General features: G+C 35.4%; 6 protein-coding genes across 13 annotated transcripts in view; 4 read left to right on the forward strand and 2 right to left on the reverse strand.

Annotated features, from left to right (window-relative positions):
• Positions 1-12239: 12239 nt before the first annotated feature.
• LOC132308097 (polyadenylate-binding protein-interacting protein 7) lies at positions 12240-21017 on the forward strand. The gene is made up of 6 exons (XM_059806079.1): positions 12240-12530; positions 13503-14393; positions 15667-16117; positions 16221-16291; positions 19981-20105; positions 20402-21017. Exons 2-6 carry the CDS (start codon positions 13602-13604, stop codon positions 20700-20702), a joined length of 1740 nt encoding a protein of 579 aa, XP_059662062.1. The 5' UTR covers positions 12240-12530; positions 13503-13601; the 3' UTR covers positions 20703-21017.
• A 1669-nt stretch (positions 21018-22686) lies between these two features.
• LOC132308098 (uncharacterized) lies at positions 22687-31517 on the reverse strand. Its single transcript, XM_059806080.1, has 10 exons — positions 30712-31517; positions 28515-28607; positions 27934-28035; positions 26772-27037; positions 26324-26455; positions 25923-26045; positions 25156-25284; positions 24322-24539; positions 23854-24007; positions 22687-23438 (listed from the first exon to the last, which is right to left on the reverse strand). The coding sequence occupies exons 1-10, from the start codon at positions 30917-30919 to the stop codon at positions 23220-23222; spliced, it is 1644 nt and encodes a 547-aa protein (XP_059662063.1). The 5' UTR covers positions 30920-31517; the 3' UTR covers positions 22687-23219.
• Positions 31518-33753: 2236 nt separating this feature from the next.
• On the reverse strand, positions 33754-40051 carry LOC132308099 (uncharacterized). Its single transcript, XM_059806081.1, has 2 exons — positions 35368-40051; positions 33754-34013 (listed from the first exon to the last, which is right to left on the reverse strand). Exons 1-2 carry the CDS (start codon positions 36573-36575, stop codon positions 33965-33967), a joined length of 1257 nt encoding a protein of 418 aa, XP_059662064.1. The 5' UTR covers positions 36576-40051; the 3' UTR covers positions 33754-33964.
• Positions 40052-59236: 19185 nt separating this feature from the next.
• On the forward strand, positions 59237-61384 carry LOC132308100 (F-box only protein 13). Its single transcript, XM_059806082.1, has one exon. It carries the CDS (start codon positions 59925-59927, stop codon positions 61149-61151), a length of 1227 nt encoding a protein of 408 aa, XP_059662065.1. The 5' UTR covers positions 59237-59924; the 3' UTR covers positions 61152-61384.
• Positions 61385-64875: 3491 nt separating this feature from the next.
• LOC132308101 (exocyst complex component EXO70A1) lies at positions 64876-68370 on the forward strand. Of its 2 annotated transcripts, XM_059806083.1 has the most exons (3): positions 64876-65262; positions 65458-65573; positions 65665-68370. In XM_059806083.1, exon 3 carries the CDS (start codon positions 65680-65682, stop codon positions 67705-67707), a length of 2028 nt encoding a protein of 675 aa, XP_059662066.1. In that variant the 5' UTR covers positions 64876-65262; positions 65458-65573; positions 65665-65679; the 3' UTR covers positions 67708-68370. The 2 variants fall into 2 exon arrangements, with proteins under 2 accessions (XP_059662066.1, XP_059662068.1); XM_059806085.1 differs by lacking the exon at positions 65458-65573.
• A 2232-nt stretch (positions 68371-70602) lies between these two features.
• LOC132308102 (uncharacterized) overlaps positions 70603-72089 on the forward strand; it is a 10669-nt gene continuing 9182 nt past the window's right edge. For 5 of the 7 annotated variants that reach the window (XR_009482385.1, XR_009482386.1, XR_009482383.1 and 2 more), the window contains exons 1-2: positions 70606-71054; positions 71806-71858. Coding sequence is in view for 2 of the 7 variants with exons in the window: in XM_059806086.1 (XP_059662069.1) it covers positions 70682-71054; positions 71806-71858 (426 nt within the window). In the remaining 5 variants the exon portion in view is untranslated. Of the gene's footprint in view, positions 71055-71805; positions 71859-72089 lie in introns of all 7 variants that reach the window. The other 2 variants (XR_009482387.1, XM_059806087.1) reach the window with 1 other exon arrangement.

Below are 72089 nucleotides of genomic sequence, written 5' to 3' on the forward strand. Positions count from 1 at the left end.
GCAAGCGCCATACCTTTGAATTCAGCTTCTGCACTCGAGCGAGCAATAACATTTTGTTTCTTGCTTCTCTATGTAACAAGATTATTTCCTACAAAAGGAAAGTAACCAGAAGTAGATCGCCTATCATCTATAGCTCCAGCCCAGTCAGCATCAGTATATGCAGCTATGTTTTGAGAACCAGCATTTTTAGTGAACAAAATTCCTTTTCCAGGAGCAGATTTCAAATACCTCAAGATGAGCATAACTACATTCATATGTTACTCTCCAAGATCATGCATAAACTGGTTAACAATGCTCAATGCATAAGCCATATCCGGTCTCGTGTGTGCTAAGTACATCAATCTCCCTACAAGTTTTTGGTATCTTCCTTTATTAGTAGGTACTTGGTTGGACTCAACATATAACTTCAGTCTTTCTTCCATTGGTGTCTCAGCTAGTTGACATGCTGTCATGCCAGTCTCTTGTAATAGATCTAAGGCATATTTTTTTTGAGATAGAAAGATTCCTTTATTAGATCGAGATACTTCGATCCCAAGAAAATATCTCAAAAGACCTAGATCTTTCATTTCAAATTCTCGGGACAAGTACTCCTTAAGAGCCTTCATTTCTTTAAGATCATTCCCTGTAACCATTATGTCATCTACATATACAATGAGTGCAGTGATCTTACCCTGTTGTTTATTCAGAAATAACGTGTGGTCTGAATTGCTCTGACAGTAACCAAAGGCTATCATAAACTTTGTGAATATTCCAAACCATGCTCTTGGAGATTGTTTCAACCCATATAATGATTTATTTAACCTGCAGACCTTCCGACTATACTTTTCGGGTATCATGCATCTTGGTGGGAGATCCATGTAAACTTCTTCAGATAATTCACCATGCAAAAAGACATTTTTCACATCGAATTGTTGCAATGGCTAATCCAAGTTCACAGCTAAAGATAACAAGACACGAACTGTGTTTATTTTGGCTACAGGTGCAAACGTCTCTGTGTAATCAATTCCATAGGTTTGGGTGTAACCTTTTGCCACTAATCTTGCTTTAAAGCGTTCAACTGTGCCATCTGCTTTATACTTCACAGTGTAAATCCATCGACATCCAACTGATTTCTTTCCTGGTGGAGGATCAATGAGTTCCCAAGTTTCATTTTTCTGTAAGGATTTCATTTCCTCGTTCATATCTGTTTTCCACCTAGGGTCAGCTAAGACTTCCCGCACACTGTTAGGAATAGATACAATAGATAATTGATTTACAAATGACAAATTTGATTATGACAAACGATGGTTCGACAGATTATTGCTCATTGGATATTTAACATTACTAGAAAGTTCGGGTTCATATGTGGGTTTAGGAATACCTTTAGTGTGACGCGGTGGTAATTGTTTTATGAGTGGCTCAGGCCCTAAATCAGGAACATCCTCAGCAGACGATGGGTTTAATATATCAGTTACGAGGGACTCGAACACGGACGACGATAGGGTTAGCGCCATACTTTCCATTTTTGGGCGTTCATCACCACTTTGATCCAAACTTATACCACTCGAATCCAATTCGCCCGATTCCTGATTGATTGGTCCCATTTGTGAGTTATTAACACTAGAATCGCTGCCCTCAAAAGTGTGATAATCATAATCTAGCGTCAAAATTTCGTTCTGGTACTCCCCCTGAAGTTCAGACGTAGAGGAAAAATGCATCGAGTCTTCATGGAAAATGACATCCATTGTGATAAACATTCGTCGAATGGGAGGATGATAACAGCGATACCCCTTTTGATGAGTAGCATATCCGAGAAAAACACATCGCAATGCTCGAGGAGTTAGCTTGTTGCGTTGATACTTATGGAGGTGTACAAATGCTACACAACCAAAGATGTGAGGAGGTAGATTTGGGACGGTTGGGGCAACAACTGCATCAATGAGAGCCTGCAATGGTGTCGGAAAGCAATAAAGCCGGAAGGTACTCGATTAATTAGATATGCTGCAGAGGTAAGTGTTTTTCCTCAATACGATAATGGCATATGCGATTCTATTAATGAAGCACGAACAACCTCTAATAAGTGTCGATTTTTTCGCTCTGCAACCCCGTTCTGCTGGGGTGTATTAGAATAAGTGGTTTGATGAATAGTTCCATGTGCTTCCAAATACTGTTGAAGGTCAAATTTCTGATATTTTCCACCATTGTCACTACGGAGAACCTGAACATGTGCATTGTATTGAGTTTCAACCATTTTATGAAAGTTCTGAAACAATAAGTTCACTTTACCTTTAGACTTCATCAAGCACGACCAAGTCATCTTGGTACAGTCATCAATGAAAGTAACAAACCAACGAGATCCACCTAAAGTAGTGACTTTGGGCGGACTCCAAACATCAAAATGTATAATTATAAAATGAAATGGACTTTTTTGCAAACATAATAGATACGAAAACACGGTGGCTCTTTGCTAGTTCACAAATATCACAGCGGAAACTAGAAACATCAAATTTTGCAAACAAACTATGAAATAATTTTTTCAGATAACCAAAGGAAGCATGCCTTAGACGTCGATGCCACAGCCAAATTTCAGATTTTTTTTTTCCTCCCCCTCAGAACCATCCACTGTCAATGCTTGTCGTAACTTGTCAGAACTTTTGGACATCAAGTCCAAGTAATACAGTTTCCCTCCCCTAATACCACAACCAATCGTCTGCTTTGTTTGGATGTCCTTAAACACACAAAAATTGGGCCAAAAAATGACAACACAAGATAAAACTATGGTTATTTGGGAAACTGACAAAAGATTAGAATTTAAAGATGTAACAACTAAAACAGAATCTAAATGCAGATTATCAGTGAGTGTCAAAGATCATTCCCTAATAACTGGGGTCAAAGTCCTATTGGCAATAGAAACAAATTTGTGTGAGGATTAATTAAGAGGTGAGACCTATCTAGAATCAAATGTCATATGATCTGTGGCACCAGAATCAATTATCCATGCACTATTAGCAACGTGTGTAGAAATATTAAAATTCTTACCACCAGTATCTGTTGTCTTAACAACTGCTGCAGTGAAGGTCTTTGTTGAATTCTTCTTCCAACAGCGATGATCCCACCATTCCTGATATCCCACAAGTTTGAAACAACGACTTTCGGTATGACCAGTCTGGTTGCAATGAGTGCATTTGTAGGTAGACTTGTCTGCTCTAGATGATTCAATATTTTTTTCACAACCCTTTTTTTTTTGGGGGGGGTACTGGTTTATCACAGAACCAGTTTTTAAATGAGGTTACAAAACTGGTTTAGTTTTAAACTAATCCAGAACTGGAATAGTATAACACTTGTGACCAAACAGAGGGTTTTTTTAGCCTTTGAAATATAATGTGTATATATATTATATATACATATATAGAACGTCGGTGATCTCGAGGACGGGACTAGTGGTTAGGATGGAGTAGCGGCAGCGGCGAGCTTGAGGATGGGAGCTCGCGGCGTCGGATGGCAGAGATCGGCTTTGCGGCAAAGGAGATGGCTAGCTTGGACTTTCGGCGCTGGAAGGAAATTCGGCGATGCGACGTGATGCTGCGGTTCGGCAGTGAAGGTGCAGCGGTTCGTCGCTGGCAGGCAGCGGTTTGGTTTGGCAGCATCATCATCATTTGGAGAGTAGCCGGCAGGCAGCGGTGCAGTGGTTCATGGCAGATCCAGATCCGGCGATGATAGATCGCCGGCAGCAGTGCAGTGGTTCGGCTGCGGCTTGTGATAGGTCTATTGTATGTGTATGTGTATGTGTATGTGTATGGGTCAGTGGTATGAATGTATGGGTCTGTGTATAGGTCAATGAATTTCAAAAAAAATAAATTAAAAAAGATTCAAAGGTACGGTTCAAGGATGGCTCTGATACTAACTTGAAATTCAGAGAAAAAATATGAGAATTAAAAACTCTATTCGATAATTTATTGATGGTGTTATATCCAATTTATAGAATAGGATTTAGCTAAAATAGGTAACTAATTACCTACCAATTAGTCCTAAATCAAGGAGTAAATAATTCAATTCTACAGCTCTACAATAAGAGATAAAATCTTAACATCTAGTAGATAAGAATCACACCAAAATAATGACAGTAATTTTGATAGTGTGATCTTATGATGATTCAGTTCAGTGTACTCCAAACACATTGACACACTAATTTAGAGTTAATTACCCCAATGGTTGAGACAAATCATCATGTTTTATATAGGTCAAGTGTATTACAATCTTACAGAAAAAAGTGTCCAACTTTTACCACCGACTGCAAACAATGTTAAGGTGCAAAAAATCGGTAAGCTCAAATCTCCTATGTGTAAATTTCATTCACACACTTAAGTCACCCTTAATGCAAATCTCATACAAATATACAAAAAGTCCAATGCATGAATATCTAAATGTAAAATATAAAAGCAAATAATTAGCTTTGTTCTATTTGTCCGATTTAGGAGAAATTAGGATCCAATCAAGTATTGGTACCAAATCGAATTATTTGAACTAGTAGTAGTAATAGATAATTGGTTCGCTTCACCTCTAAAGCTTTGAGGTTTTGACATATATACACACATCAATTGGTTAACATATCAATCGACCAAAAAATTTAAAATCTGAAATATATATATATACCCACACAATAATTTTGTATGTTGTGGTGTAACTAAAGTTACTTATTTTCTATAGATCAAAATTGAATAAAGTTGTGTTCGGAAATTGGAATCTTGAAATTTAAAATAGTAAAATTGAAGAAAATTTTAATTTAATTTTTATAAATTGTTTTTTTTTAATTTCACAAATTTTAATTCAAAGACTCTAATTTTATCGACCGAACATGGTCTTTTGAAACTGCTCCATCACATAACTGGATCTAGAGTAGCTAATTCGAAAATTCAATGAAATCAATTTGTCATTGTGAAATTGTGAATCCATCCATTCACGAAGACACTGCCAGAAATGGTTGATGGGTTATGGTCCCTGTGGAGGTTAGATGGGCTGCAGTTATGTTCGGACAATAGTTCAGTCGGATGCGGGTGACAATGCCCCAAAACTGAGAATGAGAAAGGATTGGACCCAAAAATTAAAAAAAATAAAATAAAAGAGAGAAAGGGTTAGTAGACGTAGGGGTTTGAAAATAAAAATTTACCCGGGGGGTCTGGTCCTATCATGACCCTGATAGGTCCGAGCATGGGCTTGCGCCATATCCTACGCGGTCATTAATCGGAACTCTCCTATTAGAAATGTAAATACGAATATGATACGATATAGATTTGAGGCTATGACAAATTGTTTAAAAATTAGATATTGGTCCGTAAGAATACGATAATATTTATGATACGATTAATTGTTTATGTTATTATGTGTTTTGTTATTAACAATTCTTTGTTAAATATTACGATTAACAAAAAAAAAAAAAAAAAATTAAGAGTTGAGATTTATATTGTATGGATAATTTTTTGGACTAAATCATGATATCTCCATATTTTTTTTTAGTAAAATTTGAACTTTTTTGACCAGTTATATGATGATATTATTATTTTAAAAGTTACATTTTAATGTTCAAAATTTGTTAAATTTGTACTTTGAAGTATCTAGAAGTATTAGAATAAAAATATATTATAAAATTATGAATACTTTTAGTACGTTGAAGATATGTCACTCTTGTAAAAGTGTTTGTAATTCCTAACTCTATGTTATATTTAAATAAAAAGAAAATGTGTTATTTATAAAGTTCATCTTTTTTCTTCACAAAAAAAACTCTCACAATCCTCTTGAACAAATTTGAACTCTCTTCTTTTAATTTTGTAATGAGATAAGATACCATTAGGTCAAAGACCTTAGTTATATATAATACTTTATATGGTATTCATAACTCTGTAATATATAGGGTATGATTTTATTATAAATTTTGAGTATTCCGTAATAATCTGACATGTAATAAACATATCAATTTTATTGTAAATTTTGAAATGTAATACTCCTATTCCAAATATATATATATATTAGCACTCCGCTTGTTTTTAAAAGGAAGAAAATTACTCGATTATCCATCACAGGTAGTGCGTAATAGTACTTTTCAAGTTTTCATGCAGTTTTGGAGTGTATTTGAGGGACAATTGTGTCATTTTAACATATATTGTAAACAGATAAAATGTAAGTGCAAATAATCTCTAAAACTTTTATGTTTCAAATTTAAAGAGCCAGTTCTACTGGCCATAAACAGAAATACATTAGACAATTAATTTCAGTAAAATTTAAGTCAAATTTGGTGCGGTGTTGAATTTATAGGGGACCGCACTAGAATGGGAATAATCTTGACTTCTTCAATTACACAAATATTAATGGTAATAAATAAATTAAATTAAGACCTTAAGAGTAAATAACTCATTAATGCTCCAAGCCGGCAATCTAGGTAGCGGATCCCTCCTATCCCGTGACTCATTAATCTCTCGATTTAAAATTATTTTATGATTATGTCATAATTATTAATATTGTTGCAAAGTTAAGCTCAATCAATTGCTTAAGGACCTGTTTGGTAAGGTGATTTTCATTTTTCGTTGTGCCTTTTTTTTTTTTGTGAAAATGACAAATTTTTAAAAGTTGTAAGTTATTTCTACCAAAACTTAAATACGTTTTGGTAATGTACATCTGCACTGTTGAATTTTTTAAAATAGAAAAGAGAAATTTTTTTTGGTAAATTTTTTTTATTTTATTTTTAAATTAACTCTTTTATTTACTAATAGAGTATAATTGAAAATTAATCAAATAACACTTTTAATTTTACTATTTGATTATAATAAAAAAAATTATTTTATTTACTATTTAAGTATAATAGAAAAATAATATTTTATTTACTATTTTAGTATAATTGAAAATTAATAAAACAATAAAGTAACATTTTTAATTTTACTATTTGAGTATGATAAGACATTTTTAAAATTTTATTGACTGTTTAAGTATTATTGAAAAATAATATTTTATTTACCATTTGAGTATAATTGAAAATTAATAAAATAATATTTTTTATTTTACTATTGGAGTATAATAAAATATATATTTTTAATTTTATATACTGTTTGATTAAAAATGAAAATTAATCAAATAATAAATAGTATGTTATTTACTATTTGAAGATAATTGAAAATTAATAAAATATATTTTATTTACTATTTGAGTATAATTAAAAAATAATAAAATAACATTTCTCTAATTGTAAAAAATAATAAAATAACATCTCTCTAATTGTGAAAAATAATAAAATATCATTTCTCTAATTCTCATTTTGAAAAATAATAAAATAATATTATTTCAAAATCAAAATTGAAAACCAAAGCTCACATTTGTAAAATTGAGAATTGTGAAGTAAATATGAAAAGAGTTTTAAAAAATTTCCGAAGTGTTGAAATATGAAAAGTCAAAATAGAGTTATCAAATGCATTTTGTTGTCGTTTTTAAAAAAAAATAATAAAAAAAAAAAACGAAAACAAAAGCGAAAATTGAAAATGTTACCAAACAATGCCTCTCAATACCTCTTTTTCTTTCCCCTTCCTTTTTAGGCCTATATTTCACGGAGAGATAAGCCGAAACGAGAAAGAACAGTATGGGATGATGAATAAGGCTTGAAAATAGAGGAAATTTATAAGAGAATTATGTAACCTAACACCGAATTCATATATACCGATTTATTTCTCTATTCGAATTCGATGTGAGACAAGTTCTTCTTCTAAATTCTTTTCACCCGAACTTGTAACACCTTCGTTGCGGTTAAGCCATCATACTCGGGTTAGTCACTCAAACTTACCAAGCGCTTAGCGTGACACTGGATCAAATAATGGGTCTGGTTCTGATACCAACAGTAACGGGTCAGGTGTTTCGTAATTTTACTCAAAAACTTAAGTTATTAGGTGAGACTAACACCGAATCCATATATACCCATTTAGTATCCGATGTGGGATAAGTTTCTCTTGTAACATAAATTCATGTCCATGCCATATCTAATGTCAAAATCCACACCAAAATTGAATCTAGTCGTATAGACGTGATCTTTATCCGGTTTCGCTTGGTAGGCCGGAAATGCCCGACCTAAGGAAATTATAAACACGAACCAGTTAAGGTATGTACTTGATTTAAGTTGGATATTGGGTAAAAACCCAATCCTTTTAAGAATTATTTAGATGAGTAGTGATTTAGGGACCGAATTTGATATTTACCGAATTCGCTTTATGTGAGAGAAGTGGTGAATCCCATCACATGATGTCATGGTGATATCATTTGGTGAGACTTACCACCACACTTATATGAATCAAATTCGGTAATTACCTTCAGTCCATAAATCATTATTTTATTTAGATATACATTCAATCTAACATTCATTAGGGATGTTTCAATGAAGATACATAATATATCTTATTTCAAATTCAAATCTAAAATTAAAATCGAATCCCTTAAATCAATTTTTGAAAAATTTCAAAGCTAAATAATGCATCTTTTTAGGCTACCACTTTCTTCCATTAAAAAATTGGAAGGAGATTGAGAAAAAAAGAAAAAAAAACTCCATTATCCCATTTTTTTTTTTTGATGTCTCATATAGTTGTCTCATTTGACAAGTAATATATATATACATATATATATATATACATACATATATATATATATATTTGTATTTATATTTTCGTAATTATCCATTAAGTTTTCAAAAATCTCCTAACTTGGTCATATACATATTTAAATAAAAAATATAACTTGGTAATTTTAAAGGAAGAATGCATTAATTGAATATCCACGTACAAGATTAAAATATAAAAAGGCAACAACTAATATGGGACTAGGGACTGATTTTTAATTATTTTTTTTCCTTAGAGCACGTGTATCGGCCCCATAATACACTCACCATTCAAGTCAGGAGTGCGGTTCGAAAGTCAGATTTTAATAACTTACCTCCCGTATTCTTACCAACGCCGCGATGCCCTAGGGATTGAGACCAAGGACTATGCTTACATAATAAAGTTGAAAATGCATTATTATTCTCACTAAGTGTATCGATTTGCATACGAGGATAGAGTGATGAAATAATTATATCATCCATCATTTTTTCCCTTTTACTTAATGAAGGATGGATGGTTTTCCGCTATAAGAATGTCTCATTGGAGGAGGGAAGGCCTTCCTCTAATAACCTCATAGCATATTATTTTGGTCGTCTTTACAATCTCTTATTACTACTAATCTTCCTTGTTAGGTCTTTGATATAATTATATATATATTTTTTATGAAAGTATTAAATAAAATGTAAATGTCTCACATGTAACACGTACTTTAAGATAATTATTAGTATTGTAATTAATAGTTGTTGGATTTAAATTCAAACTAAAATTTTACAAATCAAATATGGTGTAATAAATATATAGTAAATTTAGTAATAGTCCATTCTTCCTGATTGACAATTAAACCTTAGAATATTGTTGATGGAAGTTATTTGTGCGATTATGAGATTATTCCACGTAGGTCGAGAATGATGAGATCAGCATCAAAGTGGGAATCCAAGCAATACAAGGATTCTTTTAAGTCAGAGATTAAGAGAGGGAATACGGTAATTAATACCCAAATAACTTGAGCTTGGTGATGATGGTTGGTTGTTGTGTTTTTATGGTCTTGCCTTAATGGTTGAATAATGCTTCTATTTATAATACCCGTTCCTCTAGTCAATGCCCACTAGTCACAAGGGCGAGCCCTCTCTTGCCCATGGGTTCGAAGACCTCTCCCCTTGACAAATAGGACATTGAAAGGTGGCTCGAGGCCTTTTGCCCCCTGTTCCAAAGAGGTGATGGTGCCCCCTCTTTAATGCGGATCATATCAACTGCTCTTTTTTGCATTTAATGCATTGTCTACTTTTACCCAGAGCTCGGCTTTGGGTATCAAACATCCTCTCATTTTGTATTGTCCCCGAATTGAGGCGACTCATTGGATCCCAGCCACTTGTCTACATGTCCTCAGATTCCTGAGTCCGGAGATGGGGAGGAGAGCCCTCCTTGGGGTTTCGCCTTCTTGGTCCCACGAGGTTCTGTCCCGACCCCACACCTCAAAGCCTTTTCAATTTAGGGGGCTCGGGGTGAGGGCCTAAAATGTTCGAGGTTCCATATGCAGGAGGGAACCTTGAAAGAGGTAAAAGAGGAGGGACCCATCCAACTGGAGTGGGGTACTTCCACAAGAGAGTGAAGGGTGGCGACCCCCTCCTTGTTCAATAAATTCAGTCATAGGTTAAGTAACTCGAGATCACTTGATCCTTTTAGAGGAACACCAGACAGGTACTGGCCAGGTGTGTCATTTTTCTAGAAATGGTGCCACGCGGGCAGATGTTGTGGCACCTTTATCAACATGGTGCCATGCGGGCAAATGTCGTGGCACCTTTATCAATAAATACCTTTGAAAATTTGGAGAGGATCTTTATGTTGATCTTATGCTTTATTGTATGTCGAGCAAACGAAGGAACTCCACGGAGTCGCGCCAAAGGAATGACAAGAGTTTACTTGACCTTATTATGCTAGACAATAATTAAAAAAGATATAAAACCTTGGAAAGAATGGCGCTTAGCTTGCCAAAAACTTAAAAAATGAGATATCACACGATATTAAGGCAAGAATGATGATATTGTCAACTCTAAATCCAAGGTTAGGAAGGAAAACTAAAGCAAGTCCTCACCCAACAACAAAGCCTGCCCTACTTTATAGTCAAAAAGAAAAGAAAAGTACAAGTAAAAAAGGACCAACTTAAAAATGGAATCAAGTCAGTCTAGAAAATAAAATAAGCAAGGACACTACCGACAGGTGTAAAGAAAGTTGAATCTATCTGACTGACGGATAATCTTGTAACTCCCAAATATGCAAGAAGAAAACAAGAAAACCATCCCTTCTTATAGTTGTTCTTACTATAGAATTGATTAGTGTTATAAAATATATATTAAGAAAAATAGGAGCAACTTTTCTGCAAACAAATATACTTCTTTTATCATTGTTTCACTTCTCATCATGAAACTTTAATACAAAATAATAAAAGATTAAATTCCATCCAATAAAGTTAGAAAACCACAATTCAACTATATAAACTCCTAATTAAACCACAAAATTGACAAATATAATATGAATCGAAAAATATTTGGAATTGAATTTTAGAAAACATAGTCCACATGACTACAAATTAATTTTTTTATTTAATTTTTTTCCTACAACAGTTCCCCAAGTTTAAATGAAACGATAATAGCTAAGAAGAATCCACACCCCAATTCAAATGAAGTAATTTTAAGCAAGAAGAATGGTATAAATCTTGCAGCTGAGATAGGCCAAGCACCAAGTTCCCAAATAAATTGTTTGGAGTTAAAATCACAAAGATGTGAGAAAAAGAGATTTTACAGAATATTCGATTTGTATTTGAACAACATTTTTTTTATTCCGAAGTTGAAATAATGTTACATGTCATAAATTGCCTTGTAAAAAATAGTACAATAACATAGAGCTATCTAAAAAGTGTTTCACCATTTTATAATCACCTTTCAAAATAAATATTGCCATACATTAAAAGGACACATTTATCCTTTTCCCTCTTTCACAACAACAAAGAAATTGTTCTCAAACCAATGAGAACCCTTGAGATAACTGTACAGAAGCTTTAAAATTGTAGTAAAAACCTTTCAGAAATGCTTGGAAAATATATATAAAATATTAGGATTCGTTTTTAAATATTTTTCATCTTTAAGTAACTCTGAAATGATTTATGGCGATAACATTCACAGGCTTCTTTAATTCTCTTTCTAAGTTTATAATTTGGCAAGATTGTTCAAATTTTCGTCATGTCTCATCTATTTTTACCAAAAATTTCAACTCCATCTCCATGCAAGTAATTTTTATTTAATTTCATCTCATATATATACACAAATATATTTTTGTAGGATGTTGTTTCCAAGTTCCATGCTTGCTGTACATTATAGTCGGACTGCTTTAATATCAAGTTTTTATTTATTTATCTTTTTCTAAATAAGACTGACGAAATTAAATGGCTTTTTCAGTCTTTGTAAAAGGTGGTGGCTGGAATTTATAATATAATAATTCGGAAAAATGGTTGTTCTTATCATTTTTACTCATTATTTTATCGTATTACTTAATTACTATATATTATAAATAAATAAATAATAATTAGAAAGTCAAGAGAGAGAAGTGAGAACAAGTAGATATAGATATAGAGAGAGAGTCTGTCAAATCGAGTGGCGAAGGGTTGGGTTTCTTCTTTTTATTTTGTGGTCGCGAAGAGGGTTTCAAAGAAAAGAGAAACAACAAAAACAAAACCAGAGAGAGAGAACCAAAAACCTAAGTTGAGATACATACAGATACAGCAGGCCAAAGCCCAGACTTGGAAGAAAAATTCTCTCTTTCTCTGTCTACTTCTCTCTCTGTATCTGTTATATATATCTGTATATATCTCATCCTTATCTTGACCGATGGATCCGTTCGATTTGGTTTTTTCAATCATAGAGCTTCGCGAAGGTATAGTACATCATCATCTGTTACCGTCAGATCTTTTAATTCTTGCTAGTTTCTTTTAAAATCATTGTTTTTTCTGTTAATTTCGTGACACGCTAGATTTCTCGAGATCTAAATTGATTGTTTTGAGGACATGCAAGGTTGTGGCTTTGATTCGTACTAATTTTGCTTCTTGATGTTTCTATTGTATATGTATGTTTTATTTTATAGTTAATTTTGTTACTTTTTGCGCTTAATTTCGGTTTTGGATTTTCTGGTTCGAGTTTAATTTAACGAGTTTGATTATATTTGATATGGATTCTGTTCGGTTTCGTTGGTTTAATGGCTGAAATTTTAAGATGTTAATTGTGTGAGTATTTAATTTCTTAGGTGTAATTTTGAGTTTAATGTGGTAGCTTTGAATTTAATTAGTTTGATTTCACTTGATTCAGCATATTTTTTTTTGCCTCCTTTTGTCAATGTTTGTTGCAAGGTACTTACCAAAAAGATGCTTATTGCAAGATACGATATTTAGGATAGGGTTTTTGATTATGTAACTTATTGTATTGACTTAAGCTTATGGCCTCATGTTCAATTGTGATAGATCATGATTTCATTGAAGTGATTTGTAAATTCTGTAGTTACTGACTTGTTAGTTAAATGTGATGTTCAGAATCATTTGTGTTTTCAGTTAATTATTATTATTAAATTTAATTTCTAACTTGAGCTGCCTTTACTCGATATCTTAATATACTTGTAGTATTTAATGTCCATAATTTCTGTCATAGAGGAGTTATTAAATTTGCAAATTGGTATCGACTGAAGCATTTTTGTTAAGTTCTGATAAAATTGGTCGGTTTCGTGTTTTTGTCGTATCCGAGATATAGGTTGTCGAGTTGATTTCTGGCAAGGAATGAACTATGTGCACGTGGTGCATTGTGAACGGGAAGTTTTTTCGGGATCACTAATCTCTACAGAAATGAATTTGTTTTGCAGGATTTGGTTAATGCCCGGTGCAACTTCACATTTTTGTCTCCGCCAAAAGTCTCTTTATTCATGTAGTGTCATTTTTTACTTTACCTACTTAAGAAAAGAATGAGCTTGTCCAACAAAGGGGCCCCGATTAACGACAAAAAGCTAAGTGCCACAGGCAAGGCAACCAATTTGAATCCAAATGCTGCAGAGTTCGTTCCCTTTGCTCTTAGGTCACCTTCTGGAAGCAGTAGCACTGTGGATGGAGCGTCAAGGTTTGCTACCTCTGGGACTGGAACATTAGGAAAATCAGTACTAGATCGATCAGAGTCATCAGTTTCAAATAATTCTGATGAAGAGGCTCACCAATACTGGCGTCGCCAGCTACCTGATGATATCACTCCTGACTTCAAGGTCATGGGGGAGGACGAGTCTCAGGGAACTAACAGTCTCCCTTTTTCAAGCTTGTCTTTGCATGATGGAAGTGAATCCTTGAGATTCTCTGCTTCTACAGGCAGTGGCTTTATGTTGAACGAGCAGCAGGAGTTATATACTCACCGAATCAATGGTAACAGTTATGCTGAGAAAACGAGATTTCCTGTTTCATCTTATGTTGAAGATTCATCTTCAGCCAGCTTTCTTGATTTGCCAACTAAACCTTGGGACAAGCAAATTGTAAACAACGATCAGCTGCTTACCGGTGTTAGAGAAGGGCATCCTTATAATGGGAAGTCTAGAAATAGTTTCATAAATGACATGCTAAATGAGAAATCATTGGTAGAAAGTATGGACGTGAACCCTCTTGAATTTTTGGCTTCACAATTCCCTGGTTTTGCCGCTGAAAGCCTCACAGAGGTGTACTTTGCCAATGGAGGTGACTTGAACCTGACAATTGAGATGCTTACGCAACTTGAGGTATGATCAACGCTCCGAATTTGGTCAAGTTGAGTGGGCTTGTAATATTTTTTTTAAGATGCCATAATTTGTCAAGTACCATTTGTAAATTTATAACCTTTTAACATACTTCCATTTTTCAAGTATCCTTTTTAAATACTTTAATATAGTTGCAGGAGTAATGCTGTTCATAAAACAGCCACTTTCAGCTACATATTCTGTATAAAATTGTAAAAAATAAAAAATTTGATCCCCTTATAATCATTAGAGAAAGAATTGTGATCTGTTATAAGCTATAATCCAACATTGCGACTTTCAAGGAAATGAGTCAGAACGAAAAATCATTCTTGACGAATAATGCTGAGACTCTATAGGACGAAATATTTACTATAAAGGAAAAATTGGATAAAAATTCTCGTAGAAACTAAGGATGCTTGGGATAAGCTATTTGGTATTATCATTTTGACAATAAAAAATTGTAATTTCTATTTATTGTGACATGCTGTCAATCTTTTTGACTTTATTTTTCTAGTACATGCATATACTGCAATTGATATAGTGGATGCAACGTATTGTTTCACATCCTAGAATTTGCAATAAATACACTGAATAATTCTAATAGGATGGATGCTCGGCTTGATGTTATTTCTAACTTCGGAGAGCAATCCCTCTGATGCCTTCTGTTGGCAGGGAACAGTTGGCTTCCCATAGAGGATTGAGGTGGCTCACCGCAACTGTAGTTCTCATGTTAGCTTTCAATTTCTTAGACAGGTGACCCAGATCGGGATTATGAGAACATGCAGAATGGAATCTGTTTCTAAAATGTGAGATAACTGCATTGTTGTGGTCTCTGGCACAAGGGGGTGTAGTGATTCTATAGTTGGACATTTTCTCCTTCTGCTATATCGCGCTAATTGTTATTATTACCTTTTGTTGGTTTGCGATTTATGCGATATTAGTCTTACGTTTTAATATATTTGGCAGTGTTAATGGCTCTTAGATTTGATTTGTAAGGCTGATTATTTTGTGATAGGCACCGTTGTAGGAGGTGATTGTGTGTTTTTGCAGGAAATAGTCTCAACTCAAAATTGGAGAGACACGTTGGTGTACGCTCCTACCCCCACCCCCTCCTCCCACACCCACACCCACACCCACACACACACAAGAAGAGAATGCAGCTTCATTCAGTTCATGATTTGTGGATCTTATTAGCTAGAAGCCTATAATATTGCGATACTTCTGGATCTTCTTCCTAAGCAGGGGCTTTCTCAATATGTTTTATTTGTTATTGTAGCTTCAGGTTGATGGTGGTTTGAATCAGAATCTAAACTCAAAGACCTTGTCAGCTCCAAATCTTAGTGCACTAGATTTCCCAGCACTTTCCTCACCCGATGGTCAAAATGGTCTGCAAAAGTTTACTGGAGAAGAGCTGCAGCAAAGTTTTAGTCCTTATCGGTCTTCCGATAAGGATAATATGCTTTTGTTTAAATCCGGCTCTTCTTTGCCATCGAGAGGTGCTGTAGATTTTGCTTCAGCTGTCAGGAAAATGGCATCTCAGGATTCTGGCATATGGAAGTATGACAGAAATGGTTCTGCAGATGCCAATGTTGGCTCAAGTAGAACTTCACATATTTTAGATAGTCCTTACAGTGGTGGACAGGGGAGGGGCATTTATTCTGACAGATTACAAAATCGGGGATCAGCTCGGGCAGCTCCTGTCTGGCTTGAAACTGGAGAGACAGTTGGTAATATTCCTATGTCAACAAATTTAATTGCTATGTGAAACTTGAATTGTGGAAAAATTCCTTCTGCGCACATATATATGATTTAACATTGTTGAGATGACAGCAAATATGTATTCTGAAATGCGGGAGGAAGCTCGTGACCATGCACGCCTGCGTAATGCATACTTTGAGCAGGTATGTTCTGTAATTTGAGCAAATATATAGTTTTTGCTGTTCGGATCCTCCTCAAAAAATACACACGGACAAAAGCATCACATGCACTCTTCTCTCACTTCCGTTTGTTGATATTGAGGACATGAATTAGCTTAAAGTGACTTTGTTGCACTGGACGGGTATGTGTTTTGTAGGATATTGTTTGTGGTGACTGAGGTACAGACCTCTCTAATTAGTCCACTGTGTTCTTCCAGATTAGTTGTGCTTCACAAAATATTACAATAATGAGTTGTTATATGTATTGTTATATTTATTTGGTATGAGCCATGATGCACAGACACGATTACAACATGACACAAACACAATGATATGACAAATCTCAAAAGATAGGATATAGACACTGCAAGGATACGGCAATGAGATACTAATATAATTTATTGTTATATAAATTAATTAATTTTTGTTCAATTTCTAGTCAATATTCGTAAACATAGCAAATTTAAATTAGGCCCACCCAGATAGCCCATATTTCTTATAAAAAATATAAAGGTCCACAAGCCCAAATCCAATTAAAATGAAACAAAGATATACTTATCAAAAAAAAAAAAAAAAGAAAAAAAGAAAAAGAAAAAAGAAACAAAGATATATCCTAATATCCAGAAGGCACAAGTCTTATCCATGTGACCAAACTAGTTGTATAAGAAGATCAAATTGTTATCTTATCTCCTCACTCTCCTTCATTTGCGTCTCTCTCTCTCTTCCCGCCATTCATCACTCCATCCCCTCCATCTCTTCACATTGTCCCATTTCTTTCCCGATGGTCTCCCACTTTGTTGTAACCTTTTACATCTCCCCGCTTTCTTATACATCTCTCATTCAACCAAATTGGAAGACAATCACTCTCTCTCAAGAGTCTTATCTACCGGAAATTCCAAATTGAATATCAGAGGTGGCAAAGGAGAACACAATCTTGGCAAAGGAGAGCATGATCTGTAAATATTCTTATGTATATATAGATATATTGCATCATTTTATACTGTGATCTTTATTTTAAATTTTCTTCATGGACTCTTTTTTTGTTTATGATATATAGAGGATGGATATATACACAAATAAATCATCTTCATTGGCTCTCTCTCTCTCTCTCTCTCTCTCTCTTTTTAATGGTCTAAACTAGTTGAGCCGTGTCCCCATGTCCGATGCTTATATAAATAAATAAAATAGAACTTCTACTAGGTGTCAGACGTGTTCGACACATATATGGGACCCCCAAAGGCATGTCCATGCTTTAAAGGGTATGGGCATGTTTGATTTTCACATTAAATGTCATAATTGCGTGCATTTGTGATGTATCACAGAGAATGTGTTGTAAGCTTAATTCTTTGTGTCATCACAAGGAATGAGCTTTTCTTTGATTGTAGTTGCTCCACTATTTTGCTATTATGTTTGAGAAGGAAAAATCTTAATACTTTTATGGTAAGGCATCTGTGGCTTGTTAACTAGCATAAACGTTAGAATGATCATTTCCCAAACAAATGGTATTGTCTGAATTTATGTAATGGATGGCGGGTTGGATTTAGGTTATTCTAGAATTGTTTTGTGAAATCCAATTAAACCCATTTTTTGATAGTGCTAAGAGGGTATGTGAGCTGCATTATGGTTTGTTTAGGGCAATGACTGGCTCGGGAAATTTTCATGTAGTATTTTGAGTCAAAACATTTGAGGACTTCCCACTCTGTTTGTTTTAATTGAAAGTTTTTGTGGAGAACATTTTTTATTTTCCAGGGTTAGGTTGCATATAAACCAAGGTAAAACATTTTACCTGTAAAATATTTTACACCTTTTATGACAAATAATTTATGGATGTAAATTCCATAAATAATTTTACTGGCTCTAGCTGGCTGTTTAAATTGTGAACAGGGTCCTATTATATGCATGATGAACCTTGACAGATATATATCTATGTGGGATATATATATATAAATCTGAACTACATATAAACACACACATGGATATACGTATATGCACACATGAAGTATGTTTTTATTCGCAAACAAGGATGATACCCGAAATTTAGAGTGTTTGTGCGTGTATGTATATATATTTATATAGAGAATTAGGATGGATTAAGGAAGTTAAAATATAGAGATTAACTTCTTCTCGAAAGGGTTGTGATCATAACCATTGGACATGAGTAAGGTTCAATCTAGACACCAATTTCAGAGAGAACAGAAATCTGAGAACTGTCCATTTAAAAGAATAAGTGAAAGCTTGAAAGAGGAGAAATTAAAAAATAATAATAAAAAAATCAGAATATCAGAGGGTTGTCATTGGTCAGCTAATGAGCTTTGAAATGGATGACTTTGGATATGTTTGATTAGGCGCTTATCCGTTTCATTTCCCTTTTTTTTAGAATTTAAACCAAGGGTCAGAAAATAAGGGATTTTTTTTTTGTTTTTGTTTTACATGATTTTACAACAAAAATATATTACGTAGAAACAAATGGAGCTTCTGTTTGCTTGGGTTTCCTGAATCTGTTTGGTTTTTCGAAGATGTAGGCTTAACTGCGACGAAAGAGATTACGTAGTCAGTTCTAGACTGTGGCTGAACTTTTTAGAAACAGTTGGTGCTTTGAGTATGATTTGGGTTGTTTTGGTGCTTCATGTCTTGGAAGAATGGAAATCTCTGAGCATCTACTTCTGAATCATTGAAGAAGACAGCATATTCTGAAGTACACCACAAAGGCATATCCGCACTGCAAATATTACAATTCCTAGGCAGGTGCTGTAGCACTTCTGTTGCAGGGCAGTAATCTCTCAGTAGTGTGATGATATATGAAAAAAAGTTCGGGTGTGACAAGATCCTTATTATAGAGCATTAGTATATGAATAACCTATTTAAAGTAATATATGAATAATCTATTTTTATAAGTAATATATGAATAATCCATTTAAAGTAAACATATAACGTATATTTGTCTTTTCATACATTGTGAGAAACTATTCAAGGGTGTCTACACTTTAAAGAATGATCATATTTTTTAAGCTATCTCTGCAGTTAAATCTGCTTGACCGCATCTTGTTCTTGTTTAATTGTTGATGGGGACCCAACTGGATAAAAAAGAAAAAGAAGCGAGAAAAAGAAACAAGATAGAATATAAATCCATGGAAATGTGAAAAATTAAAAGTTGCCTAAATTTTTGAGTTGTTTGTTGAGCCTTTGGTCTGTTTACAAGATGAATGGCTTTATACATGCTACTGGAATGTCTACCTCACCAGTAGGTGAAAAGCTATATCGAATATAAGATATGATACCAATGAGCCATGTCGTGAACGTTACCCATTGCCAGTCCCTATGCAGTGAATATGTTTGCTGACTGCAGACCTAAATTACTTGTATGAGTTCACTCCAAATATCATCATCATCATCATCATACTTGCTTTAATTCCATATGAATGGGGTCGGCCACATGAATTCTCTCTCTCCCCAATCTTTTCTATTACATGCCATTTACCCTGCTATATTTAACTTTTTAAGGTCATTTTTAAAAACCTCATCCTACGTTATTTTTGGCCATCCTCTCCATTTCTTATCTTCTATTACAAGTTCCCTCCAAATATATTTTACGTAAATTTTGTTCTTTTTATGGCAGTAAAATTGCATTTTCCTAGCACCCTTTTATGTTTAACTCCTTTTGTATGTAAAAACAGGCACGGCAGGCATACCTCATAGGTAACAAGGCTTTAGCAAAGGAACTCAGCGTAAAGGGGCAGCTGCACAACATGCACATGAAGGCAGCTCATGGAAAAGCCCAAGAATCAATTTATCGTCAGAGGTTTGTTGTCTTATGCTTCCTCTCAGAACATTCGTGGATCTTCCAATGGTATCAGAAGTGAGCTTGGTCAGCATCTCACCTCTTTTAACCAACAAAAAAAAAACAGTAGTACCGAGGCATCCTGGTATATGTTGCTGAAATTACGATCACACATGCTCTTTGGCCACATGGAGCCAGAGCCAGTGTCTTGAAAAACACTACCAATTACAATGATTTAGTCACCCCCCTTTTTTATTTACTCCAATTACCCAAATTGTTGCGCTCATTTGCTTTGAGTGCGATTAATTATTTTGCAGGAACCCAGCTGGTCCAGAAATGCAGGCTAATGCAAGAGGACAGGAGAGGATAATAGACCTGCATGGGCTGCACGTGAGTGAAGCCATTCAGGTGCTGAAGCGTGAGCTGATTATGTTGAGGAGTGCAGCTAGATCAGCAGATCAGTGCCTGCCGGTTTATATATGTGTTGGAACGGGTCATCACACGAGGGGTTCCCGCACTCCTGCAAGACTTCCAGTTGCTGTCCAGCGCTACCTGCTTGAAGAGGGCCTTGAATATTCTGAGCCACAGCCAGGGCTGCTCCGAATTGTGATATATTGAACCAGGGAGGTATAGGAGTTTTTTTTGCCATACAGCATAATCTATGAAGTCAGTCATCAAAATCATTCTTGTATCTGTATATGGGATGAAATGGAAGAGTAGCCCAACTCTAAAGTCAAAAAGAAAAAAAAAAAAACCAAAGAAAGGAAAGGAAAACATGTTAAAAGTGAAAAAGAAAGCCCGAAATGTATCATTAAGGTTTAGTCAGTGGTCGTTAGGGACTCACATTTTGGTAGCGATCAGGTACCTACATCAGCTGTCTTTTGCTGCTACATTTTGTAATCTTGTAACTTCCATTTTTATTTCTTTGTTACATTCCCCCCCCCCCCCCCCCCCCCCCCCCTCTTTTTTTTTCCCATTCTCAAATGTAATGGATAGAATTGATTTACATGATAGGTCTCTATTCACCAAAATTTTACTGTTTCGATTCATCGTTGCAGAAGAAATGATTGGCCATAAAAGTGCAGAAGAAATGAAGAAACCTAAATGCGTTTTTTGGGTCATGAGCCTTGAGCTTTTATTTCTATTTTTTAAAAAAGAGAAGAAAATTGGTATAGTTTATCCTTGAATAAGTGCATTTATTTAAACGTTTGTATAATTCTGTTTAGGTTTTATTTCGTGTTTGTAGATAGGAGGTTATTGTGTCCTTATCCTCTCTCCTTGGCTTACAAGTATTTAAGTATGTACTTCCTGTGGAACAACGAGAAGAAAGCAAATGGTTCTTTGCTTTCATGGTTTTCGAAATAGCAAAAAACTTCCAAGAAGTGCAGGGATTCAGAAGACTGGTTTTGACACCGTAATGCTATATGATATGGTAAAAATTCAGGATGCTTGTAGATTTGAACCACAAAAATGCCAAATTTTTAAAGAGAGGTTGATCTCTAGCTAAAGGCCACACAAGTACGAGAAAAAGAGTCCATCCTGCAACTCTCAGGTTTATCTACTAATTAATGAACATTAAAATCTGATTCTGTTTTTGTAGCTACACTTGCACGAGTGATGGAGTAGAAATTTCCGAAGTTTGTAGGGCTGACAAATGCCAGTGGCGAGTGCAAGACAACCTCTGAACTACCGCTATGTCTCCCTCCATGATCTCTCACCCTTCTCACCACAGCACACCCGATTTTATCATTGTTCATCAATAAAACTCCAAATAATGAATTCGATTAAGCTTTGTTGACGCTGTCCAATGCCAGTAACAAGATAGTTTCTACCCGATATCTCATCTTCAAATGTTTGTGGCTTCGCGAAATAAGCTTACCTTTACTCTGGCTTTGAAGTTACGTTTGATGTCCAGTTATGCGTGAGGCTCAAACTGTTCATAGGTTTGGGTTAAATTGGGGTTGAAACATCATGCATTTTTGTTTCTCCTGCTCTAGTTGGCGTTTATTCAAAGTGTGGGCTAACAAGAGATGCACTGCTAAGTGATAATCTAAACAGAGCAATGCTTGTTACCGCATCAGCAGCAGAAAGGCTGTTACGAGCAGCCACTGCAGCTCAGATGGAGCCATCATTGATTTGTTATTGTATTTAGCTTTTTTCCTCACTCCTACCAGCTGCTATTATTGCAGCAGTGGGAGCTAATTCCATTCCATTGCAGACTGCTGTGCTGTTTAACCGTTGCAAGTCTAGTGCTATTGCTTTGTGCACAATATACCAATGTCAAGTGCAAAACGGTGACAAAAGTTAAGGGCCTGTTTGGTTCAGATTCTTTAAAACAGTTTTCATACAAACAAACATTTTTTAACTGAACTTTTGGGTAGCAATTTTCAAAAACTGTCAACCAGATTTTAACTGAACTGAACAGGTCCCAAGTCTCTCTAGTCTCCCTTTCTTAGCACCCCGCATGAGAAGAATACAGACTGTAGTAGCTCTTCATTTTAAGTGCTTTTAACTTCACCAAAGTTGAATCAGAGTATCTGTTTCTACCAATGGATCTGACAAACTAGAATCAATAGCAAAGACCATATGCTGCAAAGTTGAATACTTCAATCAAACATATTATAATTGGAATTGAAAAACATACGGGGGAAAAAAAAAAAAAAAAGCCAAAAAAACATGCCTGATTACATCCTAATGGCACACAAAACACAATTGGCATGGTGCAGGACAAATTTACGATACACTCCTTCTAGCCATAGTCTGATCAACACTATTTCAAGGCATCACTTTCCATTTAGTTTTCTTTCATTCCTTTGGAAAAAAGCTATCCAATTGATAATCACTATGAACAATGATGAAATCTGAAAGGGTATTACTATTTACCACCAATTATGGTGACACTGAAAGACCTCTGCAGAATTGGAAATTCAGCATTCATGAGCAGGAATATTCTCTATTTCTTAAACTTCATAACCTCGCTCAAGGAATTGGAATGTTCAACCCGTCTTGTCTTTGAAGCACAATAAATTTTATCCAATGGTTCAGCACACTCATCGTGCCTTCTCATAGATCACCACCAGTGACTAGTGACTTTTAGAATCGACGAGTAGGGCATCCAGCATTAATCAGATGACCTCATGCTCTGATCAGCAACTCATATACATTACTACTGTTATCCCCAGAAACACGTTTCAACATTTCAAAACTTTTACGACTCCCTAAGAAATCAATTCGTTTGAATGCAGCATAACCTCGCTCTGCTGTTTCCTTATTGGAGTACACTGATCGAAGCCGATCAGCATGCCGTGAATCGGTGTGAATTGCCATCTCTGTTTCATGAGCTGACATGTTCTCCTACAATAGAGCATAAACAGAAAGGACTAACGTAAGACCGATCACATATGAACGAGATCACATATCTCCAAACACTTGCTCACATCAACTGCATTCTATATAATTTTAAGAAAAGACTGGTTAGAGATTGTGTATTAATGGCTATTTTTTAACGCTTAACAATATAATATTCTTCTCTCAACACATTTTACTTTACAGAAAAACAAATTACAAATGATGGAAAATAGTTGCACTATGGCTGAAGAGTGTGTACAAATAGAAAGCAACCAATGCACCCATCACCATGGTTGGAAATAAAATCATTTGACACCAAAAAAAAAAATGAAGGAAAAATAAATGACATGGATCAAGACAACCAATCACACTGCCAAATTGATGGATGTGATGAGTCAGGAAAGGAAACAACTTCAAGTACCTGATAAAATGCATAGATATGGTCTAACACCTGCAAACACGTAAAGCCTGAATCACTGAAGAATGTTCTTGAACAAGGACCCATCTCAGCAAATCTATCTACTGGAAACAGCATCGTAAGGAAGTGGTTTTTGACTATCAGCTCAGTTCTCTCACTGCGAACAACCAAATAAATACAAGGTATGCAGTTAGAGAAATATAAGCATAACACTTCCCACAAGATTAAAAACACTCAAAATGGTGAATATTTGGGAACGAGTATGGGTTTATCAAGTGCATATTTGGTTGAAAAATCAAGAAAATGTCATGGAAGAAATAACATTATCCAAAATGTGCAACAATAGTTGACTTGACAAGGTGATTGTTGCTAACTTGCCGTCTAATTTCCAAACTTACAATTTAGATGCCTAGTCTACCAGAAAAGACAAATTTTAGACCATCTGAAACTCAAGAATAAGGATTCAACAACCTTTCAGTAAGTGGCCGGGACAGGTTTATAAATGAAGCTTCCGATTCTTTTTCGCCTCCTTTTGCATCACAGAATACAGATGTGTGGTGTCCGCTACCATCCTCCACACAGGAAGAGTCTGTGTAAATAGAAGCACTTGAAGTCGGCTCAGATATTGACCAGCAGATTGAGTCCAGAAGGATGCTTGGGGTTATTGGGCGTATTGGGGTTTGACATGTCTGTAATCACAACAGGATGCACCAGTGCAGATTTCAAATCAACATGCAGAATGAAATTGTCAATATTGTGATTGATACATGCAAGCAGACCATAAAAATACACATGGTAGTAAACATAGAAGCAAAAAATTGCCTCTACATTTGTGTGCTATACACATGGAAGGCATGAGAAATAGAACACTCTGCTGCACCTTTATTTTTCTTTAACCCCCAACAATGTGGCATAACTTGTTCATGTAATTGCCTTAACATGCTATTGGAAGCCTCCAACTTGCACTGTCACCCCCTTGCCTGTGAGCCATGAATAACCAAATATATGATGCAGACCCTCTGTGAACATGCTGCAACAACCTAAAAAAATCTAATGCCTACTGCCCACTCAAGTGGTGTTCAACCACGTAATCTATAGTTTTTTGCTGTATGAGTCTGCATGACTCAAAAGCCAACTCGAACAAAAACAATTTTCAATTAAACAGGTGGACCTAGTCAAGACAGTGAGAAAAGACCTCATGTAGCATTGGGATATGCATCTTAATCAAATATAATGAAATGTAAAGCAACAAGCGCACTTAAAATTTTAAACCCCATTCAGCTTAACAAATGACTAATTACTAACCTGCATGCGATGACCACGACGTTTTCTAACCCCGATTTTAGCCAGATTCACAGTCTTCTGTCTTTCTTCTTGGCTTGCTTTACTTCTAGAACTCAGAGCATCTTGGGGATCACCACTGCCATTAATTTCCTAAAATAGTTCAAGATAAAACTCAACATATTGGCATAAATAATTTTTGTTTTTTTAATCTGAATAGTAAATCAATAATTGGATAATAGAAAATGGCACTTTAAAGGAACTTCTGAAATATTTGAAAAAAAAAAAAAAAAAAAAACCATGAGAGCTGAGTTAATGTTTTTTCCTACCAGGTTCCTTCTCAGGTTTTCTGTTTAATTACAGTATTGGTATTGATATGGAAAGAAAATACAAAAAACCATACTGATTGTATTTCTTTACCTGATTTATCTAGAAGTTTGGAACCATAAATTTAGTTTTAATGACACGCTTTGTGGTACATTACATAATTTATTATAAGACACTTTGCTGATCTACAAAAGATTTTTTAAAAATTATTACATGTTAGCATCCATATGAATCCAGTGCACTTACTGTACCCAATATCTTCTGAAATTTTGAAACAATAAGAGATAGGTTTATTGTAATTTAAGGGGAAAAAAGGTTGATGCACTGCTTGTTGAAACAAAAATAAATCAATTCAAACATAACCTTTCTAAGTTTAGAAAATGAAACTAATCTACTTGTAACTAGTTGTAAGTGATGAGAATAAATAGCATCCAAAAATAAGAAAAAGGAAGAGCAGATGATACCTCTCCATACATGCCACCATGAACATTGTCAAGCATCATGCCAATCTGCCTAGCCAAATCAGCTGATAAGTGAACAAGCCTTTGCAAACATTTTTCCTTTGCAGTTTTCAGAACCCATAGTGGCTGTGAAAATCATATATTGATCAAAGTTATGGCGATGGTTGTAAAAAAGGAAAACGAAGGACTCTACTCTTCATAAAAAAAATGTCATTCCACAGGACACATGATGCTAACAAAGTGGTCTATCCTAACTGGGCACTACCCGTCATACAAAGAGAGCAAAAATTCATATTGTAGAATAACCATGACAGTTAAAATATTATACTTCTATAAGTTCTTCAATTTAAAAAAACACAATGCTCATTCTCAGGAAAATTTGGATGCAGCATAGTACCACTTACTGTAACAATATTGCTAGAGTGGCCGAGATATTTTTGAGTAGAAGGTCCTTCACACACTACATGACTTGCACTGCAACCAACAAACCATTTATCTACAAACTTAGCGCCTTCTACAGCAGCTGCCTCAACAACCTACCAAGACACGTCCACATATCTCAGATAGTAGCTCACATATATATAGATAGATAGATCGATAGATAGATAGATAGATAGATAGACATTTCATCTAATGTCGGGATGTTTTAGTCAACATTAACATAAGCATGTAGACTTCCATTAATGGCTATCACAATAACAATGTATAGTATATTCCATGTCTGTTTCTAACGGAATATGCCCAAATATGCAAAACTTAAAAAGCCAATTCTATGACAGGATAAAATCATACTCTTCATCAGATTTTGAGGAAGAAATGTGAAACAATATTTTGAAAATAATTCATTTCTACCTTGCTCTGCAGTTCTGGGGAAATATCTAAATCAACATACAAGGAGTGACCAGACAGAGTCAACTCCACATTTCTTTTGTAAACTTTTTCTGAAAACGGTGAACATGGTTCTTCAATCATGTCAGTTTGCTTGGTATGTTCATGAATACCAACAGGAAGACAAGAATGCTCAGCACCAGCATAGTGAACAAGCCGATTCAAATCATCCGTGTGCATACCATTTTCTCCAACACTCTTAACACTGTAGAGTGACTCGCTCAACCTCACTGTGACAGAAAAAAACAACAGGGTCTCATTTACTCAGCAAGTAAAATAAGTCATTGAGTAAAGTTCATCTTCAGAAAAAATTCCAAGAGGAAAAATTTTCTGCTTTCAATTTTCATGAAAAATAAAACCTTCTCTAATAAACCCCCCACAGACCCACACAAAAGTAAGATCAACACATAATATGGAAGAGCAGCAGACCAGCACCAAAGCAGAAGGAAGTCATGTTATATTTCCAGGGTAAATCTTTGGTGACCATATAACTATACTCAAAAACCAAGCATTTGAAAACAATGCATTGAGATTGTTCCCAACTGATCATAGTTCCTTTTACGCCAAGCCACTCTCATGACTATAAAAAATTTGAAATCATTTTTCCTATTACGCCAAACCATTCTCGTGACTATAAAATATTTTGAAAAATAAGTCATTTTAAATGGACTTCCATTACATGCTTATGACATTATATTATAGTTTAGTTTCCTTTTTCTGTGCGACAATGAGTGATTCAGATTGGACAGTTGAATAATGGGGAAAAACCAATAAAACAATTGAAAAATCCTCCATCCAACAAGCATTGCATATTGCAGGAAATAATATGAAGTCAAAAAACATAAATAGTTCAACCATTAGGTGAATGATTGTGTTTCATGGTGGTTAATCCAAATTTTGAAGCTAAATCTCCAAACATCCACTATTAAATAATTAAAAAGCATAAGAATTAAGAGTAGGAATGATAGGTGGTCAATGCAAGAGGATTTACCTAACTAGTGCGCTCAACATTGACATGTTGCACAAAAAGGACTAAAGAAAATAGCAACTTTTTTGTTGGATCAGAAACTGAATATATCATATGCTCACCCAAGTCAATGTCAATGAAAAGATAGCCAACACTTACCATTCCTTCTGACACTATCTACAAACCATCCAAGTGTGACAACAAAGACACTGTTTCTAGATCCATGCTTCATAGCATACTCAAACTTGCGTCCACGGAAGCTGTGAAAAGTGTTAAGAGTACACAAGAGCATGCTTGAAAATGCACTTTAGTTTTTGTATTGGAAAGAAACCAGGTTTAGAGGAAAAAGTTGAGCTAGAATCAAGGCAGAATGAGGATCCCTCTATTACATCAACTTGGTATGCATAACATAACTCCAAAGAACAGAAAGTCACCAAAGGCAAATGCAACCATATAAGCTATAGTATTACAGACTTATAGTCAGCCAACTGTGCCTATTTCCTTCTTCATTATTTTCCGTTCTTACTAATCCTCCCAACCAGAAATTATTAGAAAAAATTATTCCTCTTAGATACCCAAAGTAGAATTTACTGGCTCAGCCAAAAGTAAAGAGGAATCTATCCACTTATATTAAACCACGAAAACAAATAGCATCTTCATCCCCAATGTCAGGCTATTATAAAACTGATGGCACAACTAGATAAATCAGAACTTATAAAATATAAGGGGGGAAAAGGATATCTGAACCACCAAATGGGTACATTGAGGATGCAAATCAGGGCTGTATTGACCACCCAATCTCTTTGTTGCCTCCATGACTTGCTTTCTTGCCTCTGTCAAACACATCATGAAGCATAAACATGAACTGCTGCAATATAACTACTTAACTAAGAACAGCAATACTTCGTTTAAATTGTATCAAGAGAAGTAGATGAAACAAAACAAAAGAGAAAGTAAGTTAGGTCAAAGGAAGGATCTTCAACACAAAATGATAACCAAAAGGGCTTTTTTTTAAGTGACAAAGATGTAAACAGAAAAACTGGGGCACGTCTATTCAGGGGGCAAAAAAAATGGGGCATGTCTAAGGCACCAGCCTTCCTTACTATAGTCTAAATGCAAAACATGCAGCCCAAAATTTTTCACCAAGTTCTATTCCATTCATTTTGAAATTAATTAATCACAATGCAGATTGAGAAAATGAATATCATTATAAGTTAAAATTGATAAATATTGCAATGTAAATTTCTACTCTAAACATGTTACTGTAGTGTGTATGCACGCAAATGGGTTCGTGACACTTTATAGTAATAATCATTGTTGCCTGTATCCCATATGAATGGAGTTGGCCACATAAGTTATCATTTTCTATTCTTTTGTGTTATACACCATGTATTCTCTAATGTTTAATTTTTTAAAATCATTTTTAATTACTTCATCCCATCTAAGTTTCTGGTCGGCCTCTTTGTAGCTTACCTTATGGGCAAACAACTCTCCCTCTTCTAACCGGTGAATCAAACCTATATTCTATATGACCAAACCACCTAAGTCTACTTTTTAAAATTTTATCACTAATAGGCGTTATTTCCTAATTTTCCGCTCATTAGTTCATTACTAATCTTATCTCTTCTAGTCTAGTATTGTCAAAGGCCCACCAAGGCTCCAGGCTCATACAAGCGCAAGACTAGCGCAGGTTGTGTGCCCAGGTGTGCCTTTGACAACATTTGCGCCTTTAATATGGAATTTTAATTCTTTAATAGTAATTTAATTTTTCCATTGTGCGCCTCGCAGTGCACCTAGGCTCCAGAGGACCTCTAGCGCCTTAGTGTGCCTTGGGCCTTTGGTAACACTATTCTAGTCACTCCTATCATCCATTTTATTACCCCCATCTTCCCTACACGGATGTGTTGTTCTAAATTATTTTTCAATGCCCAACACTCTGTTCCATACAATAGTTGCCTAATAACCACCCTGTAGAATTTATTTGATATTCATTTGTCACATAAGATACAACTAACTTGCTTCCTTTTATATCCACCCGCTCCAATCTTACTTACTACATCAACATCTATGTCCCCATCTTTTTGTAATATTGACTCTAAATAGGGAAGGTAGTTGTTTTGAGTCACTTTTTTGGTCTTGAATTGCAATATTTATATTGTCATCTTCTACTACTTTATAAAATTTACATTCTATATATTATGTTTCAGTTTTACTAATTTTTATGCCCTTTCTTCTGATTCTCCATGTTGTTAAAGATTTCTTAAAAATATCTAATAAAACTACGTAGTTTCTTCGCATATAGTATGATCTCTAGTCAATGTCTCGCTATACAAATTATGTATAGCATTTTTAATTTCATAAAGACCTTTTTCCTTTGTAAAGCCCACCAAATTATGTCTGTTGACACTCTTACCATATGTCCTCTCTAAATCTATGGAAACCGCGTGTGATTATTTTTGTATACTCCTACACTCTTCTATTAATTGTCTTATAAAGTAAATAGCTTCTGTAGTGAAAACTACATAGCAAAAAATTCAAAATTATTATCAGACACCTGAATCTTTTTCTTTTTTTTTTTTTTGTTGGTCATTGTTTTATTATCCTTTCCCACAATTTCATTGTATGAATCATTAATTTAATTCCTCCATAATTTCCAGATTTTTGTATATCTTACTTGGGGTTTGTTGGACTAATTCATATAGATAATGCTAAAGAAATTAATCTACAAAACATGTTCTTGAATTTATACATATACGCTGACCAACAAAAAGCGTAAAAGGAGACGAAAACCATACTCAAATATCCAACAGATTGTCAAACAAAAAGAAAAAGAAAGCTGCATAAACATTAAAAGGGAATAAGATTAAAGAAGAAGTCCTCCATAAGAGAATATAATTAACATCACATATATTATATGTATAATATAGATCTTCATACCTTTGGATAGTCCAGTAACGCAAATAACAAGACCAGAAAAAGGACCGGCCGATGGATCGACGGAGAAGGAGGAAACAGGAGACATTGGGTCGAATGACTGGAGACCCCGGAATGATTGGAGACCACGGAATGACAGTGAAGATGAAATCTCAGCAAACCGTCTCGAACAGCCCTTGCTGCTTATCACCTTTACTCCATTTCCACCCATTTCATTACTGTATTAATCAGCAATATCTATATATATACACACACACACCCTTTTCAAGAACTAGACAATTGGCAAGAAAAAAAAAGAAGGAAAGAGGAGTATTGGTGAATATTTGGAATCCGAATGAGAGAGAAGTTGAGGGTTTAGGCATGAATGAACAATATACATATACATGTATATGTGTGGATTAGATATGGATCTCAAAAGGTAAAAAAGCAAACAAAGGAATCTGGGGATGGTCAGAGTGTGGTATAAAGTAGAGTGAAATCACGCGAACTTTATTTGACAATGAAATAACGAATTCGAATACAGATGTAGAAGAAGAGAAGGAAGGAAGGAGGGAGAGAAAAGGAATGAAAAATGTCTTCTTTTGAGAGTGTGGACAGGACAGACGAGGTCAATTGAGGGATGGATTCATTCATTCATAGATCGAAGGAAGAAAAGGAAAAAGAATTTGAGAATTTTGAAATTCTCTCTGACAGAATATACAACAGAAAATAAAACAAAGTCCAGTTTTTTGAATGACAGGCACTCAAAACACACACACACACACACACACACACTCAAAAGAGTGTTCTGGCTGTACTGCCCCTTCTTTTACTTTGGGGGTATGGGCCTGGGTTTAACTTTTAAGGCAGCCTTATTGTTCAAAAGAGAGGCGTCAAATGGTGGGGGGCCTTCAAACAGTAATTTTTGGTTTGGATTTTGATAGAATTGGAAGGAAAAGAAAATAAATGAAGAGAAGGAAAAGAAAGGAAAGGAAGGGGTAATGCTTTTTTTTTTTTTTTTTTTTTTTTTTTTTTTTTTTTTTTAAAACAACAACAACATCAAATAATGTCATTTTTTTAACACACTGGGATAAAACTCAAAAATAAATAAATAATTATTAATTTATAATTAATACTTTAAATTTAATCTTAATTATCAGTTTTATCAAAGAAGTACACTTAATCTCTGTATTATTATTATTATTATTATTTTTTTTTTATCAGAGTGAGTTTTTCTAGGAGTTTCTTTCTTTCTCCGCTAATGTCAAAAACACTCCTTCCCAAATTGACAAATGATTCTCTTTTACTACAATCTTGCCCTTATAATTTTTCTTTTTTACTTTAAAGGGTAAATATTCTTAAAATAACAGTAATAATATATGTTTTCTTTGTTCAAACCACTTATTTATTATATAATAAGGTATAATCTATGTTTTTTTTTTCTTGCAAAGTTGTCAATTGATATCGTGTGCTAACGTGAGAAAAACATAATTAGATAAAAATCACTCAACAAACAACTGAATGAACACGAGAACAAATAAATCATGAGGATATCCTACTAAATAAATAATTTCAAATTTTATGATCTATTATTTGCCAAAAAAAAAAAAAAAAAAAAAAAAAAAGAAAAGAAAAGAAAAGAAAAGAGAGGAAAGAAAAAGCACAATGTGTGCAAATCCTTCTGAACCACAATTTTGGTTTCTTGAAAAAGAAGGCATATTTTACATCAAACATTAATAAACCGGTCATCTTAAATTAAAGAGCCAAACATGGGCCGTGTATGTCTCCATCTCTGAACGGTTTCATTAATTTCTGGCTCCTAAATTGAAATTATTGTGATCACGACGACACAAAGTGATACGATGTTGACCATAATTACACAAACAGATACATATAATATATATGTATAATGTATGAGTCTAAAGTCTAATCTCTCTCTCTTATAATCATCTTCTTTAATTTTTAGGACAATGAAGAGTGTCCCAGTCCTATATGGGGTGGAACTTTTCACTATATCTATATATCCTCCAATCACCTCTAATTACAGCTATCAGCTGAATTCAAAACAAAAGTTTACAAGTCAAATACATTTTCATAAAGTTACTTGAGTTCTCTATATATATTCAACATCATCGAGTAGTATGGGATCGTGGGGAAAAAAAAATAATAATATTGATCATAGGATCCTGACCAATCATAATAACTATACTTACATTAGTGTGTGACTGGTGGCCGCTTACGTAATAATTTCTCCTTAATTATTTGAAGAAATGAGTATTTGATGTGTTCAGGATTGTTAGGATAGTGGCTAGTGAAGGTGTTCGATGAACTATGCTACGAGTTTTGGATTAGCATGATTGGATTGAATTGAATTGGTTGTTGATCATATGATATAATTACTAAGTGATTGGATTGAATTGTTATGAATTTTTTTATTGTTTGGGGACACAAAATGAAAGTGTTGGCATCATTTTCAGAAAGATCTCACTAGTGAATCACCGCTTAAAACATGGAAAGAGTGGAAGGCCCTTTCCTGTAAGGAACAAGGAACCATTTTAACCAGACGTTCTTTGAACTAATTTCTATAATATAAATTATGGATTTGCAATTTTCTGAAAGTTATTAATATTGCTTAAATCAGGATTCGAACAAATTATATATGTTACTTAATTCAATGTATTATCCTTAGACTCAAAGAGGTAATTAAGTGCAACATAAATCTGATATCATCTCAATAAATTTTGCCTAAGTTAAAATTTGTTAAAATACTTGCATGTTGAGCCCTATCATTCCACATTTAAAAACCAGAAACCTTATCAAACTAAATCTAAATATTTATATAAAAACACAGATAGAGAAGATTGAAATAAACATATACTAGTAATCACCTAATCTTTGGGCCACAATGTGAGTTCTTTCACATCAGGAAACCTCAAGAATGCCTTTCAAACTTTCATTCGAAATATTCAACGAATTGAGGGCATAATTTTAGATTCTGAACAGAGTTTATAGTTGTACAAAATGTGCAGCTTGCCAGCTACCAAACATTCATAGGAGAAATTGGAAGATCGGAAAGAAAACGAAATTCTAATTAATAAAACTCAAAAAGGAGATAGTGCATATAATCAATTCTTCTTCATATTATTTTTCCCCCGTGGCTTGTCAACTTTCACAAATCCACAAGCCTTATTCAAAAAAGAAATTTCAAAGACTAGGAAAAGAAATTCCAAAAGGAGGGGCAAAAGATTTGATTAGGTAAAAAAACAATCAATCTTTCTCAGGATAACCAGTCCACATCCATTCCTTCAAATTCTCCGATGTCCATGCTGCATATACAACAACAAAAGAAAGAAGAAAGAAGAAAACAGAATTAGTAACCTCATTAAAATCCTTAAAAATTGTCCAGTCATGACATAATGCAATCTATGGCACAAGAAGCTATAAAGAAACCTTAAGTGCTACAGAAAGCAACACAGCATTTGAAAGAATGCCTATGATCAGCCTATATGGGCCATGGTCGGGCTCTTTAATGCTTCAATCTTTAAAAAAGATGACCATATTATTCATGGACCTATACAATTTTCCAGTCTTTTAGGCTCTATTAGGTTTGCTGATTTAGTGTGACAGAGAAAAAGACAGTGCAAAGAGAGTTGTTTTTCATTATTTGATTACTATGGAAATAGAGAGAAAGCAAGGGAAATACTAAAATTTCACATGTAATTTCCCTTTTCTTATTTCCTGATTCCCAAATTCTTATAGAAAATTTTATTTTGTTTAAGCAGTGAAGAAATATGAGGAATTTTTCCTTTCTTTTTCTTTACCCCCTAGGTCAATAAAATGGACCTAAAGAAACTGGTGAAGAAGAGCACATTGTAGATCCCTTCCCCCATCGGTTTGTTAATCGCACATTTTACTTTCTTCTTGTGTAAGCTTACGCCTGGATTACAATAAAATTTCATTGAGGCCAGGCTTCACAACATTAGCAGTTTGTTTGGATTAGCCTTCCCAATCTTAGTTAGATCTATAAGATTGTGTAGATAAAACACAACGTTGGCCCTAATATGCTCCTATTTATCCAACCAACAGTAAGCCCCTTATTAGTTTGGTGAATGCACATTGCACAACCATCATTGAACTTAACTAAACAAAAGGTGAACCAACTTTGATGATATGGCAGACCATCGAATGTCCATATTTTAGTAACAACCCACAACAAATGTCATTTTGAACGCTGCTATGTCAAAAAAAGCCAAACTCAAATGACCCAATAGCAGAAAATTAAGTGCAACTCTTCCAGTTTCATCATTCAGTATTCCTCGGTGTCTAAAAATATGTAACTGGATGAAAGGCAGAAGAGTTATACCATACACATAGTCTAACCCATGGATACATACATTGTGGGACCCAACTACAATCCATTAATTCTAAGCTTGTTGGTATTGCATTTTTTCACGAATTTTTCTATGATAAATAGCTAGCAGCTAAAAGAAGAGTACAACAGGGCTCTAAACTAAGTCCCGAATTGATTTGATTAAAGAAGTCAAGAAGGTAAAAGAAATATTAAAAATGAGAAACAACCAAGCATGGTATAGAGAGAAACCTAGGAACAGAAAGCATCTCTTTTTATTATTTAAATAATAATAATAAATAAATAAACAAGCAAAAGAACAAAGTCCTTACCATGGCAAGGCAGGGTCTTGCAAGTAGTCATCTGAGCAGTGTTCGTCCAAATGTTGTTGCAAGAAACTTTCATTTGCATTCAACCAAGCTGGGAATTCCATGACTTCATCAAAGGGATGGTAACCATTGTCTTCAGCTTTCTCCTCCGGGCCAATTTCCATCGTCCTCAGGAATTTAAACCACCATGCTGATCTGACCAAATTCAAGGTGTCATCCCACTCCATCTGATGCTGCTCTCCTATTGATCTGATCTTTGCCATCTCCTCATCGTCCAATGCTGGATGTAAGCCCAAGTCTCCTCCGGGCATGACAGTGGAGTTGGCAACATCAGGCACTCCAGCAGGAAGCCCCTCTTGTGATATTCCCGAGGAAGGGACATCTTCAGTAGCAATAGAAAAAGTGGGTGAAGAAGAAGATGATGGAGATGAAGATGAGTAATAGATTGATGGGTTGTTGTGGTCCTGAGTGGCGTCTAAGTTGCTAAAGTCCTGAAAATTGAGATTCAAGCCTAAGGTCTGGTTAGGGAGGGTGAGATTGAGACTTTCACAAGTAGGTGGAGAAGCAATTGTAGAAGACCAGGAGTAAAGATTTGGAGAAGGTGAAGGGCAAGTGAAAGTGGAGTAGGAGAGATTGTCTAGATAACTTGAGTAACTGGCGGTGCTGGATGGGTAAATTCTGGGATTTCTCCTCGATTTTATCTTTCCTTCTTGTTCCAAAGACGGCTGCAGTTGAGGCTGCAATGGTTGTGGCTGCGGTTGGAATTGTGGTTGTGGTTGTGGCGGTGATGTTTGTCTTTGCTCATTTGCTTGTTTCATTGCTGCTCTGTGGAACTTAAGCGCCGTGACTATCTCCCTCCTAGCCTCGGCCATATTTAAAAGCCTCTCTTGGTAAGGCCTACTGGTGTGGAGCCTCCTACGAACTTGTTTTTTGTGTTGTTGAGGTTGCTGGGGTGGCTGTGATTGTTGGGAAACACTAAAATCATCCCCAAATTTAGCTAAATTTTGGTGGTGGCTAGGGAACCCATCTCCTCCGTCTGCGGAGTCAGGTTCATTGGTGTTCATAGGATCTTTGTTTCTGGAAGAAGTTAGCTGTTTAACAAGGTTACGGATGTAAGCACCAGAGAGATGAGGCTCTTCTTTGATCTTATCAATCTTGTCTATTTCAATTCCTCCTTTGCTCCCTTGCTTTGAGGAAGATTTCCCCCTCATCTCTCTCTCTCTCTCTCTCTCTCTCTCTTGTTTGGCAGTCTATCAAGTTATCAGAAGGAAATGGGGTGGTGGAAGGTAGAAAGAAGGTCGGTTGGGAGAATCATGGTTTCTATTTCTCTGTAAGGCCAAAGTACACAATGCAGAGAGAGAGTCCGAGGGTCTCATGGGTGTTATAAATAGCTGGCGACAGTCTAGGGGTTTTAAATTCTTTTGGATTTTTCCTTGTTTTGGCAAACCGCAGGTTGTTACTGTTTTATTACCTGCTTTAAATGGGTAGTTAGGAGGTCTTGAACAATTAATTTACATTTCTCTTCCTATTAAACGCCAGCACACAAATACAATCCAGTCTAGTCAAATGGATCAGTTCCATATCCCACCTCATCAGCACCACATCCACTTGACAGACTGAGTCTAACAAAATTATTTTTAGTTTGACCATTCTAGTCATTACATAATATATATGTAAACATCTTAAAAAACCATGAGAAAATGATCAAAAACTGATCCAATCATGAGGATTTGTCACATGAACTCAAGCTCATGCAAACTGAGGACTTGCCCAAATTGAATTATTTTAAATTCACCACTTTGTTATCTGCACAATTTTCCTAATTAAACCAGTAGAATTTAGATGCTCAAGTTTGCTAGGCTTCAGTCTTTCTAGACAAGGCAATATACACAGTTAGCACTATGTCCACCGTTTAAGCATCATTTCACGAAACTTCCTAAGTAAAAAATTAAGTTCTAAATTCTAATTAGCTACCTATATAAGTCAGACAGACCATTTGGATGTGCAAATGGAAATCATCATCATGTAATTGGTTGAATGTTGATCGAAGAAATGCAGAATCATGGTGCTTGAACAGTAAAATAATAAATAATGAGAGAGAGGGATGAAGTAAAAGTAACCAAAGCTGCTTCCTTGGTGCATGTTATATATATATATATACATACATATATATATGAATATATATATTAATGGCGTATTCTCTTGGGTTGACAGGGCAGTGGGGCTGTTTTTTTGGTTGCATGGTTCATTAGATTGCAATTTTTCTCAAACCAAGTGATTACTAATATCAAGAGGGCAGTTTAGGCAAAGAATGTTTGAGGGTACTATAGTATCTTGTCTGCAAGCTTGTACTATGGGACCAGGCTCTATAACGATCAAGAAAGGGCAACATAAACTGACAGAAGAATCTTCATTACTGTTGTAACCTTCTCTATTTCTTTATACATAATACATAATAAAATATAGAAGATAAAAAAATTCCAAGGTTTTCTGTTTGTATTGTTCAACATGATTTAAGTCTGATGATGAAACAGATACAGAGAACTTGGATCTTTTGTAAAGGCATTACACAGCCTATTAAAGACAGAAATGCTCCATACTATCCTCTCTTTTGTTTTCAAATTTTCTTTCCTAGCTGCTTTTTCTCTAAATAGTTTTCACATCAATTTTTTGTTTCACATTATTTGGAAGTGGCAGTGGCATGGCTTCTGCCTCTTTTAGCAGAGTTTTCAGGCAGCAATAACAGATGAGATAGAAGGAAACCAGATTTTTACTGATGTAATTATAATAAACCAATCACCTCATTATCTCATAGTAAACCAAAAAAAAAAAACATCAAATCAGGTTTAATATTGGAGGTTTAGCATGGATAAAAGTGAAGGAAAACAAATTTTTTACTGCTGCAATTATAATAAACCAATCAGAAAAAATATAAGTATAATAAAACAATCAGCTCCTTCACACAAGAAATAAAAAAACAACAAATGAGGTTTAATAATAGAGGTTTAGCAGTGTTTTCATACAGCAATAAATAACAAATCAGATAAAATCAAGAAAAACAATTTTTTACTGCTGTAATTATAATAAACCAATCAGCTCCAACAAAATCGATCAATCATGTTTAATATTGGAGGTGGAAACCTACACTGTTTGTTCACAAGTATAATAGTGGTGGGTAGATTAAATGTAGCCATTTATCCTAGAAAAAAATAATTTTCAAACAATACCCACAAAATTAAAACCCCTTTGAAATACAAGATTAAACTATGACTCTTGTTTTGGATAATTGTAAAAGTAGCAAAAGAGTTCAATAAAACCCCTAATCGAGGGTAGTAAAAAAACTTTGTAAGTCGATCTGATCCTCTGACATTGAATTAAGGATTGGGTCTTACTCCGATACCACTTATAACGAGTCAGACGCTTGCCATCACACCCAAAAGTGCTGCATACCCCTCCTTATAAAACCCAAGACCTTCCCCATCCAAATCCGACGTCCGACAAGAACCCTCTTACTCTAAGTTCTTCACAAATACTCGAGTAAATAGTATTCATAACCACAAAGATCAATAACACTGTCATTATGATTCCAACTGAAAGATGCAGAAGAATTCTCTCTTCAAACGCTAATTCTCTATGATCTTTGGCTAATTCTTCTAGAAAGTAGTAAAACACAGATTTATAAATATGGACTTTTTCTTTTTCTTTTTCTGTGTGTGTGGGGGATTGATAAGGGTAGAGAAGTTTACAGTGATTAAAAAAAGTAAAACCTAAATTAAAGAAATTGAGAGGAAAAACAACGATAATTCAAATCCTTCCATAGGAGGTGATATAATCAATGGGTGCAACATATAACCAATCCACAAATATATCATTGGAAAGGAGAGAGAGAATTCAATGTCTATGACCTTTACATGCATACATGTGAACACATACAAGTAGAGAGGATAGAATTCAAGAATGAATATTATATAATAATAGAATATAATATAAAACTACTAAAGATGATGCACATAAGAGAGGAAGGAAAGAGAAAACAGGCCTGACTGTGAAGAAGGGAGGTGCTGTGGATAACGTCAAAGGCGCATTGGCTTCTTTCTGATGGCCGAACCTGGTTCCACCAATCCCCTTCACGCGCAGGCAGGTGCCTCTGATGGAAATAACCCACCAAACCCCACCCATTATATCACACTCTTTCTCTCTCTATTATTTCACACTCTTTCTCTCTCCTCTTGATTCCATTCACACCAGTGAGAAAAAAAATTGCATATATCCTTTTATTCTTTTATTATTTATTTATATGAAAACAACTAGCAAAAATTATGAACAGCCCAGAAAATGAGAAAAAGGAAGAATTGATTCTACTGATTTTATCTGAAGACTTTGCAGGTATGGTGTTACTCTCTTTCTCTCTCTTGCAATGATCTCTGTGATTCTTCTTTACTGTAATAATTAAGAAGGAAAATAAGTACTCATAACCAATAAAAATAAAATAAAATAAAGGAAATATATATTAAGAACAAACAGAAGAAATTGCTTCATAAATTGTAGTTCAGGAGGAGGCAGGGCACAGGTGAGAGTCATAAATTAGGCAGAAGCAGTAACTCTTTGGGACCCCTTTAATTATTAACCCACTAATATATGTCAGTCAATTAATTTTGCCCCTGTGATGCATGAACTCTCCCATCTCTCAAACAATGTTTGGATGGAGAGAAAATATACACAAGGTGTAAGTTGGATTAATATTGTTATTTCTTTTTGGTGTGAGAAATGGACGAAAATTTGGTTTTTTACATGTCAAGATTTCCATTTTATCCTTATTTATTTGAAAAAAAAATAAATTTAATTTTCTTGATTTACCCTTAATTTTGAGTAAATTATAAAAAAATCTCCCTCAATTACTTCAAGCTATAAAAATCCCTGGATCTTTCAATTATGCCATAAACCAACCCATACAGCTGTATCATCTCTTTTTGGCAAAATACACTATCTATTATGATGTCATTTAAAAACGCCCCTAGTTGAGTGTTACATTATTTTTTTAATGACAATTTTACCCTTTTAGCAACAAATCTCCATGAATTATCAATATTTCACACAAATATCCCTGAGCTATCTTTTGAGTCAAAACATCTTTCATTTTCAAGTCTATGCTAAAACGACTCTTTTGAATCTCCATGAATTTCTAATGTGAAATAAAATGTCCATATAAGTAAATAATAACTCTACAAAAAATAGTACCGTATTAAATGTAGTTAATTGGCTTGGGTCTCTATTGAAATTTTATGTGCTGTTATTTGATTACTCATTTGATTACTTAATTCAATACGTAATTTTGAATAAATTAAGTACTTATTTATTGAAGGGTGTTTGATAACATAATTTAAATATCATTGAAAATAGTAAGCGGACATTACTTATAATTGAATGCTAAATACTGAAAATTTGAAAAAATATAAAAAAATTATTTTTTAATTACAAGTTAAAAACTTAGCTCTTAAAATTTTTAATACTTAATTATCAATTTTATCAAATAGCAAGTTTTGTTTTTTTAAAGTTCAATTACACTTCAATCATTTCACATTACAAATTAGCATAATAGACTTGATGCCCCCATATGAAAAAAAAAAAAAAAAAAAAAAGGGGCATTTTACATTATTTTGAAAGATATGGAAGGTATTTTTGGCTGTTTGATAAAATCTTTCTGGTTGCCAAATATGATAGGTTGGGAGCCTTTTGTAATTTGATTTTTTACGAAGGACAAAATTGTAAATTTTCATTCATCCTAGGGAAAGCCAAACCCTTTAGGGGTGGACCGGTGGAGTTTGTGACCTTTCCTTAATTCAAGGGTTTTTTTGTAACACATGAAGTTATACGCAACAAATGTATAGTTCAGTGTTTTTTTTTTTTTTTCCTCAAAATTGATATCAGCAAGGCACAGCATCATGTGGGCCCAGACATGTATTGGTGGGGCCCATATAAGTTACGTCGGGTAGATTGAGCTTTCAGCGGTAATTTTTCATCTGTAACTGGTACTACTAAACACAGTAGTATCATTCACAATTATAAAACAAATTATAATATTTTCTAAATTACAAATGAGGGGACGGGACAATAAAATAAGGGTAATGCTGCTGTAGTCATAAAAATAGATCCAATTAACCAATATATATATATAAACTTCTTTATCAATTTATAAAGGACCTATAACATTACAAATGGAATCACATGCCTACAAAATAATATTAATCTTCTTCTTCTTTTTTTCTTTTTTTTTTTTCTCCTATATTATACCATGCAAAATGGAACTTTGGCATACATGGATTTGAGGTAATTTGTAGATTTTATCCTCCTGAATTAAATTGTGTAGAGATTTTCTATTAAATGGATGTTTAGATCGTGCTATTCAATATTTTATAAATAATTCACACATCTTTGAAAGTGAACTAAACAATCCCAATGCAGTAAACCAGCAATAGTTCTTAATATTTAAATTAATACTTGATATGCTTGATTTTGATGCAATATAATCTTATCACAATATTTTTTTAGGAGACCCGAACATTTTAAAAGGAAAGAAAATATTACAAGACTACAAATTTTATAAGTTTAGAATTTATTAACCCCTCATTTTAAAATTAAAATATGGCAAACTTTTTTACCAAAATTTTTTATTCCTTACCTAAATTGGTTGTTGAGTGGCAATATTGACTAAAAAAAAAAAAAAAAGAAAAAGAAAAAGAATGGTATGGCAATTTGGAATTGTCATCTATTGAATGAGGGATCTCAGAAGATGCAGACCCTCACTCTCTTTCCCTCTCCTTTTAACCCCCTAAAGTGTGTGGTCACTTTCCGTTATAAGTGGGGGTGGCAGTGGACCATTTGATTTAAAATCCTTCACCTACAAACAATATATATATATATATATATATATATATAGAGAGAGAGAGAGAGAGAGAGAGAGAGAGAGAGAGAGAGATAGAGGGGCAAGAAAGGAAAGGACTCTCTTAACTTTGGTTATGGTTGTGAAGGACAAGTTGCAGCCAATAATAAGAATGGTAAGGCAATCCCATATTGTGAGAAAGGGAAATGTTAACAGCTCGACAACAGAGGAACAGAGGGATGACCACAAATGAAAAGATAGTTACAATGCGGTCCATATTCTATACTATGATGACATTTAAGTGGGACTGTCTGTCTCTCTGTGTCTGTCCTAACAAAGAGATGATGGAATTAATTCTAATTCAAATGTTTTAATGCAACCACATTACAGCAACTCTGTGTATAGGATATATATACATATGCATGGCATGCATGCATGCATGCAAAACTTGCAGTGGTGCATTCATTAAACATAATTCAATTTCCTGTCCATCCCATGAGACTTTAACGTGTCCATATTAACATTTAACTACTACTTCCCATTTTTTATTTTTTATTTTTTTAACTTAAATATATATACACACACACACTAGAGTTATCCAAATGGCCACCTCAAACGAGCTCAATACGGAATATATAACCCTAGTTCATTTCAATCCCGAACTCAATCCAAACTTCTTGTTTATTTTATTTTTTATTTTGAGTCGGTCAGCTCAGCCTGTGCTTTGCTTGTCCAACAACTACTCTTTATCAATACTGGACCAAGGCACAAAATCCCCTTCTTATTCATTGCCCAAATCCAATAAGAGGTTGGTTGAGCTCTATTGGCCCTTTCAAGTTGAATTCATAGTATGTACACACAATTTGATTTGGTCTCTAATATTTCGTTTGGTTGAAGGGATGAAAAAATGGATGAAAGAGATATGAGAGGAATGGATGGGGAATTCCTAAGAAATGGAAAGTATCTTCTCCATTTTTTATTTGATTGAATAAAATGGATAGTAGAAAGAATGAATGGAGTGATACATTATTTTTTTTTTTTTGGTTGGAAGGAAAAGAAATATTATATATATATATATATATATATATTACTAATATACCCTCACTCTATAAAATAATAAAATGTAGATATTAATTTGAATTTTTTTTAAGAGGTTAAAATTGAAAATTGTATATTTGTAGATAGTTATTTATTTTCTCTCTCCTCTCTTAACCCAAAATTGGACAGATAAAAAAAATTGAAGAAAGGAGGGATGCTTCATCCTCTCCTTGCTTCCTCCCACTCTTCCCTTCTTTCCAACCAAACACCAAAAACTTCATCCATCCCTCCCTCCCACTAAATATAGCATAACTAATTTTTTTTCTAGTTAGTACTCATGGACACTCTTCTGAGACTTGAACCTCTGACCTCTCTTTGGAAGGCAAGAGACGGATACCGTTAGACCACTAACCCATTGATTATAGCATAACTGATTTTTTCTTTTTAATATTTTTAATTTATTTTAAGGTTGATTTCTCGAACAGTCATGAACTATATGTTATTTTGTTGTAATTCCATGGTAGAAGAATAAGCACCTCTGACTAAAATATAATAACTACAGTGTAATAATAAAATAAAACGATATGTTTCACAATTGATTTTTATTACTGAATGATTTGACCATACTTTGAGAGGAATTATATTTTGTGTTTTAAATGACAAGAGCGCCTATTACTATATCAATTGAAGTCGCCCAAAAACCAATCCTTTTTTTTTTTTAATATATTTTTAGCATTACTTAAAAATAAAACAAATTCAAATTGTTGGAAGGGATTTATTTCACAAAGCAATCAAGAACTATGTGTATTTTTCATATTACCTTCTGATATACCAACAAATACCTCGATCTAACCAAAAAAAAAAAAGACATAAAAATTCATTAAAGAATTTTAAATTGAATATACTAGGTAATTATATGGTTAAAATATACTTTCGACTTTTAAATTTATAAATCAAATTAATGATGCACTTATTTGTTTCACCCATAGCTTAAAAAAACAAAAAAAAAAGAAGCAACATCCCGGTTTCGTTTTAAACATAGCTAGTAAAATTATGTGAGAATATACGCTGTTGTAAATGTAGGATATAAATGAAAAAAATAAGAATACAAATATGTTCATTTATAATATTTTTTGGTTTGTTTATATACTTGACCACCTCACATATACTATTTTTCTTTTTTATGTCTTATATATTTTTATTTCAAAAGTAACTTGGTAAAATTGACATATTCAATTTGAGAGCCTGACTATCATTATATACAAGAGTAAAATTACAAATATGGAAAAGAGAATAAAATCAAATCAGAATAAAGAGAATAAAATCAAATCAGAATAAAAATAAAATCCTTAAAGATTAGTCTATAATGAAGACCCAATAAATCTGCCATAATCATTGAGTCAACTTATAGATATGATTTCCAATACTCCCCCTCAAGCTGGAGCAAATATGTTGACCAAGCCCAACTTGACTATGGAAGACTGGAGAAGAGAAGGCCCAACAGACTTTGTGAACACATCTGCAGTCTGTTTTGAAGAGGGAACAAAAATAGGATTAATGATACCTGATCGAATATTTTCTCGAATAAAGTGAATGTCTACTTTAATATGTTTCGACCTTTTATGTAAAACTGAATTGGAAGCAAGCATAATGGCTGATTTATTGTCACAAAACAGCCTTGAAGAACCTTTCTCTACAAGACCCAACTCTCCCAAAATTGATTGAAGCCAAAGGAGCTCACAAGTACCTTGAGCCATAGCTTGGTATTCAGCTTCAGCAGAGGATCTGGAGACAACAGCTTGCTTCTTACTCTTCCATGATATGAGATGATTACCATAGAAAGTACAGAAGCCAGAGGTAGAACGTCTATTTGTTTTACATCCAGCATAGTCTGCATCAGTAAAGCATTGTGATACCCCTCGGATCCAAGACACGGGTTGATCAGCCCTAGGCCTAAACCCGAGGGAATATCAAACAATTAATATTTAATGAACACAGAATACAAGATGAAATAATAAGAAGGAAATAAAAATGGTTGAAAAGAACTCTAATTGAAAATCCTCAAAATAATGTTATAAATATCCAAACTCCAAGACCTCCAATTAATTAACAACTCGAGAATCCATCTAGTGGACTCCTAATAAAAATCCCAACTGTAAAATGAAATAACTGAAATAAAATCCAAAGCTAATAAGTAAGCAGTCCTACGTAGTCGGTGGAATAGAAGTCTGTATCTACTCTACACGATAATCCTGGAACTAACGAGCATCTGAAAATAATAAAAGAGTGGGTAAGGCCCACATGCAAGTTTTGATATACTACGATCCAAACAAGAATCCGATACGCAGATACATCTTAGATAGACTCAACAATATCTAGAGTAGTCCATCTATGTATATATTACACACTATAGGACGCTCACTAGTCCAGTAGGTCTGTCTCAGCCTGAGTAGAGATACCATGCAAATCGCACATTACGTGGTCATGTGTACCTAGACCTACCAGGGAACGGCAACTACTGTCCAGCTATCCATCCTAGGCGATATACGTACCCTAACCATAGTCCTGAGACTCAAGCTCATACCATAACACCATATCATAAGTATATAAGGTCCGTATATTCCTAATACAAAATATCACCCATCTGTATAGTGGTATGATACATGTATAACAAATCCTTCAGAAACTACTAGGTCATTCAATGATTTTATTGGCATGACTAAATATGAGATGGACTCAACCTTTTTGGCTGGTTAATCCATACCTCAATCCAGTTTAGGTAGGACTTAGTATTTAAACTAATCCATTCCTAATATGCCACCGTCTCATACCGGTGCATACAATCCTTCAAATAGTATAGTTAATAAAACAACGCTAAATAATTAACAACCAACCTCCAAGATATGCATAAGTATAACTTAACACATATATATATTAATATTAGGCATTCATTATAGAGCCTAAACATATAATGTAAACTGCTAAAACAAATATAAGCATTCACATCCTCCAAATTGTCCATAAGCTAATGCAGTTGGATAGCAAGGTGCATACAAATTTCGTCCATCATAAGTATGGTTAAATTCAAGTAATCCATGTTACTTATAATCCTATTTAAACATGATTAATCAAAATTAAATCACATATAAACAATCCCCAAGTTCCAGAGTTTAAACTGATCAACTTTTAAAGTGCAACCTGTAAGTTCTTTTCTTAGCTGTACACTGCCTCCACCTTAATCCCTTTATGAATTATTGTTTAAATATGTTCTTGCAGGTCTAAAACATTAACATGCATCATTTAAAACAATTTAAACAAAGTATTAGAACTATGTACAGTCCCAAACACAGCCTAAAAACCAAAAACGAACATTCTGGGTGAGAGCAGACTCTCTCAAAATTGAGAGCCTGCTCTTTTAATGTGGGAGCCGGCTCCCTATACTAGAGAGCCTGCTCTTTGTACCATGGAGCCGGCTCCATTCTCTTTGGAGCCGGCTCCTTTGGTGAGGGAGCCTTCTCCCTCTCTTTCCGAGGCTCTTTATGTTTTCTACTCTGTCCTCTTTGCCTCCGGCAATACCCAGATCTCTGTAGTTTGTTTAACCATTATTCCAAGGTTCTATTTATGTTCCAGATTAATATTAAATCATTAGTATTCAGCCACGACTAGAATTAAACTCAACTTTTCAAAACAAAGACAACAGCTTCCAGTTGATAATTCTTAAGCAATACAACATAGATAATTCAACGAAATTAAATACTGTTTAAGCATGCATAATTGATGTGTTATAACATTTTTTTAATCCGTTTCTAACATTTATTCAGTCCCTGGAGTCCACCTAAACATGCACAGAACACAGATTCAAGGAAAAGAATAGACCAGAAACTTGCCTTTGAGTTTTAGATTCGAAATTCTAATTCCACAGTTTCTGAATGTTACGTTAGTGTCCTATACTGCAAGTTTACTCCTCCGGTGCTTTGGTTCCACCCAGAAACAACTCTGTTCCTTCCTCCTTGAACTATTTTGTTAAGCATCCAAGGTCACTCTGTGTTTTCTCCTTTGTATCTCTCTGTGTCACAGACTTAAGCTTACGTTTGTTCTCAAACCCTAAACCCCAGTAACATTATCTATTTATAAGCTCAAACAATTACCATACTCTGTGTAAAATTATAGCCAAAACCCTAATTCTAATCCTACACCAACCTTGAGTCGGCTATGTTCCCATAATGTGATAAAACCTATACTACCGTTAAAACAATTTTGCACTTAAACAATTATACAACTAATTAAATTAATAAAAATAATATTAATACAATTAATGCAAGAGAATACAATTAACCACCTAAACAAATAATTCCAATTAAGTAAACAAAATAAAACAATTAACAATTAATTCCAATTAAATAAGTAAACCAAATAAAACAATTAACAAATAATTAAATAAAACAATTAAGCAAACAATTAAATAAAACAATGAAGCAGATAATCAAATAATAATAAATTAAATTCCCGGAATATCCCTTTAAAACTAGGGGTATTACAAGCATGAGAGTCCAGACTGATTTCTGAAGCATAGAACATACCAAGACCAGGGCATGACTTAAGATACTTCAAAATATGGTAGACTGCGTCCATATGAGCTGAGCGAGGGAAATGCATGAATTGACTAACCACACTAACAACAAATGTCAAATCGGACCTTGTGTTTTAAATTAATTTTTATTACTGGATGATTTGACCATACTTTGAGAGGAATTCTATTTTGTGTTTTAAATGACAAGAGTGCCTATTACTATATCAATTGAAGTCGCCCAAAAACCAATCCTTTTTTTTTTTTTTTAATATATTTTTAGCATTACTTAAAAATAAAACAAAGACAAATTGTTGGAAGGGATTTATTTCACAAAGCAATCAAGAACTATGTGTATTTTTCATATTACCTTATGATATACCAACAAATACCTTGATCTAACAAAAAAAAAAAAAAAAAAAGAGACATAAAAATTCATTAATTTTTTTAAAAAATGAATATACTAGGTAATTATATGGTTAAAATATACTTTCGACTTTTAAATTTATAAATCAAATGATGTACTTATTTGTTTCACCCATAGCTATAAAAAAAAAAAAAAAAAAAAAAAAAAAAAAAAAAAAAAAAAGAAGCAACATCTCGGTTTAGTTTTAAACATAGCTAGGAAAATTATGTGAGAATATACATTGTTGTAAATGTAGGATATAAATGAAAAAAATACGAATACAAATATGTTCATTTATAATATTTTTTGGTTTGTTTATATACTTGACCACCCCACATATACTATTTTTCTTTTTTATGTCATATATTTTTATTTCAATAATATTTTTATTTTATTATTCATTTCAAGAATATAAAAGACTATAAATAATAAGGAAGTAGGGAGTATTGTAAAGAGGAATGCTTCTAAAACATTAAAGAGTCCGTGGATGGGAGAAGATCAAAGAGTTTATTAATATCTGTATGTTTAGGTGGAGACTTCTCAATTGAATCTTAATTGTAATGCATGCTAAGTTGCTAACCAATGATTTGGAGAAGATTGAAGAACAACAAAGAGTTTATTAATCCCAATATATTTAGGTAAAGAGTTCTAGAAGTTGAATCTTATAATGCATAATGATGGTTGATCAGTTACATAATGACGGTTGATCTGTAAAGAGGATGCCTATAACGACCCAAATGGGATACCAAAGTAATAATAAGAATCTATAAAAAATTTCGGCATGACCTCCGCAGAAAATGTCTCTAAACAACCTGTTGAAATACAAAAAAATAATTACAATGGCCTCACTGGGCCTTAAATCTAACATATCCTGTCCCAACGCAATATACATATATTATATCATATCTCCAAAGTGACTACATACATACAAAATCCCATTCCTCCATCTCATCCAACAAGGAACATACGTTGGTTACATCAAGTTACAGTCCAAAAAGCGTAGTTAGAATTTAAAAGTCCATGGCTTACAACATTAGACTAATTAAACTAAAGTTTTACGAGTTAGTTAATATTACATTTACAAAATATTAGAGAGTTTTAATACAAAAGATAGCAAAAATAATAATAATAATAATAAAATAGGTCTCCGTGCTTGTCTAAAATCATGGTGGATCGTCGTCCGCCACCTCTTTTCCATGTCCTGAAAAATGTTAGAAATAATGGGGTGAGCATAAACTCAGTAGAAAGTGTCTAAGACACACTTCTTATATCCCCGTGAATCCATACAATGAATAGATAAAAAGTGAAAGGGATCATGCTATAAGGAAACACACACTCTCAAATACAATAACAAGTATGTAACAAATACCACCCAATCACAAGTTTACCACAATGTCATGAAGTGCAATATGCAAATGTTACTTCCCATTTTCCGAAACATTTCCGTTTCAACTTCCAAAACCGTTAGTGTAATCCGACCCAAGGCACCTCCAAGGCGTCACGAATGGAGGGTTGACTAACTATCCACGACCACAAGGCACCTCCAAGGCGTCGCATCCGGCCTAGTTAGCTCAACCATGATCCCTTCTAGACTACACTAATACCATGGACCACTAGGCGCCTCCTAGGCGTCCGGTTTTCGCAAACTCTTTTAAAAAAATATTTTCCCCAAAATAATTTCGTTTGTTCAAAATATATATATATATATTTTCCTTTCTCTTTCCCAATGAATGCATGAATGTGCATGTTTCGATTTATCAATTCAACCATAGGCTCTCACACATTTCATTTACATCATTATCACAATTTAATAGAAATTTCTAAGCAATCATTTCTTTTATTTATTTATTGACTATAGCATCATTTTCTTTCAAAGCAATAAATAAATAAAAAATACATAATCTTAGGACATACAATATGTCAACACCAAACATGCTCAATCACCGTAATAAATCTAGTCATATATATGAATTCCAATAACACATGAAACACATTTAGCATTTTAATTAAACATACTTCAACCACAAACTAGATAATCAAAATTAGCATGCATATGATCAAATTTAAGGGAAAAAATTCACAAAAAAACTAAGAAATTGTAAATTAGAACACCCCTACCTCAATGGAAGTGAAAACTCCCAAAATCCCCAAATCCAAGCCCAAGAACCCTAGAATTTTGAACTCCTTAGAGTGCACCAAATGATGATTGGCTCCTATCAAATTGAAGGCCTTGACGAGCTTAACAACTTTGCTTCACAATGTTCTACCAAAATCCAAAAGATTAAAGCTAGATCAAAGTTTGAAAGTTGCAAAAAGAGAAGAAAAATGAAACTGCCGAGAGGGGAAAGTGATATAGCCGAGAGAGAGAGAAACCCACGTTTTTTTTTTTGGCGTTATGGCCTTTCTGCAATGTTAAAAGCATGGGTGGGGCCCACTTACTTTTTTTTTTTTTTCTTTTTTCTTTTTATAATTATTCTTTTATAACCTAAACACACATTTATATATACATAATAACCCACAACATTATATTCTCCCCAACTTTAAAAGATTTCGTCCCCGAAATCAAGTCATACCTGAGGAAGAAAACAACTCTGGATACTTGGAGCGAACCTCTTATTCAAGCTCCCAAGTAGCCTCCTCAACTCCATGATGCCTCCAAAGAACCTTTACCAATGGTATCGTCTTTTTTCTCAACACCTTCTGCTATGTGTCAAGGATCTGAACTGGTCCCTCCTCGTAAGAAACATCATCATCAATGTCTACATCAACCCAACTCAAAATATGAGACGGATCTGGCTCATACTTCCGTAGCATCGACACATGAAAGACATTATGAACCCTGTCCATCTGTGGTGGCAATGCTAGTCTGTAGGCAACCTCTCCTACGCGGTCCAAGATCTCAAAAGGTCCAATAAATCGTGGCGACAACTTGCCACTCTTCCCGAACCTCATCAACCCCTTCCTTGGAGAAACCCGAAGAAAAACATGGTCTCCCACCTCAAAGGATAGCGGTCGTCTCCGCCTATCTGCATAACTCTTATGTCGGCTCTGAGCTGTAAGCAATCTCTGTCTGATCAGCTTAATCTTCTCGGTAGTCTCGAGTACAATGTCGGGTCCTAAGGCGGTTGTCTCGCCCACCTCAGTCCAACAGACAGGAGACCTACAAGGTCTACCATACAACGCCTCAAATGGAGCCATCTGAATACTCGCCTGATAACTATTGTTGTAGGCAAACTCAATAAGTGGAAGGTGATCCTCCCAACTACCACCCAAGTCAAGTACACAGGCTCGAAGCATATCCTCTAAGATCTGGATGGTACACTCCGACTGGCCGTCCGTTTGTGGATGAAATGCAGTACTAAGGTGCAACGCTGAGCCAAACGTTGCTTGAAGTCCTTCCCAGAACTTCGAGGTGAACTTAGCATCCCTATCCGACACAATAGCCACTGGAACTCCGTGCAATCTCACAATCTCTTTCACATAAAGTACACCGAGTGTCTCTGCGTCATCTGTTGCCTTAATAGGCAAGAAGTGAGCCGTCTTGGTCAATCTATCGATAATAACCCATACGGCTTCATTTCCCCTCCGTGACCTAGGAAGACCTGTCACAAAATCCATTGCAATCTCCTCCCATTTCCACTGCGCTACCGGCAACGGCTGCAATAAACCAGCTGGTCTCTGGTGCTCGGCCTTCACCTGCTGACAGGTAAGGCACTTAGCTACAAACTGTGCAACATCATTCTTCATTCCATTCCACCAATACTGACGTCTCAAATTGTGATACATTTTGGTACCACCCGGATGAACTGCAAAGCGGGAAGTATGAAACTCCAGTAAGACGTCCTCACGACAAACTGTAGGAACGACCAACAAACCCCTAAACCGTAGACCTCCATCTGCATGTAAGGTCCAATCCTTCACGATCTCGCCACTGGAGATCAAAGTGTAAATGGCACTCAAATCTGAATCCTGTCTCTGTGACTCAATCACCCATCTAACAAGAGTGGGTTGAGCCACGAGACTAAACAAGAATGCTGACTCACTGCCATCATCATCATCCAAACAATACAATCCCATTTCAGCCAAATTTTTCAGCATTATCCATTTCCGAATGGCTAAACTAGCCAAAGTCCCACGAGATTTCCGGCTTAAAGCATCAGCTACCACATTTGCCTTGCCAGGATGATACTGCAAATCAAAGTTATAGTCTTCTAAGAATTCAACCCATCGCTTCTGTCTGTTGTTCAGGTCCTTTTGGGAGAAAAGGTACTTGAGACTCTTGTGGTCCGAGAACACCTCAAATCTCTCACCATACAAATAGTGTCTCCAACACTTCAAAGCAAATACAACTGCCGCTAACTCTAAGTCATGAGTAGGGTAGTTAAGCTCGTGAGTCTTCAACTGTCGAGACCCATAAGCCACTACTCTATCATCTTGCATCAGTACACAACCCAAACTATCACGTAAGGCGTCACAATAGATCACATAACCCAAGCCACGCTCAGGTATCACCAACACCGGAGCCGTAGTCAACCTTGTTTTCAACTCTTGAAAGGATGACTCACAGGCCTCGTTCCATGCAAACTTGATCCCTTTCCTGGTCAATCTGGTCATAGGAGCTGCTAAACGGGAAAAATCCTTCACAAATCTCCGATAATAACCCGCTAAGCCAAGGAAACTCTGGATCTCAAAGACATTCTTGGGTTGCTCCCAACTCAAAACTGCCTCTATTTTTGAAGGATCAACTGAAACCCCACCTTCCGAGACAACATGTCCCAAAAATTTCACCTCTTGTAGCCAAAACTCACACTTTTCATACTTGGCGTACAAACGGTGCTCCCGTAGAATCTGCAACACTATACCCAAATGGACCTCGTGCTCTTCCCGAGTCCGTGAATATACAAGAATATCATCCACAAAAACTACCACAAACTGATCCAAGTAATCGTGGAAGACACGGTTCATTAAATCCATGAATGCCGCCGGCGCATTGGTTAAACCGAAAGGCATAACAAGAAACTCGTAATGTCCATACCGCGTACGAAACGCGGTATTTGGAATATCCTCCTCTCTAACCCGTAACTGATAATAGCCTGACCTCAAGTCAATCTTCGAAAAACAATTGGCTCCCCTCAACTGATCAAATAAATCATCTATCCTTGGTAAAGGATACTTGTTCTTGATGGTGGCATGATTCAACTTTCGGTAATCAATGCACAACCTCAAAGAACCATCTTTCTTCTTAGCGAACAAGACCGGTGCACCCCACGGTGACACACTCGGTCGGATAAAGCCTTTCATTCTTAAATCATCAAGTTGCTTCTTCAATTCTTCTAATTCAATCGGTGCCATACGATACGGTGCCATAGAGATTGGTGCGGTACCAGACATCAAATCAATAGCAAATTCTACCTCTCGGTGTGGAGGCAACTCAGTCAAGTCCTCCGGAAACACATCCAGAAAATCACGCACAACTGCTGGATAATCAATCCCATAAAACTCAACATCATCATCGGCGAAAAGACTAGCCAAGAAGAATGTCTGCCGATCTCGGCCCCTAACACCATAAAATGAATGAGTGAGAGGATCACACCGATCTCCCACAAAACAGAAACAATCCCCATTCGGGGTACACACTGAAACTCTACCCCTGAAACAATCAATGACAGCTCTAAAGGATGACAACCAGTCCATCCCAAGAATGACATCAAATCCCGTCATCTCGAGAAGGATGAGATCAAACTCAAGAACACGTCCGGCAATTGTGATGGAACAACTCCTACAAACTCTACTGAGAGCAACTGAACCCCCGATAGGCGTGTCAACACAAAGCGGTCTGTCTAACTGATTGACCTCTAAACCCAATGCCCATGCAAATGATGAAGCAATGAATGAATAAGAAGCACCAGAATCAAACAATACACGAGCCCAAGAATGGGATACAAGAAACATACCCCTAACAACTGAAGGACTGGATGGTGACTCGGCTGGAGTGAGTACAAACACGCGACCCTGGGTCCTCTGCCCCTGGGAACTGCCTGCCTGATAGCCAGACTGTTGAGTAGGTGCACTCGAAGAAGCTCCCCTACCAGGTCGAGAACTCTGGGCTAACATAGCTGGCTGAGACGGCTGAGGTGGTGGTGGTGGTCGAAACCCTGACTGAACTGTGGCAGACTGCATCTGCCTCTGCTGTGAACCTCCACCTCTGCCCAAACCACTACCCCGCTGTGGACAATCTTTCACCCTATGGCCCTGCTGGCCACACCCGAAACATCCACCAGACGCCACCTGAATCTGAGTACACTGGGACTTGTGATGCCCTGGCTGCCCACACTTGAAACAAATCATCCGAGCTACCTGTGTCTGAGTACATTGGGACTTGTAATGTCCCAACTGCCCACATCTGAAACAAGTAACATTCGGTCTAGAAGACCCCATGGACACTGAAGCTGTGGGTGCAGATCTAACTGGCTGCTGTCCCCTGAACCCTGACTGCTCATGCTTCTGCTTCTTACTTGATTGACCTTCGGAGAAAGTACTCATACCCCTGTTTTGCTTGTAGGACTCCCTGATAGCCTTGTTGTCCTTACTCTCAGCCTCAACCACTAAAGCCTTTCGCACTGCTTTTGCATACTCTGTCGGTTCTGAAGCAGCTACAATTGGCCTAATGGTAAGATCAAGGCCATCAACAAATTTCTCTATCTTTCCTTCTTCATCATTAGCAATTCCCGGTGCAAACCTCAAAAGTGACGTAAACTTGTTTTCATACTCTGTAACTGTCATACTTCCTTGCTTTAACCCATCAAACTCCTTCTTTAGTTCCCTCCGCTTAGGCGCTGGAAAGTACTTCTCATAATACAACTTCTTGAATGTAGCATATGTCATAGTATCGAGATTATGGGTGTGAGAAATGGTCTTCCACCAAATCTCAGCATCGCCCACAAAATTGTAAGTCGCCAATGTGATCTTCAACTTGTCCGTTGCCAAATTCATGGCATTAATATGCTTCTCCACCCTATCCAGGAAACCGTCCGCAACAAGCGGATCTGAACCACCCTCAAACAAGGTTGGCATCAACTTCACGAACCTGGCAATGTGAGAAAGAGTATCATCTAGCTCATTTGTCTTCGGAGGTGGTGGTGGAGCCGGTGGTGGCACAAACTGTGACGATGACGCGCCTGTCGGTCGATATGCATCAAAAATAGCCTCTTGAATGGCTAACCTAATTTGTTCCCTATTCATCTGAAAAGGTGGATCAACAGTCCCCCTCGCTTGTCCCCCTCTTGGTGGGACCAAATCACGCAACAAGATATCTTCCTCAACTTAATCCTGATCCCTTTCCACGGGATTGGAGCTAGAACTTTCCCCGGGATCCCTTCGTGTTGCCATGACGCTATAAGAAAAAGGAAACAGATCAAAAACGATGACACTAAAATACGTACGAGAACGAAGTCCTCACACGAATGACTTGACAAGAATGGAAACACATAAGCACCTTTCATAGTCCCAGAATACCCAACTAATGATAAACATAATCATGCTAATCATATACAACAACATTAAGCACTTAGCACGTAGTCGTATAAGCAGTTAAACAAATAAGCACGTCTTTCAAATAATTAAGCACCTTAACACATAAGCATATAAGCATGCCATCACGTAAACAATTAAGCAAGTAAGCAAATAACTCAACTCCCCATGCAATCCTAGGTAGGCCTCTACCCGTCGTCCTAATGGTATTCAAACCATTGCTCTGATACCAAATTTGTAACGACCCAAATGGGATACCAAAATAATAATAAGAATCGATAAAAAATTTCGGCACGACCTCCGCAGAAAATGTCTCTAAACAACCTGTTGAAATACAAAAAAATAATTACAATGGCCTCACTGGGCCTTAAATCTAACATATCCTGTCCCAACGCAATATACATATATTATATCATATCTCCAAAGTGACTACATACATATAAAATCCCATTCCTCCATCTCATCCAACAAGGAACATACGTTGGTTACATCAAGTTACAGTCCAAAAAGCGTAGTTAGAATTTAAAAGTCCATGGCTTACAACATTAGACTAATTAAACTAAAGTTTTACGAGTTAGTTAATATTACATTTACAAAATATTAGAGAGTTTTAATACAAAAGATAGCAAAAAAAAATAATAATAATAAAATAGGTCTCCGTGCTTGTCTAAAATCATGGTGGATCGTCGTCCGCCACCTCTTTTTCATGTCCTGAAAAATGTTAGAAATAATGGGGTGAGCATAAGCTCAGTAGGAAGTGTCCAAGACACACTTCTTATATCCCCGTGAATCCATACAATGAATAGATAAAAAGTGAAAGGGATCATGCTATAAGGAAACACACACTCTCAAATACAATAACAAGTATGTAACAAATACCACCCAATCACAAGTTTACCACAATGTCATGAAGTGCAATATGCAAATGTTACTTCCCATTTTCCGAAACATTTCCGTTTCAACTTCCAAAACCGTTAGTGTAATCCGACCCAAGGCACCTCCAAGGAGTCACGAATGGAGGGTTGACTAACTATCCACGACCACAAGGCACCTCCAAGGCGTCGCATTCGGCCTAGTTAGCTCAACCATGATCCCTTCTAGACTACACTAATATCACGGACCACTAGGCGCCTCCTAGGCGTCCGGTTTTCGCAAACTCTTTTAAAAAAATATTTTCCCCAAAATAATTTCGTTTGTTCAAAATATATATATATATATTTTCCTTTCTCTTTCCCAATGAATGCATGAATGTGCATGTTTCGATTTATCAATTCAACCATAGGCTCTCACACATTTCATTTACATCATTATCACAATTTAATAGAAATTTCTAAGCAATCATTTCTTTTATTTATTTATTGACCATAGCATCATTTTCTTTCAAAGCAATAAATAAATAAAAAATACATAATCTTAGGATATACAATATGTCAACACCAAACATGCTCAATCACCGTAATAAATCTAGTCATATATATGAATTCCAATAACACATGGAACACATTTAGCATTTTAATTAAACATACTTCAACCACAAACTAGATAATCAAAATTAGCATGCATAGGATCAAATTTAAGGGGAAAAATTCACAAAAAAACTAAGAAATTGTAGATTAGAACACCCCTACCTCAATGGAAGTGAAAACTCCCAAAATCCCCAAATCCAAGCCCAAGAACCCTAGAATTTTGAACTCCTTAGAGTGCACCAAATGATGATTGGCTCCTATCAAATTGAAGGCCTTGACGAGCTTAACAACTTTGCTTCACAATGTTCTACCAAAATCCAAAAGATTAAAGCTAGATCAAAGTTTGAAAGTTGCAAAAAGAGAAGAAAAATGAAACTGCCGAAAGGGGAAAGTGATATAGCCGAGAGAGAGAGAAACCCATGTTTTTTTTTTTTTGGCGTTATGGCCTTTCTGCAATGTTAAAAGCATGGGTGGGGCCCACTTACTTTTTTTTTTTTTTTTTCTTTTTTCTTTTTATAATTATTCTTTTATAACCTAAACACACATTTATATATACATAATAACCCACAACATTACAATGCCTATATATAAGTGAATTACATATGTAATAACAACTCCCAAAAAATCGAGTATGAGAAGTTTTAGGGGTGTGAATATAACAAGTTAAACAAGAAGTAAAAAACGTCATTCATTTGAATGGATTAACGAACATTGCAGTTTAGTCTCTATATATACGTAGAACCGTTTCAAAATATGTATAAAAATGAATAAATTTACTAATGTGAATAAATGACATAGCAACCAGAAAAAAATAAATTCATATACGGCTAGACGATAATAAAAGTGACAAATATGTTAAAAATACTTTTTATTAATGATCATTAATTGGTGAAAAATAAAGATTCGAGCATAACATTTTTCTAATCCAACCTAAAAGGGCAATTTAAAAAAAAAAAAAATTAAGATAGAGTTATTAAGCTTAAGCAGCTACAGGACTGCGAGATCCTCCATATAAGGCCCAAGCCCAAGCCCAAGCCCAAGGGAGCCACACAATTGTTTTTTAGTATGTTCCAATCCCTCCTTTTCTAAATACCCTCCAAAACCAAAATAAGTAAATTAGCATTGTAATGAAGAATTAAATGGATCGACACAAGGTGTGCTGGATCTATAGTCTCTCTGTCACTTGTTGGACTCTCTCCAAATCAGAGAATGTATCACCATTCCAAATGATAGAGCAGAGACACACATGTAGACACGTGCACATAAGAATCAATAATATACTTAACTCAAAAAAAAAAAAAAAAAAAAAAAAGAAGGAAAAAAAGAAAAGTGTTTACATGTCAGTTTTAGCAGCTAATCACTTTATTGAAGAGCTGCAGTTTCATATTCAAGGCACGGTTGGTTCCATGCAACAGTGCGATTCACTTTGTCATTGTTTATATCAGATACTGAAACATGATGACTGCTCACCGGTCAGACTGTGTGAAGAGATCAATTAAAGAAAGTAAAATATATACCGGAAGAGCATAAAAAATGTTGGAAATTCCTCTTTATCTCTGAAAATCTATGTAGCACACCAGTACTTTATTTTCTTTTCTCTTTGCCCGGAAGTTGACTATCAATAAAATCTTTTTCTGTTTTTGTTTTTTTGTATTTGTCTTTTATTATATATTGAGAGAACATCACAACAATCATATTCTTGATTGCTTCGTATTAGTACTGATCTGTCACGAATACTTATAATAGTAGTAATAAAGAAAGAAAAAGAGGAAAGAATAGTAAGCGTCCAATGGAAGACAAGTCAAGAAAAGGTAGCGTAATTAAAGGCTTTTTCTCTTGTGTTATCAATAAATCCCAACCTTGTGTCCATGTCAATTATAAAAGACAAAAAATAAACTAATGCAAAGAGAGCTTTGGATTCCCACCATTGACTTGAGGCACAGCCCAAACATAAATTAATTGTCACTTTATAGAAAGACATCACATAAAGTCCTAAACACGAGGGAGAGATTCCTCAAAGACGCTGCCACGGAGAGAGGGCATTACTTTGCTTTTTTGCTTTTCAAAGGTCAGCAACCAACTCATTCATAACACACATACCAGCACACATCTATGTACCAGCTCCGGCAGGTGCATTGAGAATTTTTAAATGGTGTCTTTGTTAATATTTAGAACAATGCTACATGCGTTGTACATTTACGTGCATATATTACTATATATATAGTTGTATACACACACTATTTCGTCCATAATCACCTTTGGTTCTGTTTCAATATCGCTCTCGTGTCAACGAAGACAAAAAGAGCTTCAGAGGAAGCTTCGTCTCTCCTCCCCCTCCACCATCTACTCTGTCCCTGACTTGCTCGCTTTCACTTTTTTGTCTGATTCCATCCTCACCCATTTCACAATATAAGCTCTTTTGCAGCTAACACCATCTCACTCTGTCACAGCTGCATTTGATTTGCTTGTTTCTATTTTGTTCCCACTTATTGTTTCTGTTTTGTGATTGCTCTGCCAAAAGAATTTCTCTCTTTTTTTTTTTATTTCTCTTCTTTCGATTGCTACTGTTTACTTGGTTTTTGTCATTGAGGCATTTGTTCGAACACTTGAGGGGTATTTAGGTTGTACCGGAGAGGAAAGTTTCACGCTTCATTGGGTTCAATTTGAAAGAGAATGTCTTCCTCTGTTTCAATGGAAACCCGGAAAAGGAAATCCCGAGAAGACGACGATGAAGCTTCGAGCTTCTTCTCTTTGGACGAGCTTAACCAAGACCTGCTCGAGAGGGTTCTTTCATGGCTTCCAACCTCCACCTTCTTCCGCCTCGGTTCAGTGTGCAAAAGATGGAAATCTGTCGCGGCTTCTGCGACTTTCCGGCTTGCCTGTGCTCAGATTCCCTCTCGGGACCCCTGGTTCTTCATGGTTGATCTTGATCCCCACCTCAATCAATCCATTGTCTTTGACTCTGCTGAGAAAAATTGGAAACAGCTCAACCACCCGCCTCTTCTCCTCCAAAGCTCTTGCCCCAATTTCATTCCCGTTGCAGCGTCGGGCGGGTTGATCTGTTTCCGCAATGTTGCATCCAATGAGTTCATTGTTTCCAACCCCGTGACGGGTTCTTGTCGAAAGCTCCGTCCTTTCCCACAAAACCATAATTCACTTCATGCCATTGCTATGAATTCCACTTCCTCTTCCTCCTACAAGCTTGTCTTAGTCTCAGGTGAGCTTCCAAAACTCTCATTCCAAGTGTACAATTCAACAATTGATAATTGGGAAGAAGAGACTATCCTAAATAGAAAGGCTGGTTACTCTCTGGAGCATGACAGAGAGGATGATGATACAGTGTATTTTCTTAGCAAGGCAGGCAATGTAGTAGCAACCAACATGCAGAGAAGCCCGTCTAAGCAGTACTCATCAGTCATTACTTTGAAAAACAATGAGGAGATAGTTTATTTCCTTAGCTCCTCCGGGACGATTGTGGCTTGCAATCTAACTCACAAGTGCTTCTTTGAGTACCCGAGGCTGTTGCCTGTATTCTCCGAGTACTCCATTGATGTGGTTGAGTGTAGAGGAGAGATGTTGGTGGTTGTGCTATCGGAATTCCTAGAAAGCGCGAGCCTCAGGGTGTGGAGATTTGACGAGGACAATCGGTCTTGGCATCAAATTGCAGCAATGCCTCCGGCTATGTCACACGCCTTTTATGACAAGAAGGTGGATATAAACTGCACTGGAGCCGGTGACCAGATATTGGTCTGCGTAAACTCTGCCGAGCTTTGTAGCTATGTTTTATGTGATCTGGTGCGCAAAGAATGGGTTGAATTGCCCGCTTGTTGCATGAATGGCAAAGCCAAGAAGTTCATGTCTGCATTCTCTTTTGAACCTAGGATTGAGGCTTCTTTATGAGAAAAAAACTGAATGAACTGATGGATATGTATTGAGGTTGAGGAGTGCCTTCTATTTTTTATTTTTTGTTGTGATTTCAAATTTTACATGTTTTCTTTTTAGGTGTTCTTTTATAATCATTCTTCTTCATATTGTCCAAGAAACTAGCCTATTGAAGTAGGCATGAAATCAATGTCAATGTGGGTATTTTGCCATGGAAATGAGAGACTATGCTTTGTTGCCTAAATTGTCAATGAATTATGTGTGTTCAATAGAATTTCAATTCCCTCTGTTATTCACATCTAAATCTTAGAATGTAACACTTTATAAGAGGAAATTTCTGTTCTTGAGAAACAGCTTTCCGAATTTTCAGTTTCATTTTCTTTCATTTATATGAGTCAAATAGATGAAGATGAATTTTTTACTTCCAGCTACCATATGTATATCAAACTGCGCACTTTACCAGCTAACGACCAAGTTTTTATAGGTTTTTTGACAGATTGTCTTCCTATTAATTCCATTACTCAGTAGTGAACTCATTAATAAATGAATAAGAACTATGAAACTGTTTCTACCATTGCATACTTGTTGCCACCTTTGTTTAGCTAAACATTGTTGTTGGAGCTAGTTGTTCTATTAGAAGTTTGAAGAGTATAACTACTGAGAAAGAATGTGATATGAAAATCAAGACAGGTGCGAAGTCATTTGAGCTTCTTATATAGGGGAGGAACAAGGCATCATGGTTTCAATTGGCAAAGTGAGGTCACAAGGTGTTACGAGTTCTAAATTGCAACCCTGAGTAGTTCGGAGAAATGTCTGAGAAGTGTCGCAAAGATTCACAGTAGAGCTGCTTCTTTGAAACAATATTTGAGGGTGGTCTTGGAGACGTCCTCTATGGTAGACTACCTTGTTCTGAAGTAGCAGTTCCTTGAGCAGAAGTAGAAGTAGATGAGTGTGCTAGACATTCTCATTGCATGTAACGGGTTATTCAGATGCATTTAGTGTTAGGGATGACAATCTTCGCTTTTTCTACCGATCTCTTCACTAATCAGGGCTATTGAACTACTGGGAATGTCCTTTGTTTGATCGAATGCTTTTTGAAAACTGTCAATTGAAAGCAGAATTAAAAAGATTCAATTTCAATTAACAATATTTTCTGTTTTCCGAAAATATAATTTTGTTTTTTTATTGTTCCTGAAAATTGTTTTCAAATGGCACGACCAAATATGGCCTTCATCTACCTCAATGTACTGTCCACAAAGTGCAAGTACAAAAAGTGAGAAAGCCATCTCAATATTAATCAAATCCCAAACTGATAAGCAGAAATACAGAGAATGAAGAAAAAAATCATTTTAATCAAAGTGGATTAAAGAAAAATGCAAGTACAAAAAGATAGGGAAGAAAGAAAAAAAGCTCAAGAATGTGATTGAGAACTTGATTCACGGAGTACATGAATGATGATCACTAAAACTGCGGATGCACCACCAGTAGAGTTTAATGCTGCAGATTGAGATAGGCTGTTCAATCAATCAAGGTAAGTGCTGGAATGGTTGAAGACCAGTTATGTGTTAAGAAATTTTGAAACAAAAATTTACCAAAAATAATTTTAAATTACTACTTATGATATTTCAAACTTAAAAGGAGCAAATAACTCAAAAATAATTACTTCTAACATGATTCCGTAAATTTTGTAATAAGGGAACAAAAACTTACAAGAAACCTAAAAGTTGTAAAAAAAATTGTTAGGAAGCATCCATTTAATACTAGCAAATCCCCAAATGCAGGACATAAGCATATACATGGTAAAGATATGCAATAACACAAAATGTGTGATGTCACGAAAACTTTATTGTTATGTTTGGAAGCTTTGTATTAAAATTTTTCTAATTCCAAATTCAAGATTTGGTGTCGCCAAACATAGCATATATAAAATCCGAACTTCAATAATTTCACAAAAGTCTACCCACACAACAAGCCTAACGCACAAATTCAACATTAGTGATCAAACTGTAGACATAGTGGTATTATGGACAACTCAATGAAGTGAAAATATCAACAAACAGTAAGTTCCAGGATATATATTACAGTAGTTATTTGCAAAAGATAGAGAGGTGCAAGCACATGACATACTAAGTCCAACCCCGATTGAATTGGAAGTAGACAGTATAATTGGGATCAAACCCCAAATAGGGAATTAGGAATTAGTCCAGAAAATTATTTTTAAAGTATTGTTTGGTGGCAAAATCATTAAAACACACTTCAAATAAAACTATGGTTGTTTGGAGAAATATTTTAAGCTAAAAAAAAAAAAAATGAGTGAAGGTATTGTGTCTAAACAGTTGACGGTCATTAAATTTCTCAATCATGACCTCTAATCGAATAAGTATCGATGTAATAGAAGTAATTTTGTCCATTCAAACTAACAAAATCATCAAATGTTATTCCGGATAATAATAATTCCTATACTCTGCTATAAGGAGTTTAGGTTCATTTTAGCTCTACACTCTTGGGTGACGGTGTTATGTGAAAACGACAATTATGGCAGTCGAAGGAGGAGCAAATTATCTAGGTATTTAAGATCCTTATTGCCGCCAAAACAAACGAAAAGAGGAGCATTATTGTCTATATTTCAACCAAAGATACTAATCTAGTTTTGTGTCTTTCCAAGGTGCCACATGATTAGTGGGACCCACTAGTATTCTGTGAATGGTGACAATACCTGAGCCCTTGGTTTTTTTAGATTTGAAATCATTATTAATAAATGAAAAATGATCCTAGCATAGAAGAGATACAGTGAATTTCTAAATTTATTTTTTAATTAGTCAATTATACAACAAATAAGAAAATGAAATTACTCACTTAGTTGTATTCGATATAAATAATCAATTAAAAATTATTCAGTTAAATAATTCAGGGGGTGAGTATTACTATTCTTAATAAATTGTTTTTCTTTTTTTCGGTTGAGGATGATATTAGACCAAGATTTTTATTTAAAAAAAATAAATATATATATTCATATCTGATTTTATTTTCTTTTAGAATTTTAGAGGAGAAGGGAACCCGAGAGAGATAGATCAATTATTTAGAGAAAATTTATGTCTTCATTTGTCATAAATATTACTATTTATATATGTTTATTCCATATATTATTTGCATACAATTATTTGTCATAATAATGAGGGACAGAGCCACTTCATAATCAGTGGGGCAATTGCTCCCACTGATTTTTAATTTTTTTTTACTAGTATATACCATTAATTTTTCTTATTTTTAATTATATACCTATAAAAATTTTATTTCACCCCCCTAAAATTATAAAATAAAATACACTAAATTTAGTTTCGTCCCCTACCACAACTTTCTCAATCCGTCCCGGACAAAAATATATCATTCACAACTATAATTTGAATTTGTTAGCGCAACAACTAGAGGTAGCTTAATAAAATTGGTTAACCAGATATATATTTTTTCAATTCCACTCATAAGCCTCAAAATGAAGCCATATGTTACCCTTATTGTTTAAATAAAGAGAGATATTTTAGTGAATTTTAGTGATTTATTAAGTTTTTTTACACTTAAAATAGAAGAATATTGTGATGTAGGTTGGTGAAGCAACTGATAAGAGCATAGATACTGTAAAATAATGATATTGACTGTAAAAATGATTTACTCAACATTCTGAGCAGAATCTAGTATCTTTTACGACTAAAAGATACTAACATTCTGAAATTAAAAATTGAGGAGGAGGAGGAGGAGGAGGAGGAGGAGGAGGAGGGGGGTTGATTTAGTTCCTTTCTTTTTTTTCCTTTTTTTTTAAATTTTCCGAGATTCTCTTTCTTGCAAGTAACAATTGGTTCGTAGAACGCAGAGAGGCGGAGAGAGAAAGAAAGAAGGAACACAGAAAGCATTACCACTGTCATGCACTTGCAAACATAGTTGTACCAAAAGCGGCTCTTTACAGTTTCAGATTTAGGGTTTTTCTCTCTTTTTTGCTTTCATCTTTTCTCGATCGCCCAAACGCATCGCATCAGACTACTGATTCGGTATATACGAAGTCCCCCATTCAAGTCGCTGAGTTCGATTCGATTCGATCGCTCAATCAAAGCATTGACTTCTCACACTTCAATTTCAAGTGAGTCTCTCAACACTCCGTTTCCTCTCTCTCTATATATATTTCTGTCATTTTTTTGGAAGTCCCATTACCCTCGCTCTCTATCATTTTCTTCTTGTGCGGATCTGTGTTGACTTGTAGTTGTTATTTGACTTTTTTTTTTTTGTGTTTTCTTCTTATTTTGGTTTGGTTTGGTTTGGTTTAAATCTGGTGAAGTTTGGTGAAGAAAATGGAGTTTCAATTCTATAAGAAACCAGATTGATTTCGATGTGTTCGATGAAACCAGAAGAAACTATCAGATTGCCCCTAGAAAAAAAAAAACACAATCTTGGGTATATATCTAAAGTTAATGTGATATGAAATTTTGTGGGTTTTGAGTATCAATTTTTGGGTCTGAGTTAGTTTTGTGACATCTACGGTTAGGTTTTTGACATTTGAATGGCGTCCGCGAATAATAGCATGGAGAATTTGATATCTGCAAGGAAGTCATTGAAGATTAGTTTAGAGAAATCGAAAGCCCTAGGGCTAGCTCTAGAGAAAGCTGGGCCTAGATTAGATGAGATGAACCAGAGACTACCGTATTTAGAGGCTGCAGTCAGGCCTATTCGTGCACAAAAGGAAGCGCTTGATGCTGTTGGTGGTCATATTAACCGAGCCGTGGTCCCTGCAGCTGCGGTTTTAAAGGTTTTTGATGCCATTCATGGGTTGGAGAAGTCACTTTCTGATCCCCAATCAGATCTTCCAGGATACCTCTCTGTACTTAAACGGCTTGAAGAGGCGTTGAGGTTTCTAGGAGATAATTGTGGGATGGCTATTCAGTGGTTGGACGATATTGTAGAGTATTTGGAGGATAATAAGGTTGCTGATGATAGGTACATTTCGACTTTGAAGAAGGCTCTGAAGTATCTCAGGGAATTGCAGGATAATGAGGAAAAGGATCACCATGATGGAGGGCTTCTTGGGGCTGCATTGGACAGATTGGAAAACGAATTTCGACGGCTCTTGACTGAAAACAGTGTCCCATTGCCGATGTCCTCGTCATCCTCACTTGGTGAACAAGCCTGCATTGCCCCATCTCCTCTACCTGTGCCTGTTATTCAGCACCTGCAGGCTATTATTGGGAGATTAATTGCTAATGGAAGACTTGATAAGTGCATATCTATCTATGTTGAAGTTCGTAGTTCAAACGTTAGAGCAAGTTTGCAGGCGCTCAATTTGGATTACCTTGAGATCTCAATCTCTGAATTCAATGATGTGCAGAGCATAGAGGGTTACATAGCTCAGTGGGGTAAGCACTTGGAGTTTGCAGTTAAGCACCTTTTTGAGGCTGAGTACAAACTTTGTAATGACGTCTTTGAAAGGATTGGGTTGGATGTGTGGATGGGCTGCTTTGCTAAGATAGCTGCCCAAGCGGGTATTCTTGCTTTCCTTCAATTTGGAAAAACTGTTACGGAGAGTAAGAAGGATCCCATCAAACTATTGAAGCTGTTGGATATTTTTGCTTCTTTGAACAAGCTAAGGTTGGATTTTAACCGGCTTTTTGGTGGAACAGCATGTGCCGAAATCCAAAATCTGACTAGGGATCTCATCAGGAGTGTGATTGAAGGTGCTTGTGAAATCTTCTGGGAACTTTTGGTCCAAGTGGAATTGCAGAGGCAAACTCCACCTCCTTTGGATGGCAGTGTTCCAAGACTCGTGAGCTTTATCACCGATTACTGTAATAGGCTGCTTGGGGACGATTATAAGCCAATCCTCACCCAAGTCCTCGTCATTGAGCGAAGTTGGAAGCAAGAAAAGTTCCAAGAGAAAATCCTTATTAATGAAGCTCTGAAATTAATCAGAGCCATCGAGCTGAATTTAGAGACTTGGTCAAAGGCTTATGAGGATAATGTATTGTCATACCTTTTCATGATGAACAATCACTGGCATCTCTACAAGCATTTGAAGAGCACAAAGCTCGGGAATTTATTGGGAGATTCTTGGTTAAAAGAACATGAACAGTATAAGGAATATTATTCTACTTTCTACTTGAGAGAAAGCTGGGGAAAACTTCCAGCTCTTTTAAGTAGAGAAGGTCTGATTTTGTTCTCCGGTGGGCGTGCTAAAGCTCGTGACCTTGTCAAGCAACGGCTGAAAGCTTTCAATGAAGCTTTTGATGAACTTTATAAGACGCAGTCCAATTGGGTTGTACCAGAGAAAGATCTGCGTGAGAAGACATGCCAGCTTATAGTGCAGGCAATCGTGCCTGTTTATCGGAGCTACATGCAGAATTATGGGCCATTGGTTGAACAAGATGCAAGTGCAAGCAAGTATGCCAAGTACACAGCACAATCTTTGGAGAAAATGATCAATTCTCTGTTTCAGCCAAAACCAGTGAAATATGGCAGTTTCAAAATCAGGCAGTCTAGCGGGAAATTCAATAACGGGGTAACAGATCAGTCTCGTGCTTCTCCTACTGTTAAGTAACTGGCTAATCATTGTTACTTACTTGTGGTTAACCTGGAAGGAACATCGCACCAATGTACGCCATCATTCGATGGTTAGCAAGACATTGTATATATTGTCTTACCTTTCATGGCATGTCAACAACTTTTTTGTTACTTGGATTAGAGAAGACAATTACCAGCCCATTCCCCCAAGGTTTCTCCAAGATATGGAATCCTTCTTGTTGCCCGGACTTAGTGGCGTACTAAATACAATTTCTATTTCCCAGAGGGTTCTGCTAAGGCCTTGTTATTCTTGAAGAGCAACAGATGCATTTATGGATGGAACATGTTGGTCCGTAGGTTTTGATTCACAGAGTAAACTTTCTGCTGTAGCTATTCGTTTCTCCCTCATCTTCACTCATTGATTCAAGCTTCAAGGTAGGTAGCAGTGCAAATCCTAGAAATGTGCTAGTGTTCATGTACAATTATTTGATATAAAGTACATCAAGTGATCTTGCAATCATTATTATTATTATTTCATTACATAGCTGAGAAAAGGTTATCATCGTCCAAAAACTTGTTTAGATGCATGATCTTTGTGCTACTTGATGGCACAATTGTTTAAGAAATTTCAGTAGTATTATAGCCATGAGTTTTATTGCAAGACTGTTGACAATAAAAAGATATCTTCTTTAGACATTCAGCAACATTGTTTTGTTACCATTCTTGTGTTCATTGGTTCATTCTATATTTTGCTTGGATTTATGCATTCATAATTCTATTGTTACCAATTTATTTATCTTTTTTGAATTTTGATGGAAAGTACTTTTGCCTGGCTGCATGTTCATTATAGTTGCTCCAATAGTGGAAGTGTGCTTCGTTTAACTTGGGACAAACAAAAGCCCAAAAAATCTTACATTTTTGTTGGATCTGGATTGAAGTTTTGCTTGAGGGACTGTTCCAGTATGCTCTCTTTTTTTCTTCTTTTTTTCGCTTGCTGTGCAATAAATATCTTGAACTCCTTTCGTCCAAAATTCTTGTTTTTTTTAAAAAAAATTCTAAACTACTCGTTTGAAGTTCAAAAGTTTATGTTGTTAGCTGGAAAAAGTTTTCAGAAGTTCAGGACATTTTGCAAGATATACAATCTTTCTTAAATGAGATTTGAATTTTAGGATAATAAAAAATGGAAATAGAGACAAGAATTTTGGGACAGATGGAGTATCTCCTGACAGTTATGGTGGAAAGGTTTGAGAGCCACTGTTGTCTAACTTGAGAGTGGCATCTCCAGCAACCCATTAGATAGGTGTAGGTTTACATCCTAATTAGGATGAGGGTGTGTGACATACTTGTAGGAAAATTATACTGGGAAAGCTTGAGCGGATACGATAACGATTAAAGTCGTGATTTGTTAGTGGCGACCCATCAGTGATTGTGGTGGTGGTGGTGGTGGTGGTGGTGGGATGCTGGTGTCTTGGTGGGAAGAGGAGCCTCTCTATTACAAGTGCTTTCAAATACATATGCAATACTGTTACTTCGTAGATGCAACATAAAAGCAACCCACCCTGCAAACATATTTACTTTGAAGATGCACAGCTCCTGCAACAGTTGTTTGAAGTAATGGTGCTCCAGTTAAACAGGTCTGTGCATTGCTAAAGTCGTAGAGTTGTAGATTGATGTAGAGTTGTAGATTGATGTGGACTTCTTGTGTCATCATCCCACACAATTGAACTTATGAGAAGTCTCATTCGCGTTCGCGGTGTATAGAACTCGGGTGAATATCGGTGTAAATCCACTGATTCATGGAGGCGTGTAATGTTATCGGACATTTATAAAAGGGTTACGAACCATGGTTTCAGTTGTTATAATTCAAATAATTTGGTAGTGCTTCTTTACCCCACCGCCACTGCGGCCTCTGCTGTCACCACAGAGAAGAAGAAGCAGCAGCCTCCAACAGAGAAGAAGAAGCAGCAGCCTCCAACGGGTCGGTAATGGTTATTTTAAGTGGGTGGCAATTCATGTGATTTCCCAGAGTTTTGAAACACTCGAATGGGACAAAAATAGACTAATAACAACAGGCATTATTGGAAACTAAAAACCGTGTCTTATAATGGCACTGAACATTTTACCTTGTCTTCCATGTTATACCAGAAGACGACGACTAAAAAGTTAAAGAACATAGTATCATCTTAACCTAAAGAAATCAAAAACAGATTATCTCTTCAGGCTCCTCCTTCCCTCATGGAGTGAGGACATTGGTTTAGGGAAACAATACAAAATAATTTGAAAATTTGTTTGATTAGGCTCCGTCTAATTGGATGTAAATTATTATTATTATTTTTTTTAATTTTTGGTTTTTGGTTGTCATAATACATTTATGGAGAAAAAAAAATTAAAATATAATGAAAATAACTTACACATCAAATTTTAGTTATTTTACACACTTGCTCGATGATGAAAAAAAAAAAAAAAAAACTTATTGTGTATTAAAAGAGTAGACTTGTTTTGCTTTTTAAATTGAGACTAAAAAAAATCATTACAGAAAAAACAGTATTTTTCATAAATTAGAGAATGTAATTATAAAAGGGTAAAGAGTAAAAATCATATACAAAATGTACAAATACTCCATCTGGTGTTAAAACAACACCCTATATTTTTCAAATTGAGCAAATAAGAATATTTTGTCAATTTGAAATACCTAAAATGCCTGTAAGATCTAAGAGTATTTTGGGGTTTCAAAATAATAAAAAAATTGGTCAAAAAAATATTAGGAGACAATTTGCACAAATTTTCAAATGTTAGAGGTTTATATGCATAAAAAAAACTATAGTATGGTATTTTTTGCACATTTATTTAAATATATATATATTTTTATATATAGCAGGTTTTATAAAAATGTAATTTAAAAGTACTGGCGAGAGGATGCTTTATCTTCTCTGGTGTATATATAAATTCCATTACTGGGGCCTCAGGACATGTAACGAGGAGTGAGTGTGAGACTGTGAGAAGGGGAAGATATGATTGTATTGACATCGTTGAAATCGTTGGTTCCACCAATTCACTATGGTTGGAGTCGATGCGGCTTCTTCTGTTCTTCCTCTACAATTCTTCGCAACTTTTCATTGCCTCTACCTCTCTCTCCTCCTCCTCCTATTGTAAAAGAACAAGTATTGTGCTGTAAAACCAGATACAGATACGGTAATTGTTCACTCTCTTCCTCCAACTTCTCTCTTCTCAATCAGAAACCCAATGCCGTTGAAGGACAGGCTCTAGGATTAACCGAAGAAGACGACGATGAATTTCAACTATTGACGGCCCTTAGAAGCCGTTACAATGATATAGTTATCGTGGACACCCCCAAATCAAGGATGCTGCTTCTCGACTCTACTCGTATGCGCTCTCTCTCTCTCTCTATATATATAATGACTGTATATAACTCTTGAAAAGCACACATATTTGGGAAACCAATTTCAAGAAATCAGCTAATTTGAATTGGACCCACCTAGATAAATGGGAGGAAAATCATATAATATGATTATCAAATTAGGGATATTTTGGAATACCCTAACGGTGCGCTTGAATGTATCTTGTAAATTGAATGATTCCACTCTTTATTCAACTGAATTTGGGAACGGATTTGTTGAAATTTCTAATAGCCAATGGTGGGAAATGAATTTTTTTGTTTGCTTATGTATCTACCATTCTAGTAGTTGTAATGGCTCTAATGTCTGTGAGGATTGATTTTGTTCTTTGGAATGCTACGAAATGAGGGTTGAAACTTGAAATCGTTTCATTTTTATGAAAAATTCTAGGAGCTTAATTCTCCCACTAAAAAAGGGAAAAAAAGAAAAAAACTTGAACAATTGTTCCATCAGCCTCACTATATATATATAAATTACCTTTGTTATCTTGTTGATAGCTTGATATTTTGTTTTGCATTAGCTTCAACTCTTGGAAGAACCCCGTTTCCAATTATTAGATCATCTCGTAGTTATGATTAACCTGTCCATGTTTTACTTGCTAGTGCTTTCAAATCAGAACTATTCTGCCTCTCCCTCTTTCTTTTAATAATGAGATTATTAGAAGATGTTTTCCAAAATTACTCAGTAATATCTCTAAGTTAATGTTTATGGTGATGCAGTTAACGTTCACAGCATTTTTAACAAGGGACAGAAATGGACTGGTTCGTATTGGGTATGTAAAACTTAAGTGTATGTGGTCAATGATTTATAACATTTGTTGTCTTAGGATCATCTTTGTTTATTTATGTTGTAATGGTGGGGCGGGGAGCGGGGGAGGATATCATGTCATGAGTTGCTAATTTTATTTCACATTCATTTTTAAACGTACTGAATTGCTTCAAGTCATCATTGGTTCCAAATACCTTTTGTGGGTGGAAGGATTAAGTTTCAATAAGTTATCATT

Source organism: Cornus florida, unplaced genomic scaffold, assembly GCF_030987335.1.
Source record: "Cornus florida cultivar Cherokee Brave unplaced genomic scaffold, ASM3098733v1 CherokeeBrave_3.0.0_Hap2_Chr05, whole genome shotgun sequence".
In the NCBI taxonomy this organism is placed as follows: Eukaryota; Viridiplantae; Streptophyta; class Magnoliopsida; order Cornales; family Cornaceae; genus Cornus; species Cornus florida.

Coding starts and splice junctions, on each gene's coding strand:
- LOC132308101 (XM_059806083.1), top strand. CDS start 65,680: ATGGCGTCCGCGAATAATAGCATGGAGAATTTGATATCTGCAAGGAAG.
- LOC132308098 (XM_059806080.1), bottom strand. CDS start 30,919: ATGGGTGGAAATGGAGTAAAGGTGATAAGCAGCAAGGGCTGTTCGAGA. Junction 28,036..28,514: donor TACCCATTTGGTGGTTCAGA/TATCCTTTTCCC, acceptor ACACTTTTCACA/GCTTCCGTGGACGCAAGTTT. Junction 27,038..27,933: donor AGATAGTGTCAGAAGGAATG/GTAAGTGTTGGC, acceptor TTTCTGTCACAG/TGAGGTTGAGCGAGTCACTC.
- LOC132308099 (XM_059806081.1), bottom strand. CDS start 36,575: ATGAGGGGGAAATCTTCCTCAAAGCAAGGGAGCAAAGGAGGAATTGAA. Junction 34,014..35,367: donor CAAGACCCTGCCTTGCCATG/GTAAGGACTTTG, acceptor TTGTATATGCAG/CATGGACATCGGAGAATTTG.
- LOC132308097 (XM_059806079.1), top strand. CDS start 13,602: ATGAGCTTGTCCAACAAAGGGGCCCCGATTAACGACAAAAAGCTAAGT. Junction 14,394..15,666: donor AGATGCTTACGCAACTTGAG/GTATGATCAACG, acceptor TTGTTATTGTAG/CTTCAGGTTGATGGTGGTTT. Junction 16,118..16,220: donor TGAAACTGGAGAGACAGTTG/GTAATATTCCTA, acceptor TTGAGATGACAG/CAAATATGTATTCTGAAATG.
- LOC132308100 (XM_059806082.1), top strand. CDS start 59,925: ATGTCTTCCTCTGTTTCAATGGAAACCCGGAAAAGGAAATCCCGAGAA.